Source organism: Frieseomelitta varia, unplaced genomic scaffold (genome assembly GCF_011392965.1).
Source record: "Frieseomelitta varia isolate USP_RPSP 00005682 unplaced genomic scaffold, Fvar_1.2 scaffold_152, whole genome shotgun sequence".
In the NCBI taxonomy this organism is placed as follows: Eukaryota; Metazoa; Arthropoda; class Insecta; order Hymenoptera; family Apidae; genus Frieseomelitta; species Frieseomelitta varia.
In genome coordinates, this window is record NW_025109217.1 from 753,905 (window position 1) to 814,852 (window position 60,948).

The window sequence follows — 60,948 nt, forward strand, 5'->3', positions numbered from 1 at the left end:
GAGACATAAAAGGCGATTTCCGACCGGTGGGAAATTCTTTGCTAATTCGAATGCTTGCACCCTGCTTCGACACGTGCCTTCAACGCATGCGAATCTATTCGCAACACGTGCTTTGTGCTGGTAACGTTAAATTCGTTTTCACGCGTCGACTTGGCTATCCACCGTGTGACCTGAATATTCGAACATCTTATTAGTATACCATCCTAACTACACCAAACAGTGTAGAATCTTTTGAAAGTCATACGAAGATTTTCTGAAAAGTCGTAATGTGATAAAATTTCCTAAGAAATTTACACGAATATTTTTTTAAAACATGAATACGATTCTTTATATATAAGAATTACATATCGAATATAAATCCTAAGCAAATGTTTAATTTATAATTTATATGCAAATAAATTTATATATATAAATCTTAAGAAAATCTGTGAGCAGAGAAAGAAAATATTTTAGCACAGTTGAAAAGATACAGTTTTAATATTATGAGATTGAGATTGAAAAATTTTGTGCAACATATTGCATGTGATCTACGTTCTTTTTCTGTGATCTTCGTATTTGATATGTTTCTGCTGCTTGTAACACGAAGTACGACGACAACATCGAAAACAGATAAAGGGAGCGTAGACAAGAATCGAAGAAACGCCTGAGGATGTTTAACCTGGCTTGCATGTCGGTAAATGTTTGGCCCACGTGAAGCGCTCGCGGCAGTTTGCAGAGCGTTTCAATTAAGACGCGCGCAACGGTGAAATAAAATAATTCGATCGTCAATGAAATAGACAAACACGATGACAATGAACCCGCCGGACAGCCAGAATTACAAGGGGTTCTGTTCTTTGTATCTTTGAACTTTTGTGAGGTGCTAAGCACACACACTCTGCATAATAATAAAAGCACAGGATTGAACCTTCTATCGTAATTGATTTACAAATTAGCCAAATTAATTTATTATAATTTGATCCGTCAAAAACTCTTAAATAGTAAAAATATCGCCGTAGTAGACACTTGTTCATTGTAATCGAACGATATTTAAAAAATCGAATAAACTGACTTTATCGATTTGAAGATCACACATTGGAATATTCTCAAGAAACAAGGTTCAATCAGCTTGCTTTCGAGTGGCTCGATTGTCCGTTATCTTCTTCAAGAAGTTATTAAGTTCAAGTGTAATTATTTCGGTGATAACGATAATAAAATCGCGATAGAGGACGAGAAAATTATGCAATTTATGGAGATTTCACCCATTTGCGGTGATGACGTACACTCTGCTCGAGATAACGAATCTCTCGTATGTAGCTACAAACGAATTCATGCCCTACGACCGACAATAAACTGCATTATCTTGGATCCAGGCTACTCGCTGCACCCTAGCAACATCAAAGGGAAGAATTCGATCGAGGGAGACGATCGATAACGCAATAACCCTAAATACTCTACTTCGTGTGTAATTCTACGCTCGTCTAGAAACACTTTGTACTTCGTTCCTTTGATGCGGCATCGCACTTGCTATGCAGGCTCAATTCCTTTTATTTTTCCACGAACGACGATTCCGTTCTATACGTGACAGGTTTTATTTATGGAGTCTTCGCGGTGGAAGAAATTCGTCATCGTTTCGTTAACACTTTGAATATATAAATACGTATAATATATTCAGAAAGAAAACTAATTACAAATCATTTATTGACAATTAATTAATAATGAATTTTCCAATATCTTCTATTACAAAAAAATTCTTAAAACTTTCTGAATTGTTTGTAATTCTTAGAAAAATCCCTTCCCGTTATCGAAACATTATTAAACTACCTATAAAAATTTTACATTATTGAAATGTTATACAGCTACAAATTACAAATTAAAATCAACCGCTCGATTTCCTATGAAATTATCTCGACAGTGACAAATTCTCTGAAGAGTGCAACGTCTATTAAAAATTAGAGAGATACAAGGGATTATTTGAAAGTGCTTTAATCTTCCATGATAAAATTCTACGGTACGAAAAATTAGAAATTGAAATTAACCAATTGTTTTCCCATAAAATCGCGTAGACAATGGCGAACATTTGTAACCGCTGTGATCTCATGGTACCAAAAGGGTGCATTGAGGTAGATCGAAGGAGAAACAAAAAGGCCACATTAGAAACTGTTCTGAATCTCGTCCGGGTCGAATAATCAGATACCTTTTCCGGCGGTACCAGGTGAGCCTGTTGAAGCGAGTAACGCCTTTTGACGTTAACGCCAGACCTCTTGTGTGCCCGGCCACCATAAACGCAGACGACGCACGGCACAACGGCAGATCTTAATCTCCCGCCCGAGTTCCTGGTTACCGGGGGGCCATTACCATTATGTTTGCACTCTAACTATCACTCTATTGTCTTTCTTATCTAATGGAACATCGACAGGATTGCTTTCGTGACAACGGATTTGTTAACCCAGCGTGACCACCGCTTCGTTTCCTCGACTAACGCCTGTTTTTGCTTTGGTCAACGCTATCGACAGGATACGTTTTTATGGGAAAAAAATCTTTTTGCAATTGAAAACTGTGGGAGAAAATAATGTGGGAGGGGGGGAAGGGGGATTAGATTGCAGATTTATTATGTATTTATGGAAAATTTACAAAGGATGCAAAATTCCACGAAATGCATATAATGCGAAGTTTATGAAATATCCAAATAGCGTTTTTTACAATGTTCGATACATAAAGGAATTTTCTAGGTTCAATTTTTTGCACTTCTATCTTTTTTTTTTGGAACGTAATTTTAAAATTGTCAATGAATCCCAAAATTCTTCTTAATTAGATTTAGAATTAAATTTAATTATAATTTGTCTTTTGAATGTTTCGAAAAAGAAATGGAATTCAGATAGAAAATTATTTCGATTATTAAATTTCATAATGCAAATATTTCGGATATTTCATACGCTCTTCCATATTTGATTCTATACGTTTTGTATATCTTTAAGTACTCTATAAATATAATAATATCTATAAATATAAATATAATAATATCTATAAATATAATAGTCTGAAATGTTACAAAGTTGTATATAGAATATTGTACAATATCGTAGACATTGATTTCTCGCAAAAGTTTATAGATCTAACTTTAATTATCCCCGTTTCAACTATTTTATATTTAACATATATATATATATATATTAAGAAATATAAAGATTGGGAAACCAACGAAATAGAAAGATACAAAACCTAAAAATTAGGAAACAAACTCAACACATGTTTCTCTTACGATCTTAAATTAATTTGCGTGATAATCTGCGAGACAAAAGGAGCAGAATGGAAAATAATTCGGCCACGTTCGAAACTGTTCGTACACAGAGATTATCGCAGATGTCCGTCGAGCAGGACTAGGCACTTAAAAACGAAGTGGACCGGCTTGGCCCGGTGGCTGGGCAAAAGTAGTACAGTTGCCATTCGCGGTAAAATAATATCGAGGATGAAAAAAAGGCTGCACGCGCCATTGACCTTCTATGAACGTTACATCGGAACGAGGAACGGTTAAAATAGAGGGTGGCAAGCCTGTCGAGCCAGTGTACACAAATAAACATACAGAGGGAAATAATTTTTAGGAGGAGGGGGCTTGTCATATCTTTCAATTTCTCCTACACAGGCCACTTTGGAGAAGGCAAACTGATCAACTCCATCTTTTATTAATTTTTCAATTTCATTGCACGAATAGTATTGAGAAGGAGCAAATAAATTCATTCAATGCATGAAAAATGATACATGTAGAAAATTCTAAAATAAATGAAAAAGGTATCGTAATTTTTCTGTATTTTCTAATTTATGAAGTTGATCAATATTTCAATTATTTGAATGAGAAGAGAAAGCTAAAGTGACACTAACTTTTAGTGATTTGTAACATGTAGAAAAAGAATTAATCTGTGAATTAATCTTTATTTTACAGAGGGTGGTAATATTTCTTTCAATCTTAGCAAAGATACTCTTCATTCCTTTTCTATTAATAAAGGAGATAACGTTCAGATTACTGGTCTTGTATCATAGCTATCGTATCGCTCACTTTCTAAAGAGATAATGATCGTTCCTAGGAGGGAAAACGTAGACTATAATGCTTGAAGATTCTCTAGGGACAAAAGAGAACGAATCCTCGCCAACTATTCGAACAAAAGACTCTCTTAGCGGGGTATTCCCTAGAAACTGGTATGTGATTCACAGATCGATCAGCTACGCGTTTCCAATATAACAGATCACTGAAAATTTCATATAATTTACATTTTAGAGCTGCAAATCCTACATCTATCTACAATTAATGTACAAAACTTGACAAAAGTAATTGATCATTTGATTCATTGTCAGATATCCCAGCAACTGTAGGTCCAGCAACGTAAAACTTCTTGGAATAAAAAATTTAATTCAAAGTCATTTGTTTCCACGTTAACAACGATTTTCTAAAATTCCAAATCAAACCTTTCGACTTCGGTGATGTTTCACGATTTAAAAAATGAATCACGCGAGTGACGACATGGAGGACAAGCAGTCGTACACGCATCGGTACCTGTATCCCCTGCGTTTTGTCACCCCAGAAGCGTCTTTCCGGACGAACGCTTCGCCAAAATGAAAATCGTTCGCATGTGATAATGCGAGTGTCAGCCTGCCCCTTTCGAGATCATGAACTGTCGAAACGAGAAATGCTAATGAGCTTCTAATAGTTTTAATTCCATCCAACGCCCCACGTGGATATTGCAGCAAACTTCGAGAAAAAAAAAACCTAGTTGAACCTCGAGCAGGTTTTCTACTGCGAGTAGAAAACTAACAAAAAGGAGATTTTCGTGGGGAAGGTACTTTAACCCGCACGACAAAAAAATTACGCGCGAAAATCCCTAAGCCGAAGTTGCGCCAGGATCGGTGCATCTGTTTTTTTTTTTTCAGAAAACTGAAAAAAAACCTTCCGTTGTAACAGTTTTCAGACCAGCTGCAGGGAGAGATAGATCTACCTTTTTGGAAGACTGGTCTGACTTGTATTAATTGCACAGGTGTTTATTTCGTGTATTATTGTGTATATTTCAAACTTATGCAATATATATAATTAATATATTAGATTTCAAATCCTATTTCACTTTTCAAATATTTTATTTTCTCGTCGACAAAATGCTGAAATTTAGTTTACAATCGAGTACGATATATACTTTATCCAACAATGGAGAAATAATCCCTCGACTTTTAATTTATAATAAACGAAATTTTAAATTTCAAACTGTCACACGTCAAATAACAAAATCTTGCGATAATCATAATTTATTCTCCAATACAGAGAATAATAGTACTGTTTATAGTGTTATGAAAAGATCATCTCGTAGAATAGAAATATATTCAAATAACAGATTCGAGTTTACCTCGTAAGTAGATCGACACGCAAACGTGCATGGAATTCTCGACAGGTATCGCGAATGTCGAGAACGCTTAAGTAACGACCGCCATGGAAAACAAACTGGCCACCCATCGACGATCGGTGTTCCATTATCTTCGGGCTGTCACGGCTTTAGAGGATTACACGTCGATTACGAGGCTCAATTTTAAACTGTCCGTCTCCCTCTCGCCTCGATCCAGCAACCCTTTGCGGGTTACTCCATGGTTTTACAATCGGTCACCCGTGCTGTGACACGACCGACGGCTCGTCGAAGGGGTTGCATCCTTTCGAAAAGCGGATTACGTTTCTCATTCTGTCTTCTTTCACGTTCCTTTCACGCTCCGCTGACCATAGATGTCCTACGATCGTTATTGATCGATGAGTTTCGACCTAAAACTGATCCTCGTTTAGCAACATTGGCCGATACGTGTTTTAAATTTTGTCTAGGATACATGTTATTACAGATTCTCGTATGGTGTTGAAAAATTAGAAAAATTGACGCTATTTAAAATTTCTGATATCACCAAAATAATTGAGTAACTGCTGATTTATAGAATGTTAATTATTAAATATATCATTTTTAAATTGAAACAGTGATATATATATATATATATATATATATATATATATATATATATATATTTTATGAAACATTTTTTTTAGTACCTTTTATTCCCAGAGGATGGCGAGACTTTTTCTCGTTAGGGGAGAGGAGAGAAAAATGGTTTTTACACTTTTCTCTCCGGCTCTTCATTTTTCTCTTCACTTCTGCAACAGTTTCGCACGTCACTGTTTACTACTGGCACAACCCCTTTTGGTATTCCTAGGCGTGGTAGTATTTTTCGAAGGGTGCCAGCCAGTTTTTTGAAATGAAATGATGCCAAGAACTTCATGGTTTTGTTCGAAGACCACTGCCGGTCTCCCTTCTCTTTGCTCTGTAAATTATGACCCGTTATAGAGAAATTTTATTTCCATTACTTTTCTCTCCATTTTTACATAAAGTATATATCGATACCGTATATATCGATCGTACACCGACTTTCAGCATCTTAACGAAATAATAAAATATTTACAAAGTGATAGTGATTTAAAACGTAATATATATATTGCATCAAGCTAGATTTCTTCGTATAATATCCTTAACGCTTCGAAACGAAAATCGTCGTGAACATACGATACACATTAAAGAATTAAAGCATTCGCAAGCGACAAGTACGAAACTTGTTACTATCAAAGGTGCAACTCGAGCTTCGTTCAACAAGGCGAGCGAAAAAATCCAGCGTAGCATTAGAAAGTACTTGATGCGTACTGGGCACTTTGAAATTTCGAAGGCCCCTATACACTGTCGGCTGCCATAGGTGCCCCCAGGTTTTTTTTCAGTATGAATGATGATGTATGGATGTTGGCTGGGCGGTAGGGGCTGGGTAAAGGGTTCCATTGTTAAACACCCCCCTCGAGAACGAACCCTCTCTCTCTCTGTTCTCTTCGCGGGAGAGACCGTCGTGAAATATTGCCAGTGAGCAACAAACTGCATTCTGCAAGCTGTATACTGTTAATTTTATGCCGGATTTTTTTGCCCACTTCATCCGTCCCCCCTATCCCTTTTGCCATTCGGACTTGCCGCGTAAAAATCGTTGCCACCGGAATTCTTCACGGGCGAAACGTTCGCTTTTAAATCACCAATATGTATAAAAAAAGAAAAAAGAAAGAAAGAAAAGTGTATAAGATATAGATTACGTTCATTGAGCTTAAATAAAAGGAATTTCGAGTGTACGAAGTATGTTTTTCATGCTCGCGATTAAAACTTTTGTCAGTAAGTTTAGTTTGTTGGCATATTTCCTGTACGCGCAATATGTTTCCATTGCATAAAGAAACTTTTGAATATGATGAATATGATATTACATAATATCAGACACGCGCTAGATCCATCTCATTGTTCTTCAGCGCATAAAGAGCCGTCCGCAACATCCTTTGATTCTTCTGCTTTTCACATGAATATGCATCCGTCTAATGCAGCTGGGATTACACTTTTGATCGAGACTTTGTGAATAGTATAACCTCCTCTCGCAACCATAGCACTGTCATAGTAGAAGCGTATGAAGTTTTCACTCCCTTCTGCTTGTTGTACTTTCAACGAGTATCGTTAACAGCAATGTTGCTCGATAAAAGTTGACCCTAATCACTGCAAATTACATCTAGTTAATTTCTTGTTCGTGAAAGAACGTCGTCGAATGAAAATCGAAAGCCTCACCCTCGGAACCTTTGACGACGAAAAGCAAGAGAACTTGAGAAGGAAACTTCATTCATACGCTTCTCAAATCTGTGACGATCGAAATTATAACGTGTCAAACTTTTCATTTGGGAACGTCGTTGAGTAAAAAAACAGAACAACCAGAGGTAAACTGGAATCTTTAAGAAGAAACTTTGTTTCATGTTCCTCTGTATGCATTTCGATAGTCTCAAAATTTCCAAGTCCTCTCGAGTCGAAATGAAAATTTAAAACCTCGAAAAGAAACTTCAGCCCTTCGGTTCACGTACTTTTATAATTACTCACGATTAGTAATTTCAAAGTGTCACGATTCACGGATTATTCGTCAATTCGAAACGAAAGACTTTCGCTCTTGACAACGGTTAACGGTTGAAAACAACTTCGGAAAAGACCTTAGAACTTGGTATCACGGCACGTTATCAGGAAGAACAATGCGGAACCGCGATTAATAGGGCCTGTAATCGGACGCCGCACACGCAGCCCCCGGGCGATATATGCAAATTCGATCGGACACGGTTTTAGAAATTCGCCGCGGCCCTACTCGTCCGCCAACAATGCGTGACTCCATCGACAATAGGAAATAATAAACCGTGATAAATAGCCGGGCAAATACGTACGACAATCGCGGATCTCCTTTCGTCTCCTCGCCTCTTCGTCGCTCGTCCGTGTGTTTTTTTTCTTTTTCTCTTTTTCATTCGTTCGTCTCTCGTGTTTCGCTCGATTCCAGGTGGACTGATTCATATTCCCGAACAAATACGTTCGGCAAATATCGCGCGGGGGTTGATGGGGTTCTTATGTGCGCCCGTGAGCAAACAACGGCGTTAATTTCCTTGCTCACGTGTCCCGTCGCGTTTCGTTTCCCAATGGCGCGGCCGGAAGAGATTGTACTCGTTTCGACGGTGTCCTCTTTTTCTGCCTTTTTCTACATTCGATGAATATGAGATGCCCCGGCGTGGTTTTCAACATTCAACCGTTGAGATGCTTCTATATGACGAAGATAAATTAAAAAACGAGGGAAGACGTGTTTCTTTCGACTGAAAGCTTGTCTATTGAAGAAAATGCAGCATGGAAGTCTGTAGATAAACGAGAGACTTGCGTTCCCTATGGCTGATGAAAAAAAGAATTATTTGCGAAAAATACCTGTTTTCGATTTTGATTTTATCTAAAAATTAAAGTGAAAGTGTTTATATTTATTTCTCCATTAAAATATTTTATTCAAACTGTAAATTATTGACGATAGTGGCGATAGTAAAGTGATTTTCACGAAGAAACAAAAATAAAAGAAGGCCAAAGAACCAACTTCGTTTTTATTCGTTTGTTAAAATGTGTTATAGAAGTATGAGTACATTTAATGTTCTTGTCTAGAAGACGTATCGAGGAGTAGGCTACCGTCGTCTGTTATGAGACGATAGTTTCAGAAGTTTGAAGAGGCAGCACTAATCAAAAGTGGTCCGCGGAGACAGATTGAGGGGCGTGCTGAAATAAATCAGCCCTTTGTTTTACGGCTTTAAAACGGCCGTTGGGGATTTCGAATCCGAAGTTACGTCCATTCATTAGAAACACCCCAGCTGCGAGACGAAAAAGACTTCGCTGCCTCGTTCAGAAACAGCGTAATCGTTGTACCATTTCTCCACGAGCCTAACATGAATACACATCTATATCCGAGCACCTATGTCAATCTATTTTGCAGAAGTATTTCCATTAATTGACAAACATTGAGAATTTTTGCACAAATTCATAGTTTCGACAATCGATACCAAATGTTACAGAAAGCAATGATACTTTGAACATTTTATACATTCTTTTACATTGTGTGCAATTTTGCAGTTCTTCTCACTTCGTCGAAATAAAACTGGCCGGTCTATTAATTAATAATGACGTGAGCTAAATCCGAAGGTTGATGGAGCGAAAGAAACAAATGCAAATCGACGATATATCAATCTGATGATGGAAAAGGGTTAAACGATGCATCGTCGTGGAAATGATTCGAATTAATGTTTCGAGAAACTCGTCCTTAAATCCCATAGGACCATGTTGATGAAAAGTAAGGACTCTAGACGTAACGATCTATCTTTTCAGAATCTAATTTCCTCTACCCCGTGCTCGTATCGTTCTTGAATATCGCTAAAATACATCTGCAAGTCGAAAAAAATTATAGAAAATTATACGGTTTATCGTTCGCTGAGACGAAATATTAATTACTTTTTAAAATACATTCGTTACATTTATCTTTTTAGAATAATGCAAGTAGATAATGAAGAATCGAGAACGAGCAATTGTTTTGTAATGTCACTCGTGCGTTAAAAACATTGATTTATTTCTTCAGACCTTGTTATATAATTATACAGTGTGCTGACAATGACGGTGATAAGTGACTGACGATAATTTATTTTTAAACATAATGGCTCTACATATAGCAGCATACAACAGGTCAACCAGCGCTTCAAATTGTTTTTGCAAAATATTCTCTCGACTTTTAAAAACCTTCCTTCACGTTTCATATAATTTTTAAAGAAACTTCCCAATTTCACTCGCAATCCTAATTTCATAATCTAATATTATCAATTGTCCAATACTGGACATCTGGAAACCTAAATGAAAATTATAAAATCTCAAACTGTTTCTTATCTCACAGCGAAAAATCGAACTTTACACAGACATTGATCTGCATGATCTTGTTGTGCGTGTGTGTGTATTAGTATAAATTTCGTTTATTTCGATTTCGTGCGTTACTAAAAAAAAAAGTGGACGACGATATATATTTTTTTGAATATCGACCAATAGCGCGCATCGATGAAATCGCCAAAAATTGAACTTTACACAGACATTGGTCTGCACGATCTTGTTGCGCGCGTGTGTGTATTAGTATAAATTTCGTTTATTTCGATTTCGTGCGTTACTAAAAAAAAAAAAGTGGACGACGATATATATTTTTTGAATATCGACCGATAGCGTGCATCGATGAACCTGAGAACGGCACATAAGAATGCCTGATAATATATTATTATTGCGCGGGCGCGGGTCAATAATCGGGCACGTTGCCTGGCGACGGTGCTCCTGCTCTCTCTCAGCCTCCGGAATTTCTTCTTCAACGGACTAGTCCTGCAGCTGCGAGCTGCAACGCGCAGAAGTCCAGCAACCTTCAATACATCGCCATCGGATCGGTTTCATCTTACTCTGGCTTGAACACTCGCCGCTCCTTGGTAAGTAAGCCGAGCCACTTTCAACACTTTCCGTCGAACTTCGTTCGTTCACGCTCGGTTCTTCGCGTCGGTTCGCCGGACATTTGATTTCGTTCTCGGCGCCCCTTATCGGAGTTTTATTGTCTCCTCTCCACGAATTCAAAGTTCAGCATTTCAAAACCAAATTCATAACCTTCGTCGCCTTTCCGCTGATCTCTCTCTTGTCGAGTTTCTCACTTTTTATCGACAAATATTGCACTTTAAACGATAACGAGCGTTTAAACGTACGACGAAGAGGTAATTTCGACATTCGAAGAAGATACTACTGCTATCGTCACTTTCGTAGTTTCATTTTCAGTTCGATGGTTGTTCGGCAGCTATGTGGAGGAAAAGCAGGCAACAACTAGCGAACTCGCAGCTCTGTGAAGATGGCAAAAGTGAATGTGACGAACACGATAAACTGACATTTCCAAGATGTACGATGGAAAATACGTTTGAAAGAGTATGTGGGTTCAAACTGGACGATCTTGCCTCTTTCGATAGATTCACGGCGCTTTTGTACCGACCAACCGATCCCACTAGTTTGGGGGTTGTTAGAGCACTTTTCGGTAAGTTGTTTCAATGAAAAAATAGTAGCCGAAAGATAGAATTGACAGTGGCACGATTTTACATCTGTGTTACTTAAATGACTATTGTTTAGGATTGTGTATGGTATTGGATGTCGTTGAGGAACGAGGACTGGCAGACATCGACATAAAATGGGGAGATCCTATGGAGTGTCATTTCCCATTAATTCACGGAATGAAGGCCCCCACGTTGCCATGGATGATACTAATTTACACGATAATGTGGATAGGCGCATTTGGAATCATGCTTGGTTCACGGTTCAAACTAGCTTGCGCCTGTTTCGCGATTCCGTATTGGTACATCTTTCTCCTGGATAAAAGTTACTGGAACAACCACACGTATCTGTATGGGATCGTTGCTATTCTCTTCTGGGGTACGGAGGCTAACAAGTACTTGTGAGTTTGAAAGAAAATCTGAACGAGAAAGTTCACTGATACAAGACATTCGGGGAACTATTATATCAATTTAATATTAAAATCACACTTGACAGTTTATTACTGGATTCATTAACGATTTAGAAACAATTTTTAAACTTTTTGTCAATTTTCATATATTTAAATTAAACAAATGATAATTAATGATAACTTTTGTAACTTTAAATAATTACATAGTAATTAAACGATCAAATTTTGTTTACGTGTAATTATAATTAAAATTCAAGGATGTTAAAATAAACTTTTCACGAGGAAAGTCAAACATTGTTGAGAAAAGTTGGAATATAAAATTCGACTCAGAGAAATGAAAATGTAGAGAATAAGACAAGTTTGTGATACAATAAGGAACACAAGCTTCTATTTACGAAAAATCTTCCAAATCTCGAAAAATCTATAAAATAACATATGGAAAAATTAGAAATTAGTAATTTTGACCACTCTGATGATTCCAGTGTTATGAAATTACTTTTTAGGTGATGATTTGTTTGATTTTTCTACCAAATATTAAATTTATAAATCCGTGCAACTTGAAGAGTTCTTAATTTTACAAAGTCAGAAATAAATAAAACTATTCCCTTACAGTGCGTTGGATGCTATGAAGATGAAAGGAACCGTGCCACTGTGGAACTATTTCATCCTAAAGTTCCAATTTTTTGCGCTGTACTTTATAGCTGGATTGAAAAAATCCAGCGTAGAATGGCTGTCAGGGTATGCCATGATGAACTTATCACGACACTGGGTCTTCAGTCCATTCAAGTAGGTATAATTAAAGAGAATCAAAAGAATTCAAACAGATAAAGAAATCAAATTAAAAATTTAAAAAAAGAAACCTAATTACGCTGTTATCAGAAGTCGATTGAATTTCGACAGTAGATAAAACAATATTTCACCATTTCAGATTATTTTTAACCATGGAACAGACTGATTTTTTTATAGTTCACTGGTTTGCATTTATCTTTGACCTCACGGTTGGATTTTGGATGCTGTTCGATAAAACTCGTATCCCTGCGATGGTTCTTTGTACAGCTTTCCACCTAATGAACTCCAGATTGTTCAACATCGGTAAGTATTATTAATCCGTCTGTACGACAATCTCGTCTGAAGACAGCAGAACTCCTTCGATATGAATTCGTCGGAAGAGATAAATAATTTATATAATTGTAATATAATAGGAATACTCGCTCACTCTTCTCGCTCACTATCTACAATTTTTCCTTCGCATAATAAGAATTCACGTTCAGATAAGTGATAAAACAATGTAAAATCGACTATGTATTATCGAGTGTCAACGGACTATTAGTGGAATGTATTGCACTAACTTCCACTTTGAGAGCTGAATATTTCTGGATGAAAATAAAAATACCGTACTCTATTGTTCCATTTTTTATTCAGATACAAATTGGCAAGAGGAATATTCCGCGGTATAATATTCAGCTCTGTATCAGAAAACGTCGAATAATCTGTAGACAGCGACTGACTAGGAATTTTATAATTATACTAATGATTGATATATCACCCTTAGTACAAGGAAGAAGAGTATAAAAAATAATAAATATTTCAATCAGACAACTTGATAAATTGCACATGGTCAGTCGTAAAATTTCGTTTGAATAACGAAACGAAAGAGTTCTACTGTGCCAGTCGGAATTCTCCGAACGTCGTTAATCTCCGTCGAAATTATCCCCAGGAATGTTTCCATACGTGTGCCTCGCAACGATGCCGCTGTTTTGCAAGCCGAATTGGCCTCGAAGGCTCGCGACATTCGTCAAACGTACCTGTGCCCGTTCGTTCTCAAAGAGAAATCGTCAGGAAATAAGAAACTGTAAGAAAATCGCGATAGAACGAGCGAAAGAGTCGCGCGACGAGATAAATAGTCGAACTGACAACGGGTCGTCGATCGATGACGGACGCGAAGAAGGTACAGACTCGATAAACTCTACAATTACTTGTAAATCTGTGGAGGCAGGCAAATCGACTAGAGTGACGAAGAAGCAAAAGTTCGTAGTTTCTCTATTACTATTCCATGTATTCTTGCAGTTTTTCTTACCGTACTCTCATTTTATCACGCAGGTACACTAATGTTAATAAGTTCCTCATTACACGAGCCGTTTGCATACAGCCCACTTCGACGATCGGTAATTGTTGCTCATTGTTGACAGGGTTACAATAACTGGGTGCCAGGAATGTACGGATACTCTTGGGACATGATGGTCCACGTTTGGGACACTGTGCTCGTTGTAATTAGAATTCACGACAACGTGAGCAACGAGGATCGTTATCTGGACCCTACAGCGTGGGTGCAAACCAATCGATGGGAGAAACACGGCGACATGGCCGTGCAGTATGCCTCCTGTTTAAGAGTAAGCGTCATCTTTATCGATACAATCCTGTGTCGCAATACGAATCTTAGTTATCTGGGCGAGAAACGAAAAATTCACGCCAGCGGATGAGAAGTTTCATGTACAGCTTGTAAAACGACACGACGTTTGCAGGATAATTTAATTAAACAGGAAAACGAGATTTTCGAGAGCGACTTTCGACGCGGAACAAGCGACAAGCGAAAATGGTCACGGCTGTCGTCGAACTTGAGCATCTACATCGACGTGTGGTGTTCGTTGAACGGAAGATTCCAACAGAGGATGTTTAATCCGAATGTTGACTTGCTGACGGTAGATTGGCACCCGTTTAAGCCCGTTTCCTTTTTGATGCCACTCCTCTCGGAATATAATTCCTACAGGTGCGAACAGACGCGTGTTGTTTACTCGGCGATTTGATTCAATACCGCCGTCGTTTCGATCTTTGAACGATCTCATAAATCGGCTAGAACGCGATCAAAATTGATCTTATTTAAACGACGAATAATATCGATTGAATATAGAATGTAATGGTACTTTGATTTTTATCCGTGTACTCTGTTTTGTTTCATTCCATTGTCTTTCGTTTAGATACAAATTGGACGAGATACAGCAGCACGTATACACCTGGTCGAACGACACGGACGTCCTTTTCGTCGCCGATTTCCCAGGCATGCATCTGGACAATTACATCTCGAACAACTTCACCAACGTCACGCTAACTGTTCTCGAAGGCGAAGTAACGTACAGTGACGAGAGGCGAAGATACGACATCGTGCTTTCGAAAGGCTCGTCGATTCCGATAGAAACGGAACAGTTTCACAAAGTAACGACCACCAGCGCTTATCCAGCTTGCTACATGTACACATGTACCAGTCGAAATAAAGAGCAGCCAGAAACGGAAGGGTATTTAATCGTTTTATAAGTCGTTTGCACGCACATTTTAAATTCATTGTAGACACAGTCGTTTAATAGCCAGATAAATTCACGACGATGATTCATGCCGAATGTCTGCTCGTATCTTTTGTGCCTGGTTAACTGAAAACTCGTTGTGCTGCGAGTGTAAATTGACAGAATAAATCAGAAACTTGTTCCTTTGCAGCGCGACGGAGCCCGAAGAGCCGAGAGAGGCATTTCCAATCGCGAAAGAAATTGGTTACAAGATCGATGGTTGGATAAGAGCGTTTCATCACATAGCGGACGCGTTTTTTTACCTGGTGTACGATGTTCCCATGGTGCGAAGAGTGCAGATCGATAAATGAACGATAAATTCTTGAGACTCGAGTGATTGATCTTGCGATATGGATCTTCGTTTCTGTACGAACGATTGTTTTTTTTTTTTCTTTTTTTCTTTCTTAGAAATTCTTAGATCAAACCTTTCTGACCTGAGATAAAATTGTGATATTGATCCTCAGTGAATAGGGTTATTATTTCGCCTCGGTTAAAATAGATAAAATAGATATAAGTGTCCAAAGAGTATTTGTTACCGATTATCAGTTATTGTAAATTATATATATATATATATATATATATCATAACTAATGGAAGATGTAATGATTTTTCACGTTCGAAAAGATAATGTCATAAGATCACTGCCACGACGAGCTTCGAAGCTGAGACAGTCTATTATTAATTCTTAATAAAAAGATAGTCGACAAAGTGGAAGACTTAGTGATCATAAGTGTGTCAACTGATCTACGCCTGTGTAGGAGCGATTCACAGCGGTTCTAATAATACGCTCGAATCGGTTCTTTCCTGTTCACGGCCTGCGCGCAAAATGCAATTGAAAAACCGCGACGCGAAAACTAACCTCGACGACGTCGAACTTTGCGATCGTGCAGACTACAAATGGTAAAAATAAATAGTCAATAATCTGCTTCGATTGCTCATTTGATTCGCGGCTCATTGTGAAAATCGACGAAATCTAAAAGAGAAGCATGTTTTAATACCTAAACAACCCAGAGAGTGGTCATTATGATGAATTCGAAATTTTTCAAATTCAATACAAATGGTTTCCCAATAGAAAATGAACATAAAAAAATACCATACGTGAAGATGTGTCCGCAGGTTCGCTAAAACATTTGAATACATGTACGAATCTTTTATAAATATATTACGTGTGAAATTTTGAAATTTCATTAGCATCGTAGCGAGACTCGACTATCATGATGAAATTAGACCATTACTCGTACTATTTGCTAACTATATAGTTAACATTTTGTCTGACAATTTTCATACACTTCCTTAACTTCTATATTTTCAGATTATTCAATTTATTCAAATTTTATTAACGTAATCGTGACAGATATGTTTCATTGCTCATACTGATAAAATTTCAAAATGTTTTTTATAACATATATCAGTGTTCAAACATTACTTTCGTAAGTCAACAGTATAACGATAAGCGAATAATGAATTTCTACAAGGGAAACAATTTTTTTAAATTGAAACAATCAATTGGTGTTTTGCCTTTTTCTTTTTAACGAGGCCAAGAATTTTTGGCACAATCGAAGTGTATTGCAGCGAGTGCCAGTGTCAGACAAACAGATTCTCGACAAGATAACAGATGTCAACGTCAATTAAAACATTTCTGCGTTCACGTTGCTGTAAAATGAACGCAATTCAATCCTTCCTTTTCTTCCCCTGACGTAAGCGCTTATCAATCGTACGTATGCCAACGTTTAATCGGACGAATTTGATAGCTCCTACCACTCTAATAAGCTATTTCGTTTGATAAGGTGTAAGTAAATGCATCCGGTGAATCTAATGCTCGTCCCAGTGATGTATCTACTGTATCATATTGCCCCGTCAATTTTGTCTACAATGACATTATATTGTTGCTGTACGATAAAGAACACGTTGCACAACTTATTTCTTTCTTCTTATTGAACTATGGTTTTTCATGCATTCATAGGGGATTTTAAAGTACGAAATTGTACACAGTGCACACAATATAGACAAGTTTTACGATATTTAGTACAATAAAACAATTTTGCTATCGAGGTTTTTTTCTTCATTATATTCCGAAAAATACAGATTTGCATAAAAACCCAAAGTCTAATCATAGTCGTACACATATGGCGATGGCCATCGACACCGGCATGCGTAACACCGCTACGTACATACCTGTTTAGAAACTTGCTTATCGAGATACGTGGCCGAGGAAACGGTTGCCGATCGTCAGTCGCTCGCACACGATCGTATAAACACCTTCGATCACAGAAACGTTGGAAAAAGTGCGTTGGAGTCGCGCTAGTGACGAATTAATCGCGAGGCTGGCGAGATCGATAAGTGAAAAGTGTAATCGATTCGAATCAACGTGATCGAAATGTCGTTCCTAGAGTCATAGGTAAATTTCCGAGAAATTTAGATTCTCTGATAAATACGATGAAAGTGAGTACTGCAATTTAGATTCTCTGATAAATACGATGAAAGTGAGTACTGCAAGTGTGATAGTGTCATCGAGAAAGTTTCAGCGATAAAGACTTTTGGACGATTTCATGATCAATTGCACGAGGGAATAATGAGAGAGAACGTGGAACTGTGAGTGACTGTTGGTTGATTCTGAAATTAGAAGATGCGCGATTGTTAATTGGATTTACAACGCGATCGACTTTACAGCGAATACAATAATCGGTTGGTAATTTCTTTCTTGTTTTCTACATGTAAGTTTCACGACTGTTTCTGAATTCGTTTGAGGATAATGCTTTCTGAATACTGTATGTACAAGCTTATCACGTCGATTAAAATCAAACTTTTGAATGGTCGTTTCTGAATGTTAAGAAATTATTTACCTCGCTCGTCTGATTTCCAGAGGAAACATGTCCACCGACGGAGATAACGATAGGAGGCAAACGAAAGTCATGGATCCTCTTTTGGAAGCGCTCGATAAGCTCGGACGTGGATCCAACTTTCTATGGACAATATTCATTTTTACACTGACGCCGATGGTATTCAATGGAATGCACTCCATGTCTTATATCTTTATCGCCGATGTAAGCGTCTCTTTATCAGATTTCGTTTTCATATCACATTTTTCGATCGCGCGATTAATACGAAAATCTAACAACGCAGACATTCATACAGATATAAGTAGAAAATATCGCGATAAGTATTACATTTGCAGATTATATACATATATCGTATACATTTTTGCATTTCTTATAAATGCTTAAAAATCCAGTCCAGTTAAATACAGTTAAATACTGCGTGTTATTATTCTTTGACACGCTATTGTATTATAATCTAATTATTGCATTATGGTATAACCATAATCCACTTATAATGAACACCAGCGTGTCGAAAAGTAATAACACGCTATTGTATTTATTGTAACTGGACTATGGATTTCTATATATTTGCACTGCATATGAATAATAATAGATTTGTAAAATATTCTATAAAAATACATGTACGTAAATAATTAGACAATTGTATTTCACAGGTTCCCAAACATTGGTGCGCGATACCAAGTCTGACTGGAGCGATTTGGACGGACGAGGAAATAAGAAACATCTCGTCGTCCAGTCCGTGCACCATGTACAATTACAATTACGAAAATTTTGCGCAGATTGGATTCGAGAAGGCGTTAGAGTACAAAATTTCCAATCCTCTACCCGAATCGATTTTCTGTGACGTAAGGGATTTCGCAAATAATAACGATGGAACTTCTCTCGTGCAAGACGTGAGTACTGTATTTCACTAATCACTACTTTGTAGCTGAGTTTCCTCGAACTACCCTTATTCTCGCCGAGGAAAGCCGTTTACATCTTGTTTCGTACTCACGGCGACATCTGTAGTATACCATCCCTAAGCCAATTTCCGACTCTCGTCCCACGTTAGTTAGTACTATTCACTCTAGAAACTCGAACTTTCGCGCTCGAAGTTTGGAACGTGTAAGTAATTTGTACAAACGAACATTTTATTCAGAATATTCTCTGGGGAATAAAGACACAATTAATATTAATAATGATTTTTTTTGAGTAAATAAATATCTTTTTCGCTTAGTACACTTTGGTGTAATATTCTTTCTCAAAGTAACTCAAAAATTAATAAATTACAGTGTAATATCTTTTCTCAAAGTAACTCAAAAATTAATAAATTTTTGTGTAATATTCTTTCTCAAAGTAACTCAAAAATTAATAAGTTACGTTGTCAAAATGACATAAAATTAGTTTAGTTATAATCATCTAGAAATCTAAAATTTCTTCTTGGTATTTCGTGGAAAGAAGTAAAAGAAAATGTTTCAAATTTTTAATCTTCTCTGAACAGTATTGCCAAGAACTTCATCTTATAAAATAATACGTGCCTAAGGAGTTCTCGTCTGAGTAGAATAATCAATGATTTAATTTTAACGAAACGTTATAAATAATTGAATTTGTTATTAATTCCAGTGGGATTTGGTATGCGACAAGAGCGCGGCACGTTCGAGCACCCACATGGCACTGTCACTCGGAAAGTTATTAGGCAGCGCTTTCTTCGGAATTTTCGCGGACAAATACGGCCGCAAAATCTGTTGCGTTATTGGTACAATAATGTTAATCACTTCTGGTCCAGCTGGTGCCATCGTGCCCTGGTACTGGGGCTTCATGATCTCGAGATTAATTAATGGTGCTAGTCACGCAGCCATACTGTATTCAGCTTTCACGACACGTGGGTACTTTAAATTAATATAATTCCTTTAAATTAATATAATAATAATATAATTCCTTCTTAAAGACATTCTCAGAAAGATTTCTAAAAAAAAAGTCTATCGACTTTTAAAATCTTTGTACGTTAATTTTCAAATAATCTTACATAATTATATATCAATTTTAATTGCAACGATTGTATTGATATTACATACGAATATTAATGTTAATATAACTAGTTGATCGGGCCGTTCAATTTATTCAGTTACAGAGGTAGCGAATGAGAAGCACAGACAATGGATGGGAATCGCTTACAATATCGGCTACGCTTTAGGAATGGTTATTGTCTCAGGTGTAGCTTATTTGCTGCACGAATGGAGGCACATTCAATTAGCGATATCTCTACCGGCTCTGCTTTTGCTAATACAGTTATGGTTAGTCTGCTGCTGCGTAACGTAAAGATTCTCGAAGAGACTGATTTGCTAAATTTTTCTGAAACTGTTTCACAAAGTGATCCGATCAATTGAGAGATTTAATCAAGAAACACATCGCGATAGTTCGATTGTGAAATATTATGTAATTACACTGTTACAGGCTCATGCCAGAATCTCCACGATGGCTGATAGCTCACAACCGTCGGGATGAGGCGAAGAGTTTAATTAACAAGGCGTCTAAGGCAAGTCCCGATATAACGATGACCACGTCAATCGCGTCAAATATAGAGGAAAAAGAGGAAGAAGAGACAAAACAAGAATCGAAAAACATTAAAGAAAGATTACACGAAGATATCAAAGGGTTTTGGGTGGTTATCAGCAACAGCGAACTACGAAAGAGACTTCTTATCACGAATTTTACCTGGATGACAGCTTCTCTGACTTACTATGCGCTAGGTAATCGAACGATCTAAATTTATTTCCTGAAAGAGTTACAATCATACTTTTGCAATAGAACCCTAAGTTTATATGAACTTATAGGAAAACGAATAATTTCGCGTAACAAGAGTTTTGTATCAAGTCAATGGTGTTTTATAAGCTCACTTTAGGTATCTGTTATTGGTCGTTACAGCACTAAATGTGAACAACTTCTCCACAAACCGGTACATCTACGTGTCAGTAATGGGTCTGACCGAAATACCAGCTTATTTAATACCAACGCCGATTCTGATGGTCATGGGACGACGTACAGGAAGCGGAAGTTTGTACATCATAGCTGCGTTGTGTTTGCTCTCCATTCTTGCAATTCCAACGACAGATAGCGATACGATTATGATCGTATCCTTAATCGGAAGGTTCAGCGCGTCAGCTGCTTATGGCATCGCCATTTTGTACAGCTCAGAGCTTTTTCCTACGGTAAATACTATATATAGTAGCCATATTATCACAAGACTGCAGATTTCTTCAATCCAAGAATCAAGAAGAAACGACATGACACGTTCAAAGTGGAATGTTCAGAAAGATGAAACAAATTTTCATTTTCTTCCATTTCCTTAGTTCATAACGTAAAATTTGCTGCAGTCAATGTACAAATAATTCTTCTTCGTGATTCAATATCTTTGTTTTCAAATTTCTTCTTTTTTTTTAGAAATGTTTGAAATTTGCTTCTTTCGAAACAGGTCTGCAGAAACTCCGCGGTCGGTACGAATTCCGCGATGTCTCACGTCGGAAGTGTGGCCGCCCCTTACGTCGCCGATTTATTGGGAGCTGCGGTGTGGTGGGGGCCAACTACTCTTTGCGGCGGTTTAGCTCTAATTGCGGGTTTATTGTGCCTAGTATTGCCGGAAACTCGCGGCAGGCCACTGGCGAACACCGTCGATGAAGAAATTACCGAGGAACGAGACAACGTGTCGTTCTACAATGGCTACAAGTGTGTAAAAGACGTTGTGCTGTGCGTAAGGTCGGGTCGCAAATCGCAGCTGACAAGCGCGATCATCTCTTAGACGTTCTTCAGACATCTTGAATCTATTCATCTAGCAATTCTCACGAAGGGAATGTAAGATCTCGTTTTCGTATTTCAAGACTCGTTCTTCAAGTGAGACTAGATTTTTAATAAAAGTGTATTTGTATTTTAACTATTTAAGTTATTATATTATATATCATTGTGGCCAATTCCCTGTTGCAAGTATCGATGAAGCGATAGTTTCTTGACAATGTGTTCTTACATAGTACGTGTATAGTAGTTCACGAAAAACGTAATGTCGTTTCATGAAGATATCATTATACGTAATTTTAGCATTCTAGCGAGATTTGAATATCACGATTATATTTGACAAACAAATCTGAAAATGTACTATACGTACTAGAACGTATTAGATGTTTAATGCAAGCACATATTTCGTACGAAGATCATAGAAATATTACAAGTAATAAACCTTAATATTCAGATTTAGATGCAACGTTTATTATAAAAATTATTACAAATATCAATTGTATAACTAACATTAATTCTTATTACTAATATACAGTAAATATTTGTAATAATTAAATATTAAATATTAAATATAATTTAATATTTAAAATTAAATATTAAATTGTTATGAATATCAACTATATTCAATATTTGTAACTGTTTTATACATTTTTAGATCGGTTTTAACCACGTAGCCATGACAATCATGGTCTTGTTGCAACTCTAAAATGCCAGTATACTTCTCCAACTACGTTTTACATTGTTTTTATACAAGTACTTGATATTATCAACAGATGTTTTTTTATTATAATATCCACGATTCGAAACGTGGTGATCTCGACGATGACTCAAGCGTACAGCTGTTTTACCAAAGTCTATTTGTTTAATAAGTATTAATGTCGAAATAGAAATACATGCGTTCTCACTTACAATACTTGTGTAAAATTTCTTTGATTTCCCTTTTCCACTGGTCATTGTAACTGTTCGTTGCGTGTAATAGAAACATAAAGGATACGCAATTTCTCAATCTCGGCGTAATTATCTTTTCCGATACGAATCTAGTGGGACTGCGATTAGTTTAGTCGGTTCCCCACTTCTATTAGAGAATATTAATAGAAATTTTCAAACATGATGAGTTGAGCGTTTCTTGTTTTGTTTCTCGTTCGTTGCATAAGAACAGATATATCTCATTTATAAATGGAATAAGCAATGCGCAAAGTATTGCAAATCATCTGCGTCAGATATCTTTTTCGCCAAAATGCAATCGTATTACATGCTAAACATTCTGTCGAGATCATGCAAGACTGTCGAGTCTCACAAACATGACGATTGGTGAACAAATTGCAATAGCAATTTTATTAGAGAATTTAAATTCTGACGGAATAATCTTCAAAATTACAGGAATACTTAGGAAACTTCGAGATTCGTTGAGAAAAAGAAACGAAACTGGCACACGAGGATGGACTTTACAGCGATCACGGATGCTTTTTAGCGTACGTATACCAGTAAAGTGATGTGAAAATGACTTTATGCAGAGATATTAACAAAAAATCATGTTTTTGCAATTTATTTTCATTTTTGTTTTCAGATATCTGCTTTTAACGACCAAATGATAAGAGAGAAGATATCCAGAGAGCGTTACAACGATGGGAAGACCGACTCGTTATTTCTATAAAATGATACAAATGCTGTCCGAAATTCCGCAAGTACAATACAGATATTTCGTTTCAGTGAAAATTTTATTTTCTAAATAATTTATATTTTCCAATGGAAACGTAAACTGGCGTAAATGCCTAGTGACTCTTGTCTTCGATCGTCCACTTTGAAAGTTGTACGCAATCGCTTTCAAATTAATTTATTATTATTATTTCGCGTAATTCGATTTGTCACGATAATTACAACTTGTTGAAAATTGTTCAAATCAGTAAGCTCTTTGCGATGGAGAAAGGAGAGTTGATAATTTATGCAACCTTCTCCCTCAAACATCTAATAATACAAATGCGATAAAATTAATCAATTGCAAACGTAGATATGATTGCCATGCGTTCTGGCATTAATTGGATTCGTCAGCTAATCGCGACTATCGTTCCTCCGTGCAGTATCGACATGTTCGTCAAAAAGTTTGTTACTCGCTCCATCTTCGTTGCCAAACCTCAGGATGTGGCAAGGTACAAAAAAAAAAAGAAAGAAAAATAAAATCTTTAATATTTAAAATAATAATATTTAACGCACTAACGAATACAATTTCGATTGGCGAAGGTTTGCTGTGCCTGTTCTGTTGCTTGCAGTCATGGCACTTTTACTATGGTCGTCCTACGTGTGTTTGAGCATAAAAAATTATAAAAAGATCAAGAGCAACTTCTCCACTGAAAATCAACAGAACAGCACGAACAAAAGTTCATCGAAGTTCCAACAATCTTTGGGTGGCATCATTGGACGGAGAATGACTAATTATTGTCAAATTCAAACGTGCGATGCAGTAAGCTGCTCGAATATCCCGTACGATTCTGGAACAGTAGTGTCAAACTTCATCGAGAACAAATTCAAGGTGAACGATATTTCTTCTACGTATATTTAAATCACGTACACTTCTGCTCGAGAATCTTGGAACATCTTGGACATTTTTGATCTTTAATATTTATTTATCGTAGGTAATGAAATCTTTCAATTGTGCGCGTGTATTTTATGACACAATTGTCAATATATTTATTTTGCAGATGTTCCTAATATATTTAATAATGCTAAAATTAATAGTAATAACATTGATATATCTATCTCAGAGATTCTTTCTAATTACATATGCAAAGTATCATTTAATTTTCCAATTTCGAAACAAACACAATCCTAAGATTGCTGAGCCAAGGTGTACCTATCTGGTTCATCGTGAATTTCACGTACAGGTCGACTGCAAGCTCGCAAAATCCGTAAAACTGTCACTCGTCGGCTGCGAATTCCCCGAGAACACGCTCCGATGGAATTGGCTGGGCACCAATTTGTCGATCGAGGAGTTAACGTTCACGAGCTGCTCCCTCGGCAAAATAGACGACGACGCGTTCTCGTTGCCCATTTACACACGAACGAGAACAATCACCATGGTCAAAAACAGGCTGACCACTTTGCGCAAGGCGACGTTCCGTCACCTTAAGGCGTTGCAGGCGCTGAATATTCGCGAGAATGTCATCGAGTCGGCTGAATTTAATTTGCTCGAAGAGGCGGCGGGTTCCTTGACCACGCTGGACTTGACCCAAGCGATCAACGATCGAGAGGTGCTGCGAAACATAACTGGCGGGACAGCGTTGTTGTCAAGCGTGGAAATATTACGTTTGTCGGGAAACGATCTATTCGCGATCGATGCCGGATTGTTCGCCGGTGTGCCAAATGTGAGATCGCTTTATCTGGACCACTCGAACATTAAGACAGTGTCGCCAGATACTTTGAAACCGATGGCCTCGTCCATAGAACAGTTGATGCTGTACGACAACGATATCGCCTGGCTACCAGAGGGATTGCTCGACTCCGTGAATAAACCAAACGTCTTTCGTATGTTCGTACGCAACAACTCCTGGCACTGCGACTGCAATTTGAAATGGTTGAAGGATTTCGTGGAAAGTCAATCGAACGCTGAATATCTAATTTGCAAGACTCCGAAGGAGAACGCTAACAAGTCATTCTTTCAAGCGGATTTCTGTCCTCGACCAACCACCGCTCTTGAATCTACTGACCATTGGACCACCAGTACTCAGCAAGTCCAATCCTCCGAACAGACCACTGAAACCGACGGAACGGTCCACGTGATTTGCAATCACGCCGAGCCATACGCGCACACTTTCAATACGCGTAAATTGTTGTCCACGGAGCTTCAGTTTGCCTCTCGATTTCCTGATTTCTACGTATCGGAGATCCTCGATCACAGTATACAAGTGAGCCTGCCCGACTTCAGCGAAGGGCTCACGCTGCTCTGGTTCGACAACAGGAACGTCATCGGCTCGCTCGGCTGTGCGAAAAACGCGAGGCGCTCTTATCGGTTGCGGGATATCGATCAGCAAGCGACGTACACGATCTGTTTGCTCGATGATAACAGAGACACAGTGTCCCCGTTGAATTGTCTGGCGGTGACTACCAAGTCGACTTACGAGTCCGGCACCTGGTTAACGAACGCGGACAAGAGCCTGGTCTTCCTCGCGCTGACGCTGTCGTTGATCCTGCTGTTCCTCGTCGGTGGTATCCTCTCGTTCCTGATGATAAGACGACACCCGACGTTGCTCCGCGGCAGCAAACGGGTGATGTTCGTGAAACGAAGGAACGTGGACGCGATCGTGCTCCCGAAGGGCGTCGACATCGACGAGGGGAAGCAGAGGGAGGGGAAGTCTCACGAGGATGACTACGTGACGCCGCTGCCTCCGAAGAGAATGCTGGCTACTGGGACGTCGAGACTGTCCAGAAGGAGTTCCCAGAGCGATCGGAATAGCTACATATCGCAGATGGAGACAACAGAGTCGCAGCTGGCTCTCTGGGCGAGGCTCAAGTGCGAGCAGGAGAAACGGAAATCGATCGCTCCTCCGTTACCGCCGCATCCTTCCGACTCGATTCCCTCGGTCTCTCAAACGATAGACACGAAGAACGATCGCGTTTACGAAGCTGATGCCTATTAGATCGGTCGGTTGTTTTGCGCCAACGTACAACTGAAAAATTCGCACCATCGACGAACGTTGCAACGCGAAACTAGATAGAGCCGATTCTCGCCTCGAATCGCGTGAAATTTGGCCGCCGGCCGAAAACGTACGGCGTGTCAGTTGTCAATTGTCGATGACGCTCCATCAGGGAAATGTCGATAGTTGGAAATGAAATTTCGAAATAAAATCGTCGGTCAATTTTCACGATTCACTTGCGTCTTTTGTTCTGCCTCGCTCATCCTCGTTCTATTTCCCTCCCTCTCGTTCTACGTATCGACGCAAAAATATTCGTTCCGACGCTGATTATTATCATTGGCTGGCGTCTGTCGTTTATTTTTGACGATTAGGTCAGTAGTTCGTCGCAACTCGTCGATGCCTCTATCCGATTGGCTAAGGAGGTCAGTGGAAGCTTCGTGTTCTGCTTCTCAGAAGCGGCTGCCAGCGACGGAGCTTTTTTACGAGCAGCAGCGGCTGGCAATCCACTGCAATCCTCTAAAAGGACGCAATGCCAATATCAAACCGCTGTACTGTCGGTGCACGCTGCAATCCAATATAACCGTTTGCGTGTTCGCCCACCGAGTGCCCGTGGAAATGACCGGCTATACGCAACGGCACGTCACCGCAGCTTTCTACGGCTACACTGCCAATAGCAGTTCCGGATTTGCGTGAGCTTGACATTGCCAAATGATGTAACACGGCTCGTAACGCCGGCCCATTTCCCCCTTTGTGACAAACCAGCTTCTCTACATGCCGATGATTCACCATCCGATATACGTCTTCCATTGTTCTTACTCTCGTTTATCTCTCGTTACGAAATCATCTCGCCTCTCCGACGTCTTTTCCTTTTCCTTTTAATTCCGACAATGGAATTATGAATGTGACGAACACGTTAGTCAAAGGAATATCGAAGAAATATTTTAATATTTGTATTTTCATTAGTTCTGTTTTTTCAAATTTTTATATTTGTCGCGCAAAAATTTGCAACCATTACACCACGAATGTTTTCGAATATTTATATATACACGGTATATATTCAATTAAGTGAGTTTTTATTTAAATTTCATTTCTTCGGGCATCTTCGTGTGAATATAAATTATTGTACATGTACGTAGAATCACGGTTCAGTCATCGCAACAACATCAAGATCCACTTAATTCCGAAAGTTTGATCGGAGTGGAAGGGTGAACTCTCGCAAAATTGACGAGATTGATTATCATCAACGACGCGTTGATAAGAATGGAACAACAAGGAAAGAGCGATCGATTTAAACGATCGATTGTAGTTTGTCATTCATTGATTGCGACAACAAACTACACGTTTCGCAAAGTGCGTACCGTGAAAGGGTCCCGATTAAGAATCTTTTTATAGTGCCTTTCGATCGACAGATGATTGGCGATTGTCTATCGACGCTAATGAGAATGCGGGATTGCGTCTGTGCGGCTCTGCTAATTAGTTTACTAAGGCTCAGTCAGACATTCCCATCGGTACAGTAAGTTGTTCAGAAGCGATTGCACAGACGGGAACTGTTAATCATTTACTTCTGTGATAACTGTGATTAGCTCGGACGAACATTGTCGTTAATATATCGAGTCACCGGCACAATGGTAATTATCAAGGAAACCGTTGAATCCGTAGCTGTACACCGCCATTACATTTAATAACACGAAATTACGCGAAACAGTAACACAATAATTATCGAGAGTATACCGTTTTCTTGATATCGATGTTTGGGTAAAATGTCTTTCATTTTCATTCGAAACACTAATTGCCAGTAGGTGTGTTCTATAATTAACAAATGAAGTTCTAATAAATGTGAACCGATTTTTCATCGTTGCAGGATGATATTCAACTTAGCAAGGATCAAATTGAACGTGAGTATCGATTTTATAGCGAAGTGTACCAAATTTTTGTCAACTTTCGAGTACTTTGTTCCATTTGCAGTTTCTATTCATATCCAGTCCGTCGTATTATTTTATACTTTTCTTTTATTTTATACTTGGAATTTTTTGTTACTAACACATAGAATACGAACAATTAAATTTGCCTTTTATTCACAATAAATATTAATCTGTGATACCTTTTTCCATAATAAATATAGGTTTCAATGTCTATGGTACTTGAGAATTAAATATACTATACCTACTCTTTATTTTCTTAATTTTCCACTTCTCGAAATCAATTTTTCAAATCTTTCCCTGCAATTTTCCAGAATTAAAAATGGGATTCGACGCGTTCGATCCCGAAAAGAAAGGTAACATCACCAACGACACGGTCGGCACCATTTTCGGAATGATGGGTATGAAAATTCCAACGGAGCAACTGCAAGCGGTTATCACTGAATTCGACCCATTCGGTAAATCGCTAAACAACCGTCTATCAATAATTCATCGCGTCTATACGACTCCTGAATAACATTCATTTTCCAGACTCCGGGGAACTTAGCTTTCAAGATTTTTGTGCCTTGGCTTCCCGATTCATGGAGGAGGACACTGACACGGAGGCGATGCAGCAAGAGTTACGCGAAGCATTCCGCTTGTACGATAAAGAGGGAAACGGTTATATCACCACCGACGTATTCAGAGACATTCTTCACGAACTAGATGATGCACTGTCCCCCGACGAGTTGGACATGATCATCGATGAAGTGGATGCTGATGGTTCAGGAACGGTCGATTTCGAAGGTGCGTACCAGAAATCTGATGAATTGTGTATTTGTTGAAATGGAATCTCAGTCAGTTTTCGATGAACGCTAGAGCTAGCAGAGCAGATCAGATCTTTGTATAATTTATATGATTTGAACGATTTTTGTAATATTTTTAAATGAGAAGCTTGTGCACCTCGCAATTTTTATTCTTCATTTTCATTCGTCTGATCGCAAGTTTTATTTTTTAGTTAATTCTAGTGTTAAATGAACTTTCGACAAGTTAATACAGGGCAGTCTATCTTTCAATGAATTCAGATAAATGGAATTCTAACGAGAATTATTAATTACTTTATATGTCATTCACATCTGGGTTGTACCGAAATTAATAGACGTCCCCTTTTAAGCCTTTAATTTAATCATACGATTTGCTTAATTTTCTAATTCTTTTTCTACGAATTTTACTACGAATCCTCGTCACAGAATGAAAAATATGAAACAAACGTCAAATTAAAACGTATAGATTAAAAATATATCATAGCGTTTAAAGTACGAAACAAGATTGAGCATCCAATTTTTAATAATCAAACATGGTGAAACCATAATTTTAGATCGATCCAGTAGTAGCAGAGAATATATTTTTCTGTAAATCCGAGTAATGAATAAACGTTCGTCTCGCGTTGCAGAATTCATGGAGGTCATGACAGGCTAAATTATCACGTTGGCACGAAGCGATCGTCCCTCGTGTTGGTCACCACGAGAACGCATGCAAACGACGATACCGCCTGGTTCTACACACGTGGAGGATGCGATTTATCGAGACACTGTTGGCAAAGTATGAAGTTAAAAGGTTCGTAGGTGATGTCTGTTAGGGAGGAGCAGCGAATAGATATAGCTGAGAAAGTATTTCTGCCGGGTGGGTCGCTTTTGGACTCACAATCGGCTAAAATGTATTTCTATCCATGCCGGGATTAAGCGGACCCGAGACTAGCGGGTGCTCTAGCGAGGCACGCTTTCTAGAAACACATTTATGTCGATCGATAGAAATCGACGTTTCCAAGTAATTATCATCGTGCGAAGTAGTTTCTGGTCTGTTCATTATGCGCTGATTAGATTGAGATCGTGCGAAGTTTAACGAAATCGAATTGGGTATTATCTGTATGGTGAGAAATGAAGGTTCGCAAGCTTCGTACTTTGCCCGCAAAATTTACCATCATTTGTAACCGCCATGATACTCACACACCGTTGTAATTGTAAAATTGTACATTTAAGTCGACATAACATAACTTGCACATAAGAGATTACACGCGTTGTAATAAAAGTACAAAAAAATAGCAATTGCGACTCGTTTAATTTATGCGCCCTCCCTTCCCTTTGTGTTTGTAGTAATATACACAAATGAATTGTATGTTAAGGCCACTGACGCACAATTAAAGCCAAATGAAGAGGAATACAATCTGTAATACGGTGTACAGTATTCTAGTTACCATTACTATTTATTTCAATTAAATCTCTTTCAAATAAATATTGAAAACCAGTGTTAAAGTTGCATCAGCACAATAATTTCATCTTTAATTTTGTACGATAAATTTATATTGTCAAAGTCTGCTTTTCAATATGAAGAAAAGGTTCCAATGATTCACTTACCACTTTCCTCTCGCGTTCTTTAGGCTCCAAAATTTTATAAATATTTCAAGAAATTTTATACAATAAATACTATACTGTCAAGGTCTACTTTTTAATATGAAAAAAAAAAAACGATTCTAAGAATTCACTTGACATCTTTCTTAGGTACCAAAATTTTATAAAAATTTCAAGTAATTGAAACAAACATCCGTGAATTATATATTTACGATAACGCTCAAAATTATTGCTCGATCCTTAATGGATCGTTTCCTCCCGCTGTGTCTCAATACCTAACGAAATTACTATCATCGAATCGAGTTGCATCGAAGTCGCATTAAATGGAACGCTTAAATCCGTTCATGTAGTAAACACGTGTGCCCTCGTGTAGTAAATATAGCTTTAAAATTAGCCGGCGGTAAAGCGCATGTTAGCCATGATCGTTGCGAGAGCGGCGGCATTTTCGCTATAAAGTGAACAATGCCTGTTCTCGAAACACGGAAACGAGCAGAATGCCAGAATCAGCGTTAATATTGAAAATGCGATGATCAGGGTGTTAGCTGTTACATATTTCGAAGGTATAATTAGCTCCCTAAGAATACGACCGATTTATTACGTCGGAATTGTCTCGGAAGATTGTGCACGATATCCGGCGATGAGCCAACTTCGCCTATTGTCGCGACGATATCGATCGTGGATCGTGAACTATATAGCCTGTGGCGGAAGCTCGAGCTTCCCTCGGCAAGCCAAGCTCGAGAGATCCTTGCGAAACGAAGATTTTGCAAAATATGAAGGATTTCTCCCCGGGGCGAGTTGGCCTGGCAATCGCACGATCGCGATACCGAATACCGACCACGGTGTGATGTAACCGCGCGTCGATTGAATTACAAATGATCGAGACTATCGTTCGCTGGACGAAGTGTAGCTGGAAAATTAAAGTAAACAGGAACGTTGTGGTAATCCGGTGAAAATGACCTTGCACGTTCTTGTAATTATACGGGAGGGAAAATGGAAGAATGTAAAATATATCGAAAGTTGCGTAGACAACGAGAATAAACCAAGATAAATTTTTCAAATTTTTTTAAGCGAATTTAAGCGCGCTAATTCTGGCTAGACCTTGTTCTTGATCTCTCTTTGAAATTTTGAAAATATATGAAACGCGATCTCACGTCTCAAGCGTCTGAGAAATTATACACCGATATAGTCCAGTATGAAAAAGTATCGCCGGTTCGACGATGGCAACGCAACGGTTCGCGATAGAATAGGAAATTGAGTACGTTGCCTCGAATTTTGCACAATTGAAGCCCGGCTTCCGCGGGAACGTAGAGTGGGGGGAGTGTCCTCGATGAATTTGAAAACCGCTAGAGTTCCTACGTAGATATCAGCCCGGTCAATCACGTGCCAGATCATCCTAATGTCCACATAAAACAGAAGTCCACAGCCAGAATCTAGTGCATACTCGGATAAGCCGTCGATGCTGTTGCGCGTTAACACTTGACTCCAAAAAGCTGTACACCTGACTAACACTTCGACATGGTGCGTTGTTACGAGTGAACATTACCCTCTAACAATATTTCTCGAGTGCATTCTGAATTATTTTCTCACTATTTTCGTTTCAAATGTTGACAAGTCGTATACGTTTTCGTTTCAAATGTCGACACGATGTAATAATGCGTACAATGTGTGATTTCAGGATGACCTGACCAAGGATCAAATTGCTCGTGAGTTATTCACTTTTCGCTGGTTTATTCTACAGTTAAAATGATTGATTGACCAGCAATATATAATTATTATTTCTTGTCAGTCCTGAAGAAGGCTTTCGATGCCTTCGACCACGACAAAAAGGGTAGCATCGGTACCGACATGGTGGGCACGATATTGACCATGTTGGGCTACGAGCTGAGCGAGAAAACGTTGAAAGAAATCATCACGGAAGTGGACGAAGATGGTAAGAAAAATCTAGCATCTAACAAGTTTCTGATTACTAAACTTAAACAGAACCAATTAACAGATACCATATACATCAATTAGACAAAGAATACCTTCAGCTTTGATACGATAATGCAACAATATCAGGCCACGTGAAACCTTCTTTGTACATTATCACGGAAATAGACGAAAATGGTAAAGAAAATTCATGGCTATATCCGCATTCGTTTCGATAATTTTTCAACTTCCGAATACATATACCGATGGTTAAAAAAAAAAGGAGCTCGAAAGATAGAAAACACGAATAAACGTAAAATCTACACTTCAGAGTAGATTACTGTCACTAAAATTGTAAAAAATATAATATTCAGATTAGCAAACATTCCTCGCCAAACATTTCTGTCCAAGATCCATGGTTAATGCGAAAGCCTAACAGAATCCATGCTTGTTCCTTGTCGCGTTTCTGCATATATATGATGATCCAACAACATGTCACGTCAAATTTTTCATCATCGTCCTGTCACAGGATCCGGCCAACTGGAATTCGAAGAGTTCTGCACTCTGGCTGCCAGATTCTTAGTGGAGGAGGACACGGAAGCGATGCAGCAGGAGTTACGCGAGGCATTCCGGTTATATGACAAAGAAGGGAACGGATACATAACAACCGAGGTGTTCCGCGACATTCTTCACGAGCTGGACGACAAACTGACGCCACAGGAATTGGACATGATGATCGAGGAGATCGACGCTGACGGCTCAGGAACGCTCGACTTCGACGGTACGGCGATCACACCGTAAAAATTACAATTCTCACAAGCATCAAGCTTTGATAGCTCTTCAAACCAATCAAATTACGAACTTGGTGAACTTGGTTGCATCGTGCCAAGAAAAGTTAAAGCGTGAAGTAGTGTTGCACGCTGAGGAAATTACAGGGAACTGCTTGCAACGTCGTTTGCCAAGAATCCATCAGTCCGTTTGATTAATTAAACGCTTGTCGTCTATCGGGTTCGAGCGTTTTCACCCGGGGCCGGAACAAACGAAACATTTCTATTTACCGAGAATTTCACGCCTCCGATATGATACATACATACATTACGCTATTGCGCGCGGAGTTTGCAACTCCGTCATGAGTTATGTCATAGACCTTCGCCACGCTGCCGCGTTTCGACGCGATTGCACATTGCCGGCACGTGATCACTCATGAATTCTAATTTCCCATTTCAGAGTTTATGGAAGTTATGACCGGTGGTGACGACTAGATTACACGGTGGGACTAATTAGGACGGACAGCGGCTACGATTAAGCGCGACAACGATTGGCACGAACGACTGGCCTCGCACCTGGATACCAGAGGCATGGGATTTCGATTGGTCGACTGGTCGACGGCTACGCCTGGTTTAGAACTGGAAACCGTTTCCGATTCCCATTTCCAATCGATCGTACCATCAACGTCGAATTACACCGGAGTCGTAAGGTCATATTGCGAACGCAACAAAAGAGAACGAAACGTTCAATAAAAATTCCCAGAATGAAAAAGAAAAGACTCTCCTTGATTACAACTGATCGAGTGGAAATGCCACAGTTGTTAAACTGCGATACTCTTGTAACCCTAAAACTACGTGGCCAGAAGTTTACGAGGCTTTTGATACGAGCCCGATTTATCGCACTCGCGGTTTCGTTTGCTCGTATCGATTTTGACGCCTAAACAGCTGCAACTGGGTCCTCACTCGAGGCGCACGTTCGAAAGTATTCGCGGGGCAGCGACGTCAGAGAGAACGACAGAGAAACCTCGAGAGGAAACCTCATAAGCTCGTCAATATTTTTATTTGACACGTGGCTAGTATGTTAACATATACTTCTATCGAGATGGAATGTAAATTGTCGTCGAGGAATCCTGTATCCAAGGAATAAACGTTTACTTTTTTGTATACAAAGAATCGTGTTCTTGTCACACACTCAGTTCTGCGTGCCTTTTCGTTCAAGTATTTTCACTTTCCACCGGACATCGAAATCGGTTTATTCAGGTGTGGTAACACCGCTGGTAATTATGAATTCAACGGTAAGCGACAATTAAGGAAACAGATTTTGAACGTTAGCGGAGATTAACGAACGCCAACGTTCCTGGCAGCTATCCATTTAGATCGCGTCTACAAGCGCAAATTTAATTTTCCGTTCACTCTCACGAAAAGTGCACGCCTATCCTAACCTAACCTGATATATATCGACAAATTCTCGCTCGTTCCCGAGTCATTTCTACATTTTCTTGTCCAAGTACGTCTATTTACTCTTACACTCCATTTTTTGCTCAACGCCTAGGCCGACTTTCTATCCAAGCTGTCACTAGTTATCTTAACTTTTTGCATTGTTACACGTGAATAATTTATATTTAGCAGTCTTAAATTTAAAAAATTGAAATTCAAAATTCGACGTCAAATTCTGTAAGATTACAGAAATTTGCTTTACACCGCGAGCTGTGTTTGCAAGACAAATGGATAGATGACGACAGTCTCGAGTACAAAGCAGAGACTGTTTGTCTATCTATATCGACCGTCTCGTTACAAGAATAATTTTAATAGCTTTTCTGCAACGGAGTGACAGCTTCAAAATATATCGTCAACGTGAAAATTATGTCAGCGACAGAAGCGTGAAATTAGACGCTTCCTAAATTAATCGGGATCATCACGTCGCGTAATTTAAGATCGGGAAACTTTATCACGAAGTTAATGTACTGTACATCCGAATGCAACGGCCAAATTTCTAAATGTCACGAGCCTGCCACATGTATTCGCGCATGATTGAATTCGCGTGATCCGTTTCGAGCACCGGGCCGAGATTCGGCGACTGGTTTATCGGTGCAATAAATCTGCTACGATACAGAATTTAGGAGAGAATAATATAGCTTTCAACAGAGTCATCGTTTTGAATTTGGATTCGGTCGGATTATTTATTTTCTTGCAATTTAGTGGAGTGCTATGGCTGTCTGCTTGCTTTCTCTAAGTTTTTTGTAGAGCCGGAAATTTTAAATGCTGACCAGTTACTGCTTACGGTGAAATTTTAAATGTTAAACATTTATGAAAATTTTAATTTGTTTTTTTTTCTAAATTTCAACAATTAATAGTGTCATTTAATCGAGGGGTCCAATGCGAGAGGGGTCCAAGCTATCCTATGTGATGTGAAATATCAAAATTCTTATGAAACAACAGTGTTGCAATAGAAATTTCGTAATTCGTAAGACTTCATCTTAATTTATTTATAAATCATGGAATACCAAGAGGTGCTTTGGAATTAATAAAACTCTTATATTAACCTTTAATTGTTATAATTAGAAATTAAAGTAATAATAATGATATTAGAATCAATTTTCTTACGACTAAATACTCTCGAGCTCTGCAAAACGTTTCGAAAGAGAAACCAACAATAATCGTAAACAATGGGATCACTGTTCTATCGTTAGTTCTCGATTAATGTCAAATCACCGGGAATCCTGTTCGACGTTCGAGGCTTTAGTATAGAATTTCCTGTCGGAGATTGAAAGAGGCAATCGCGAGCAGCTGTCGGTGAACGGGAATCGGACCGACAGAAGTCATACCAAATCAGGCATCTGAAATGTCCAGAGATGTCATTATCCCGGCAACTCCCACGTTGCCGTGGTAATCGGTTTCCAGTGAAAATGGTTAGTCCACTCACTCAATAATGTTTCCCTCGGTGTGCATACACGGTGCTACTATTGTACCACGGGATGAGATTATCATAAACACAAACGAGCCGACAAATTTCGAAACACCGAGTGATGGATCTCATCGTAAACTGTGACACTTTATACACAAACCGTGTTCTTTGATTTCGAAATAGCCAAAGTTGATTCTTTCATGTACGGAATGAGGGCCGTGAATCGGTTAAATTGAATTTGAATTAAAATCAACTGATTTCCTAATTTTGGCGTCGCCGTGTAATTAAACGGGAGAGTTTCAATGTAATGTAACTGAAAGCGAGACATAAAAATGTGTAGCGAGAAAATGGTTGATGAAGTTTTGTGAAAATCAATTATTAGTGTCGAGTAATAATTTTAAAATTCTGAGGAAGACGAAGAGAAAGATATTTAACTCAAAAACTAATTAAGCCAGTTTTAATTAACCGCACGCTGAATTTTAATGTTGCCTTGCAAAATATAAGAAACGCGATTTACTGCCTTCTCTTGTAATTTTCGATCGAGTTAAAATTTATTTCGCATATAAACTGAACTATGTTTTTAAACGAAATTACAATCAAGTAAAGAAGTAAAGCAAACGACTTTAAAGGAAAAGGGAAATATTCATAATTAATAACCGATAGCGCCAATTGTAATAAAGAAAACCCAACGATACAGTAAATAATCGGCAGCAAACTAGTAGTTGGACTTCGTTTAATCTCGAGATTAAATGAAATGTATAACCAGCCTCGATTTTCCGTTGGAAAATTACCACTTGCTATGCCACGCGTCTGCGTAATATTAACTCCTTACTTCAGACCCGTTTTATTCGATAATTTCGATAACGTATACGCGATTCGTGGCATTTTCAATGGAAGAAACTGTGCCTTTCACTGGTCAAGCTCAGTCGTGTGGTACCGGCGCGTTTGTACCAACTAAAATCTACATTGTACATAGAAACATATCTAGTAATACGGAAAGAAACATATCTAGTAATCGGGGAAAGAGTAATACTAATTATGTAGAATGCGAAGATCATTACATAGAACCGTTCATACACTTAAGATAGCGTAAAATTAAAAATCCAGATCGCGTGGAATTGAAACTACATTCCGGAAACAAAAAACCGTGACTTTATGTAGTTCGACGATTTTGCGTCATTGAATAATTGCAATTGAGTATCATATCTTGTCAGAAGTAGATAAGCATAAAGTTAAAATTCAATCGTGCTTCAATTATATATCATGTAGACCAGTTAGGTAATGCAAATTAAATAACACTTTTAGTGTTCTATTCGGCTCGACATGGTTGATTAGAAACAAACGAGCGTTTTTTGAATTAATAAATCCAAATAAAATTAATTAGAATAATAAATAAATTATAAATTGATATGAAACCGTGGACGTGAATGATGAATGATAGACTAATGGATTTCTAACGTTCTTACTTGAATTCTTGATTACAGTATAATTAATACTGTAAGATTAAGTGAGACGAATTGGTCGAAACATCATTCCGTAATGAAAATTTATTTAACTGTAAGAATTTTTCATTGGTTGATATTGTTGACTAATATTGACAAAAGAGAAGTCACATTCTTGAACAAAGACACAAATTAATTTAAGAATCAATCAAATTCAACTCTTCTAGTTGTATTCGTGTGTGAAATTTTTAAAATTTTACATTCTTTCATTTTGACACGTTCGTATATATAATAATTAAATTTTACTCAAAGTTCTGATAAGTATAATTGTAACAATATCATTCTAGTCTGGATAATAATGAAACATATTTAGTGTCGATAAAAACCGACATGTTCGTGAAAGCGTGCAAATGTAATACGCTTATCAAAATTTGATTACCTTCTGATCTCAAAGATATTCTCATTTTGTGAAAGTTGGCATGATCATTGTGCATGAAATACCTAGCCGTGGTTTTTCACTACTGTAAGACAAACCGATTAATTCGCTGAACAACTGGATGAATTCCTTCCACTTGTCACTGTAATACAATAAACCGGAATCGTAACGAACGTCCTGGAAAACCCTTGTGAGAAAATCGCGTTGCGTTTATGAGAAGAACGCAACATCGTGGTAAAAATTTTAATTAGCATCGCAAGAAATCCAGGTGTATCGCGGCTTCTTATCGAGATTTTGATTGATCCACTTGATAAACAAGATTCACAACCGGTTCCACTTCGTCTGATACAAAACAAATGTTCTTTCACTCGAGATCCTCCTTTCGATAGGTTCGTCTACCGATCAGGCGCGATAATTACACGTTTCGAACGAAAATATCCAGAAGCCTAGCCTAATGAGATTCGTGATTTTGTTGGGAAACTAATCGATATCGGTATCGAGAGAGTTTCATCCGAAACGAATTGATTCGTCAATTTTCTTCGCTTCTAATATTCATTCAGAAATTGTACGTGTAATGTGAGGTAAATAATTAGACTATCAAACAGTAAAACAAAGTTGCAAGAGCAACTTACGTCACATTATTCTTATTAACATTTAATCAACAGACCACTACGAGTAAGACATTTGCAACACCATCGGATATTTTAATATTAGATTAAACGAAATGGAAAGAAACTTTCCCCGGTGATCGTGTATTAAATCAATCGATTAACTCCTGTAAAAGTTCAAATTGCTACATCCACAATTTCGTCTTAGAAAAGTCGACGATTGCTTCCGGGAAATCATCTCTGTGGAAATTACGAGTCAATTAGAAGATTAATCCGATCTCTAGTCGTGGGATCTTGATGTCATGAGATCTAGAGTGACCCGCGAGACCTCGGACGTCATGATTCACGACTCGTAGTGGTTCAGACGCCATGATTCGTGATCCATAGGATCCCAAACGCCACGAACCTTGAATGGTATTTAGAACTTTGCAAGTGCAACGATCACTTCGGGGTCATGGAACACGATAATATTCAAAGATCTGCGATTTAGAGACGACGTTTAAGATTCTACAACCATGTAATTATGGTACTCCAGGTCGTATGACCTTGTAATTATGGCGTTTGAAAATCTCCGAGCTGAGTGGTGTATCGTTCGAAGAACCAGGAATATCTTACAACCTCGAGACGCTTCAAAATAAATCACAATCTCAATTTCTCTCAGATTTTAAACTGAAACTTTCAGTCTAGCGTAATTTCGTTTTTTTTTCTTCTTTCTATTTTCAAATTTATCGATTCCAACAGAATTGAATCGCTATTCTCTTTGGCTTTCTAGTAGATTTCTAATTGGACTGCAGTAAAATCGATATTCGTTCATTGGTTATTTTTTTAAAATTATATTATTTTGATTCCACGAACTGTCAACATTTTATTTGAACTCACGAGATTGTTATACACGCGGGCAACTGCGTCTGACAGTTGTTCCTTCTGCAATTATCCGAGCGTTTCTAAAACGCTTATTAATTTTGGTATATTTACGCTTGATTGTCGGCCGAAGCTCACTCCGCGAAAGAGAAAGTAGGTGAAGGCTAGAGCAAACAATTTGCTACAATTACTCGTAATCTTCGAGGTGTTACACTTTGTTAACGAAGCAAATTCTCCGACGAGAAAGTGCTACCGGCTGGTAGGCGTTCGATCAACATCTGCCTGGCAATACCAATATCAACGGTGCCAATTGAGTACAGCAATTTGACAGTCCCATATTCGAACAGCATTTACCGCGATAGAAAGAACCGCAAGATCTGGACGCTCGAGAAAACTAGAAACATTTCTAGAAAATTTTCTTTGGTTCCCCCGACCAAGTGTATAAAGTAACGCGTCGCGTCGAATAATTTTAAAATTCAATATGTCGTCGATCAATTCTGTATTTTACCAATTTTTCATTGATTCTGACGTGAAATATCATTCTCTTGAACATTCTCGAAACTGGTTGGTGTCGTTAATTTTTTACGAATTTTTTTCGTAGATTTATTAGCCATTTCCAAATGGCTTATTACTGTTATTAATGTTATAAACGTTTCCCCTGTGTTTCAACGCTTGAATTGCATTTTAGGATTTCACGGTTCGGAATTCGGAATGCCGTGCGCTCCGCGTTCCCACGTTGATCGCGGATCAAAACGGTTAATCAGAGTGGCTACCAAGGTTGAGATTGGCATTACGAACTTTCATATGAGTCACAGAAAGGTGTTTAATCACCAACGATCCTTGCTACTCAGTCTCCAGTATCTAAGTATCGCATTTTTATCCTTCTCCCACGATAAAATTGCTCTGATTGCGAGAAGATGATGCCCGAGCCAACATCCACTCGTGAAATAACGATTCGCGCGTGTACGGTTTCACGAGTATACAAAATTCATATCGAAATCGTATCGTACCGAAAATTCATATCGAATGAAAGTCAGATTAACCGTAGGAATGCGACCGACTTGAAAACAGACGATTAACGCAATGCAACGGTTTCGTCGTATGCGTGGATTTGCATAGAGCGGTAAGTAGTTAGCGAATTACACAATATATGTATATACGTATACATTTACCGGTGATAGAGGTATCTGCTATAAACTTGGCTGCATTCCAGCGTCACGATGGCCTTGATCGCATTTCATTGCGGAGTTCAATTCGTTTAAAGGATACAGGAGGATATCTCGTTGCGAGGATCGAAACGCCACGCTGGTAGACGTGGCGCGTTGCAAACTTCGATCCAAACAGGGATAATTACGTCTTATCGAACTGACGTTATTTTTTTCCCCCCCTATAAGTATGTTAGATAGTGCCTACCGGTCGTACGACGACATTATCCGACGATCTGAACGTTGGATTAATAGTTACTAAACGGCCATCATTAGGAGCTTGGCATACGAAACATTATCGTATTAAAAAAAAGAAAAAAAAAAAATGGAAGAGAAGGTAGGTCAGCCGATTCAAAGGAACAAGCATAAGGTCGATCTATTTAATGGCTGTAATTTTAGGGTTATTAGACGGGGCGTTGATACAATGATCGCGCAAGAAAACGATTAAATAGTCGCCCGTTCTATTTTAATAAAATTACTTAATGCACGTTCGTTGACGTTGTGAAAATTGCCCAACAGGATACCGATTTAACAAAATCGTCATACCGAAAAACCGTTAAGTCGTAACTTATCGTAATTCCTTCGAACGCGATATTAATTTTCCAACTCGCTGGTGGTAAGCACAACACTAACGGTGTCCTTCGTGACTCTCGGTTCGTTGAGAATAATTCAACTCTCCTTTTTGAGGATTTAAAGGCAAGCTCAAGGAGTGAAATCAATTAGAACCGCCTTTATTGGGTTTCCACGCCTGCTTAATGGCACAGTTAAAACGTTCAGCGATAACAACGATCGGTACGTTCAATTGGAATGACATTCTACGAAACAAAACGTATGAAATAGAACGTTGGAGTTGGAACACTTTCAGACAGAATGATTTTGGACACATACAGTATTGTTTCTAATTGGTCACACCTTTTACACATTGCTTCATTTCTCTGTGAAATACGTTTTGTTCTTGTTTGAATAATTACTGGTTTCGCTGTATGCTATTGATTAATTTCAATTATACAAGCAGCGTCGTATCAACTTTTGAAATCTCGCGCAGTGCATAAATTTTTACATTCATTGAACTTTATTTGAGAATGAAATGGGTAGAAAAGGATAGAGGATTTAATGTGTTCGACGTCAGAAACGTTTTCATCGGAATGTAGAACATTTACAAAATGCTAAATATATTAATTTACAGTGTCAAAGGAAATATTCCTTATTATCACTTGACGTATGATTCAGAAAATCAACAAAAATGAGCTTCTCACGTTTTTCTTGTACAGTCTTCGTATATTACGCCTGTGAAGACGATGTGATTTAATGCCCACTTGAATGGAAATAAAAGAAGCAGCAAGAAACAAGCATGAAACAAGTTTACACAAGGCGTAACATATTGAAAGACGTCAGACGAAATACGTCGTTCGAAAAAAATCAATACGTTCAATGAACTTCGCCTTGACCATCGACCATCTTTTTGCTCGAAACGTGAAACGGAACGTTTAAATTAATTAGGTTCGCCATCGATGATTTTTTTACGCTACTGTGAAATGCAAAACTTGAAACTTTTCCCTCTCCCTCCCCTCTACCCTAACGTTTGAACACCTTCGACAGGATTCGATAAGATCTAAATGGCGTCTTTTATTTTCTTTATTTGTATTTTTATTTTTTTATTTCTTTTTTTCCTTTTTCTTCCTTTGCAAAGTCGTTGTATGACGCGAGAATTAGCGTGCAACGACAAACGTTCGCCGTTCACGAAAGTAAAAGTTATCGTCGGACAGGATCGCATTATACATAAACAACCGGGCCATAAATAATTCCGTGCTCGCCTCTAATCGATCTAGAATCGTGGCTCGCGGTTCAGCGAGACGGTTGAATCGATAACGCGACGACAACGTCCACGTAGAGAGCAAGATTTATCCGACGTTTTTGCACGCCGATATTCTCAAGCTTGCCAACCGCGAGACATCAAGGTATAATAAAACGAGCAACTGCAATTCCAGTTCAATTGCAGATTCGACGATTTGCTTGATTTTCTACCGCATCGGCAAGCGGGAAAACGAAATTTACGAACAGCGAGAGCAACTTGTATCCAGGGCTCGTAGTTAGCTCTCTACGTGGTCCATTTGCTTTTCCAAGTAATGACAGATACAGTTTTCTCTCTCTCGGGTAAGAAGTCTCGTGATCGGTGAGAATCGTTAACGGACGTGGCTGTAATTGATTAACCGCCGAACTCGACGAAATTCCGTGATTTCTCTCTCGGTAGCCAAGGTCGTGGTAATTACACCGTGGTAGCAATTCAGCTTTCATTGTAATTATAAGTGTAGAGAAATTCCAAGAATGAGCTCGTATGTATTATCCTTCCGAAAATTTTGTGTAACTTTGATCATTTTAGATGATCAGTGGCTCCAAAAAATGTTTGCGTGCACTTATTTTTTAATGAATTTATAAATTTATGAAATTATAAAATAATATGAGATTTAATATAGTTAATGAATAAAACAATTATAAGTATATGTTATATATATATATACATAATTATACAATTATAAATATATGTTCTATATATTATATATATAAAACAATCACTAATATAAGGTATAATATATATTATCCTATACAAATGCTTCTTGGAGGCACTATAATAAGTAATACATCATTACATATAGTATATTAGTAAATAAAGAAATATCTGTCAAAGATAAAGTATCTGTACTACATTACAAATCAATTAAACCCAATAAAAATACCAAAATGGAACCTTTTATTAATCTTGTTATTAATTTGGGATAAATGTTAGAAAACGAGATACACCTTATCTCAATAAAATTCCATTATTTTCCTCATCTCGATCTATTTCGACAGACTTTCTGAAAAAAAAGCTTCTTAAATTTAGAACTTTTCATTAGCTTTTCTCACAATAAATGACAATAGAGAGATTTTTTTCCTTCAATGAGAACCTACAAAAGAGAAAAACGTCAAAATTAATTAAATTCTTTCTTGCCAAATGTTTTCATTCTACATATTAGAAAACGTAACAATTTTAAACATTTGGCAATTCATCTATACACGTACATATGTATGTAGATCGCGTAATTCACGGAAATGTTTTCGTGGCAAGTCAATTTTGAGAAACGCGGCAGCTCGTGCACCATCGGATTCAATTTCGTCCGGTGGTTAACGGCGGACCCGGAGGCGGTCGAACCCGGGGCGAGTCGATCGTGAATCACATTCGAGAGCGGTCAGTCGACCGGTTAGACGCATCGATTCGATTCACCGGGACACGTAGCACGGCCCGTTTACTCGACATATGGTGAAAGGAGTTTCACGGGTTTCCTTCGGCCTTTTGACGCCCTCGCCGCGTGTGCTCCGCTCGCGGTATGCGCGAATAACGCTTTAAATCGGCTGTTTGTCACTCGTTCTCCGATGGACTCGTCGACACACGGTTTCTCGCATTCGTGAAATTTAGTTAATTCAAATTGTGAACGTGCTGCAACGTGATCTCGAGTATTCTTCCTCGCGATTGAAAGTGTACACAAATCTCCGCGCGAAGAAAGATGAAAATTTTTGACGATTTTGAAAGTTAAAAAATAATTCAACAGTGACAAATTTTTACAGAAAGATTTACTTTATGACTAAAGAAGGAAGTTGGGCTTCGTCAGTCTCGTTTCACATTAAAAATATTAATTCGAAATATTTGCATGCCCTTTAAAAACTGACATTTATGTCTGCCGATAAATAAGTCTTCGGAAAGTCCTCCGTCATTTCTCTTCACGTACCGTATATTTACCGTTATTGCAAACTCTATGTTCGAATATAGTCATGAGTATTATTACTGCCGATTTCTATCCTTCAAATAGCAACGTTGCAAAGCCAAACATCCGAAACCTTTCATCGAGAGGAAGTTTCAAAACTCCGACCGACTAGATCGACTAGATGGAAGGCAGCAGATATGAAAGAGTTGAGTGGCGCATTGGTAACCAGGGACCGTTGGCGATAGTGAGTGCCGTTACTAGCGAAGGACACACGCTGGGTCCGCGAGACACACGATCGCGGGAGCCTATCGTTATTACGCGCTAAACGTCACGTCTGACGAGTCATCGGGCTCTCGAAAGCGCCTCGAGTCGCTGATCACCTCCTGCGATTCCTTGACAGAATCGTACGTACCGAAAGGCTACTCCACCCTGTCTGCACTTTCACGAGTGGAAACTGGACGATTGAATTAGCTGTGAATAGAGCGAATATTCCTTTTCAATTCGACACCTCGAGAAAGCGCGTGGAACGCGCTTCCGACGAATAGGTGAAAAATGCTCGCGAGTTATTTTATTTTACAAAAGGAAGAATAGCTAGCTACTGAATTAGATCGGACGTAGATACCGTGGTCACGTGCCGTAGAGTAATTTCCAGTTCCGTTATAGAGAGCTGCTACGTTCTTTCATTATTAAACGCTAGAAAACACGCAGCGCTGCGCTGCGTTATCCGTCGAGATGATTTTATTAGGTACGCCCATTCGGATTGCAATCCGAATGGGCGTTTTCCAAACGGACAGACTGACCGCGAGGTTTCCCCCGGTCATTCATTACCGACAACAACTCTAATCCGTATCCAGCGTGCCACGATCGGAGCTCGATTAATTAATAATTGGCCCGACTTTTTTCAGCCCGGCGTCCAAGCTTAAGTTCCTTGATTGTTTGCAAACTTTCACCCTTCGCGAGGCGCTTTGAATTGTCTTAACGGAACCAGACGAGCGAGCGTAATCAAGACGGATATTATGAAACTGACGGTTGTCACTGGCGGTGACGGGAAATCGAGAATCAACGGCAGGAATGCCGTTTCTCATCCAAATAAGCCACCTTCGGAAGATATCGAGCCGAAGAAACGGTTTTCCGATTTCCTCATTAACTTTTCCCATTTGTTGGACGTAGCGAGCGCCTTGCAAAAGAGAATTATGGCAACGCGACTAGAATGTAGCCGCAGCTGGCTAGTTACACAATTACGAGATTACGCCCGAGTAAACGTTCTTTAAAACGTGTCCTCACGCTTGTCTTTAGGCGGTCCCGCCGCGCCTCGATCACCTCCGTAGATCGGAGACGCCGATATCATTGAGCGCAGGCCACGATTTGCCTAACGAATCGATTTATCACGCCGTGCTTTTTCAACCTCACCCGAGTTTTTAAAGCGTTTCGCAAACCGAGGTTTTCCTTGTTTTCTTCATCGACGCGTTTCCTATATCCTAGGAAAAACACGTCCGTTGCATCGCGACGATAATTGCATCCACGATCTCCGGTTTCTGAAACTTCCCCAAAGGCGTTCCGTTCTCGATTTCTCGCCTCGTTTCGACGAACACCGACTCTCGGATTGGCCGTCTCGCCGTAAAAATTCGAATCACGACCGCGGTTTCTAATATCAATGTCTTTAACTCCGCGAATCGATAGCGGATCGTTCTTCCTGTTGGCTCGGTTTCCGCGATCCTTCGTCACCGTGGAAACGTTTCATTTACATCGAGATCCACTTTACAAGCGCGTTTCTAAAATTCTCGTATCGCTTCCACTGCTTTCCTAATGCCATTCGACAGAATATTAACGACAGATAATTCGTCCGCGAGATATCGAGTTTTTAATTTAAGACTCAACGACACCGTAATATCTCGAACGTTTAACTTCATCTCGGAGAAATTCGAGCGCTTTCTTCTCACAATTAATGTTTACGACTATATTTCTATTATTTGGTGGTTTTGCGAGAGGCGTCTTAATCCTTATAAATTCTTCCAATCCTTCTTAATTTGAGAGAAATTAATTGATCTATAACAGGTAGATTAAATTTCCTTTTATTGCGTGTATACTTTCATGTATAAACATCCGATTTCGCATCATTATTCTATATTCTCTAATTTTGTCTAATGTTTCAAGCATTCGTCATTTGTTTCAAATATTCAAATATTCAATGCCTATACGCATTTCACTGAACAATTATGGTACAGCATTATTTGTCAACTACTTTGAAAACGAATTTCAATTGCATCTCTGACACTGTATTTTGTCACTGTATTAAAAATGTTACATGTAAGAAAAATGTGTACGTTAGGAAAACAAATGTCAAAGAACATCACCTTTGTACCTCAAACATAACGTGACATTTTATTTTAGAAAAATGTGCCAGATCGACACAAGAGATGGATGAAGATTAATTTACGTATTGAATTCGTTGATAAAATACACGCGACCGCAGGAATATTAATAAAAGCACGGTCAATACTGACGTTCACCAACATGCTACCTTCAATTATTATTTTTACCTTAATAATTAATTGTAACGTCGAATAATGCCCGTTGACTTGGAAATGAATGGAACAGCAATTTCCTTTTCTCCCTTGTTTCGTTGTTTTGCAAAAAAGTTCATTTCTCGCTAGTTCTATTCCAGGACTTCCTTTTTTCGTCGACGTATCGATCCGAACTTTCATTAGCCAACTCTCGTTATGCTTCATCGATTCTTCACCTTCAAGGTGACGTCCTTGTCCGTTTTCCTCGATGTCTGACGAATTTTTAGACGTTCCAACGATATCACAGCTACTTATAGTAATTCGAATTTGAATCTCTCCTCAGACTATCGATTAGGTTTCGCTTCCAACAACTTTCCGTTAACGGTAACCAGCGATTCTTACTTCTGATCAATTTTCTTTTTTCCTTCGTACTCGGTAATTCGATAATCAAGTAATCAGGTAATGCTTCGTCTAACAACCAGTCCGATAATCAAGCAGCGCGGGAATTACGTTGGAATTGTTTCGCTTTGAAATTACACCGAGTAATCAAACGAATGTTTATTAAATTTAATGAAATGTCAAGCGTGTCAAAATGTGTACACAGTTGCCGTGCGTGTGCAACCATCATTCATATTTTAATGTTAAATTCATTAGGCATCTAAATGTTAAATGCAAAACGTTGCTTTCAATGCTTATCGTATCGCAATATTACTAACAAATCTGATTATTTAGATCGTTCGAGCGTGGATCATTAAAACGTAAGGGTAACATTTTCTAGCGTCACGACGCCGTTGATTATATCTCTAATTAAAGGCACAATTAAAAGCGTTCTCCACGATTTGCCACTATCTAAATTGCAGATTTTATGGAAAATTTGCAGGTGCAAAGTAATATTCAAAAGTATACGAAACAACGCGTGGAAAAATATGACAACTGTTACAGTATTCAAGTAAAACAATTTATCATTTAGTTTTGCAATTCCATTCATGAAAGTGTAAATTTGTATAAACATCCACGAACTATTCCTATTTTCATTCTGAAAATTTCGCGATTTCGTTCTTTAATACGACGATTCATCAGTCACTGTTGATAGCGAAGACATTCACATCTTCACTACGAAATTTCGTATTCAATTCACCTATAATTGACGATTTACCGGACAGGCTGTCACTCGACGATATCTCTGTTATGAAATTTCGCGTCCGTGACGAAGATTTATCGCCCGATTTTTATCACCGGGCGCGCGAGCGAGTACGCCGCTCCCCTTTGCATCGTCGAAAATGTTTACCACTTTCCAAATATCCCGTTTTACATGACTCACGTGGTTCTGTGGTCACTTTCTTCGTTGAGCAACCTCGCGAAAGCTTCCGCAGTCCGCCACGAGACAGCTAACAGGCAAAGAAACGAAGGAAAAGAAAAAAGCATCCGAACGTCGCGCCGAGTCGTTTTTAGATATCGAGAGATTCGACTCGCAGAGGCGCTCGCCAATATTTCGTTACTTTTTCCGATCAACGACCAGTCACACTGGCTACAAAAAATATTGGCACATACCTTTATTTTCCAAAGTGTCTGCTTATTTCTTGCTACATTCTTCTGTCAAATTTTCGTAGTCGTATGAGAGTACAATTAAATATTTGTTACAGTTAGTTCACTTGATATTAGTGATCACATAATGACAACAATATCATGTTAAACGTATGATATAATATAACAAATTTATTACAGCCAGTTTACTTGATTCATCAATATATAATAAATTTATGACAGTTAATTTTATTATCTAAGCACACAAATGTTACGATAAATAAAATGGCAAGCGGCAACACTTTCTCTAACCACTGTATCGATCGACACCTTCGGAAAATGTTATTCCTGGCGAGACCTCTTGTCAGGAATATCGAATATCGCCTGATATAGAGATAATCGGTTATTAAACTTTGATTGGGTTATTAAACTTAACTAGGTTGAGATTGATTTTCACTTTTAGACACACGACGCGAACATCGATCGACCATGACGAAGAGAAAGAATTTGAATCAAACCGACAATAATGATCCAAAAAACCTTTCGTAGAGGAAAGATCAGGTGAATGGACTCATAGATTGGATCTTTAGATTGAAATGAATGTTTGCATGCTTGTGACGCTTACACTCTTGCTCGTCTGTACCTTTCGAAACGTATCACGATTCTAATTAACCACCAACTGGTTCATTGTACAGTAATTCAACGATAGATACGTCACGTGCTATCAATTAAACGGGCGCGGGCGCGGGAATTTCTGTAAAATATACTCGGTTCGTTCCGGTATACGAACATCGATTCCCACAGTGAAACCTGCAGCTTCCACTCCTGGGAGTCCCGCAATTTTTTCGGTATTTGGAATTTTCATGGGAATTTTACGAGAATGTTTCTTTTCCGTGCTAGTATTCAGCGTTAATTGGACTAGTATAATTATAATGAAAATGGAGGTTATATCATAATGATAATTATAATGAAAACAGAGGTTATATTATAATTCTTTGTACATGATTTCTTTATTTATAATTAATTCCCAAGGGAATCAATTTGAATATGCAAATTTTCATTCTCGCTACGATATATTTAGGAATTATTGAGATAAAATTTCAAAGGAAATATCTCACTTTAGCAACGAAACATACACCCGCTGGACTTTTAATCCACCTTCTTGCAGTTCTGGCTACACTTTCGATCGCTACGCTACGAAAACAGATGAACGAAGAGATCGGTAGTCGACAATTAAACAACGACGATAATTAAACAACAGGAATCATCCATGGACCAAGGAACAAAGCGAAAGTGAAAGCGTGGGCAGTTTCCTTTTTTTTTTTCTTTTTTTTTTAACTAATTGCACGCTCGAAATGTAATGAGAGCGAAATTCGAAATGTAAAGGGAAACTCGAAGCAATGGCAGTCGAGATTCCGCGTTGCGATCGGTACGTCCAGGAAAGGAACGTTATACGTGTGCGTGTACATAGATATAACAGGTAGTGAATAACAGCGAGTTAATTGATGTGCGGGCTAAAGCGTCTGTAACCGATATGCACGCGACTGGCCGCTTAATGCGCGCATAGGAGCTGCTGCCCGCCTCGCGGATACACCCGGTTTCGTTTCCAGTCAGCAAAATTCCGCGACTTCTCCCGGCAAGAAACCAGCTCTAATTAATTGTGCAATTACGATCGATGTTAATTAAAAAAATTAACATTTGCGCGAAGATCGACGAATGGACTGATGAGTTGCTTCCTTTCCTTTTTTTTTTTTTTTACAGTTTGCTAAAGAAATACGATAATTTCATGTTCTTTCGCGCGATCGTTTCGTTGGAGGAACACCAATCCTCCCCTCGGTCGCGGTTGCTCGCTCGCTTTTGGTCACCTTTCAATCATAGTGACGTTTATACGCACGTTCGCTCTAAAATTACAGTGTCGTAGGTATGTTTTGCAAAATGGTAAAATGACATATAAATCGCGGTGCCAAAATTAAACGATTCCGATTCTATGTTGGATCTGGTCCCGCGTCGAGTGTCGCGCTTCCGCTATTTTCGTAGGCACGCCGACTAAATCGACGCGACGCCACACGTAAACATCGATTTCTATCTGGAAATAAATTAGGGAACATCGAACGGCGAATTTCGCCTATATTTAAGCCCGCAACGATGCTATCGTCGAGATTGCGGTTAATAAATTGGTCCAGTACCGAGAAGAAACGTGACATGTCTCTCTGCGCGTGGCCTCTCCTTTTCTTCTTTCCTGCGTTTCTGGTGACTCACGCGCGTGAAAATGATGGTTGACGATGATTTTGAAAATCATTTCTTCTTCTTTCTCTTTTTGTCGCAATGATTAGTAATATGTGTTTGAGAAAAAGGAGCAATTGTATGTATTGCAGCAAGCATTGAATCAATACCTACTTTACTCTTCATGATTAAGACATTGATACGCTGACGAATATCTTGGAATTTTTAATGATTCAATTATTTAATTTTTAATTTCACTTTAGAATGATTAAAGGTGATGAATGTCATCGATCAAAATATTTTTATCTTGTACTTTAATGTCTCGTAATGGTGAAATATTCTGCCCAATGAGCAAACCGTGTAAATTTTAAACGCCTTGACAGGAAAAACACAGTAAAAGCAAATTCAGCAGATCCATTATATTGTATAACGATAAATCTTCTCGAATCGAATGTCGAGTAAATACGGCTTAAATACAACGTTTCTGCAATCTTACAGCAGAGAACTCATGCACGAATTGTGCGAATGCACGTATGTATCTTTAGCGCGTATGTATTTTAATTGCATCATCGGGGAGGGTGAGTACGCCAGCAAAGAGGCCGAGAAAATCCGCTCGGTTTCGAAAGATGGAATTACAAGAATTCCGCTGGACACGCGAGAATGGACAAACAAGCGAATGTGTCAACGATTGTACTATGGTCGACAATACCGCGCGTTTCTCAACCCTGACGGCGGGAGAAATATGAAAACCTGTGAATTTAACTTTTTTCCAGAAATTAATGGCACCTGCTGACAACTCTTTATTACCATTTCAACGGCGATAGATGAATTTGAACGTGAATGGCACTGGCGCGTGATCTGAGATTTCTTTCATCGGAACGAAATGAACGGAACAAACATAATGTGCCGTAACTTTCAAATGGGTTTACAAGCCAGTGAGAGATAGAAATATTCGTACAATTGGTTCAGTGTAAAAAAATAAAAATTTTTTTTTTATGTTGTCAATGATGTTTAAATATAGCTGTATATTATATAGACAAATATTAAATTTGCAATAATAAATGTACACAGGTGCGAATGTCCATGAATATTCATGAAATCATATCCCATTAATGAAACGTTACCACACTTCTTCAACACGTATAAGTTAACAGTTAAAACTAAAATTAATCAATGTACATTAATGTAAATTAAAATTGATTTATGTACATTCACCACTATATAATATATAATATATAATATACAATATATTTAAAAAAATAAAGGTGATCTTGAAAATTTTGAAACTCCTCAACACACCCAAATATTTTATATTTTCGTTCCGTTAAAACCATAGAACTTTTGTATTAAACAATTTTTCATTAGACACATAATTACCTGAATTACCCTGTATACATCCCTTCAATGTAAATAATTTTTTATTTTCCCAATAAATTGATTGACTACGAATACTTTTATCCCTTGTTATGTACTGTCGTCAGGAGTAATACGCGATTGCACCACTTTACGATGTTTCCATAATCGTATGATTCAACTAGATTATCATTTTAATAGATGCGCTTATTACGCAAAACGCGTGACACACTGACGTAACAACACATGATTCCTACACCCTTCGTTGCATGGTAACTTGGACCAAACGAGTAAGCTCGGTACGTGTTGCGTGTGTACAGCATGCACGGTATTACGTTGGCTCGTGTGTCTGTATATATATTTCCATGGGACGCGATACTAAATACAAATCGAGGAAATAAGCGTTCGAAACGACCCTGTTTCAAACGCTTGCATAACCGAATGGGTAAATCAGATAGCACGTAACGGGAAAGCAAACCTATTTATTACCATGTTACGCCGGGCAATAATTGCTAGGATTTTGTTCTTCTTGTGGGAATCGATGCCTCGCCAGGATAAATCTCATCTCGATTCTCAATAATGAAATTCCAGGCTACTTACCGTTTCGTGGCGATTTGTTCTGTAAGCGGTAGGCAAGATCGTCGATCCAGATGTGTAACAGACGCGTTCCTCTTATATTTCAGCACGAACGCGTACCAGCTAAATCTATCGATCGTTGCTGCCATGTTAACTGCTGTCTGCAACAGAGATTCGTGAAAAGCGATGTACAGTTGAGAAGCTAATACCTGTTTAATAGGATATTTAATTTCTTTCGTTAACACAATCTTCGGCAAGAGTAACTTTCACTCGAAGTTCCCTTGTTAAGATGTTAAGAATTTACAACCGTTGAAAACTACGTGACGCTATAGACATCAGTGTTTATGGCTTTAGCTGTAAAGTTCGTAAAGTCTCGGTATACTTTCAATCAAACACATTTTACTGAAAGTTTATATCTTGTATTATTTCAAGTATTTTTTCGTAAAATTTGCGTCAAAAAGATTTCAAGCAAAGGTATTGGTATATGCTATCTTGCAATATGAATTTTCTATGTATCCTTCAAGGAGATTGAATTTTCTGTTAGTTTAGTAAGAAGTTTATTTTATTTTATTTCTTCGTATTCTGATTGAACATCAATTTACATAAAACTTGTTGCAAAGTGATGAATCAATTACGATATTATAAAGTTTTAATTCGCTTATTTACTTTCACAAGATCAATCAAGTCGGATGGCTCTTTTGTGTTCCAAACATGGTACCGTGCATCCTCGAAACTTTTATCTCGGCCAAATAATCACCTAGGACAATCACGTCATTGTTCATTGTACGATCGCGCTAGTAACAAGAGTTATGACACGGGTAATGAGAAACTTGCTGGAGGAACCCGCCCTTCTATTCGGCCATATACGCGTCACATTCGAATCCTCTATTCCGTCCAATTATCGCGGAACGCAGCCATTGTTACGTCATTCCGCTCTAAACGAGATAATGATGCTCATAAATCGTCGGTGTTACGTCTTATGGTTAATGGCGGAACGCAACGGAGAGACACGGAGGAAATTTTCGATCGAACGGCCGTGACAAATCAACCAGTTATACTTCTTCGAGTTCCGCTCTTGTCTAGGCAATTAAAACGACTTCTACGTAAAAATCGAGGAAGACCGAGGCAATTCTGACGGATGAAAGTCTGATATTTTGAGACGTGACGTTCGCTTCGAGTTCCCGTTTCGTTAAAATTCTTGGGATTGCAAAAGGACTCAATTTAGAAAGAAAATGAGCGATTTTTTTTTTTTACTTTAATTTAAATATATCATTCCATTGAGCAACTACTTATTTTTAATTGCGAGTAAATTTTTAAATAATCTAGCATGCGTTATATGTATAAAATCGTTTTATGAGGGTATAATGATGATAAAATAACATTATACTAAGACACGACTGTCAAGATTGTGTTGGTAATGTTTGAAACAAATCTGAAAATGTGTGATATTCAGAATAAGCATATATTTCGTTAAAAAAAATTGGAAATGTATAATTAGCACTAATATCAATATTTTATATTTATATAGTACTAAACATTTTTTACGCATATTAAAAATGATAGTTTATAAATTCTTAATAGATCATTCTTGCTTCTATTGAACTACTATAAAATACTGTACCAAATATTCTAACAAATATTTTAATTCCAGATTGTTCGCAATCATGATATTCGTATCACATTAAGATATCAATAAAATACTAACAAAATGTTTTATACAAAAACATGTCATATATATACGTGAAACTTTCTACAACAACTATAACTGTCACTTCCGTTACTTGTAAAAAAAAAAACTTTGTTCCACATACGAATGACTCGTATTGCTGAATGACTCGTGATCCTTCCACGAAATGACCAAGAAAGTAATAATACGTGACTTCGAGAAGAGAACGTCACGTATCCAAAAAAAAAAAACTTGTCTCCAATGTTTTTCCGTTCATGAAATTCTCCGGATGAAATGCACCACGATGTGGAATTGATGGTAAAGTGAAATTATTATCGAAACACTCTTCTCTCTAGTCGTCAATCTGCTCTGTCATTGTTACTCTCATCGTTTAGTGAACTTTAATGATCACAGTCACGCCCCGAGGCGAGTGCAATTTACGTTCCACGAATTCACGAACTTTCTTCCATGGATTCCACGGAGATGGAATAATTGTAATTCCACCTCGAAAGAATGAATTGAAAAAGAACAGAAATGTTTCAGGGAATGAAAGTATTCGCGCGTGTTTTACTTGTGTGTTGCGGTTGTTATACGTTAAACGTTCTTTTTTTATTTTTATTTTATTACTACTACCATGATTTCATTCGGTCAACTCTTGAAATTGTTCTAGAAATGTTGCAACGAGTTACAAGATATTTATTCTAAAAATATATCTAGTAAACAATTAATACACTGCAGGAACATCTGTTTTGAACACACGTATGTGACAAGTGTTGAATATTGAGTCTCATCAATATAATATCAATAGACCTAATCAAAGAAGTTTGATTAAATCAATTAAATTAAATTAAATAATAAATAGCCTATAAATATAACATCTTTGTAATTTCTGAAATTATATATTTCTATTAAATATATTATAAATTCTTGTTATACCATATTTTCAAATTTGTCCGAAACTTTGACAATTGAGCGTCAACATGCTTCTGATTAAATTTCGGGAAACGCACGCACGTACGAATTCAAAAAACGTATCTGCAAGCGTTTCGAACGCTTTCATGAGCCCACTGCGAATAAATTCCTGCGTGTTGTTGCGTGCATTGTAATTTCTATTTGGTCAAAGCACGCAACGTTTGCCACGCGTTTAATTATTTCCACTAGAGCGTCTTTCGTGTTCCAGCAGAACACCGTGTTCATCGAAAACCTCAACTATATCGGTGTGATTCAACGTTTCGTTATTTCGTTATAAAAAAAAGAAAAAATCTCCTTTCGCCGAATAATTAGTTCGAAGTCGCTGGTGTGACGAAACGGGGTGATAAACAATGCGAGCCGGCAACAGGTGAAGCCGTACAACGCGGCAGAGTAAACGATTCCGTGCGCCAACCAATTACACGAGGTCGTCTGAACGCGTAATTTACAATGACTCCAGACAAACGTGGCCGACACGCGAGTTTCCGTGGGCCGCGCGTTCCTTTTACATCCGATTTCGCTTTCGCGAAAGCGAAAAACCATCCCGGCGTTATCAGATTGGTCCACTAAACGCTCGCGGCCCCGTGAAAAATCCCGTCTGCTAATTTGCGAAAAATCTGTGTGCTCGCGCACCGAGCAGATTCTCCCGTAGAAGACGGTGTTGCCTCGCTTCTGTCGTTCCGTGGCGTTTCTTCGTGGCATTCCGAACGACCATCGTACAGAATACGTTTTCCTTCTCTTCTTTCTTATTATACCGTTGGATTCCAAGCTGAGAGATCATTATCCATAGGAGGCTTCGTTAAACGTTACACGCTCACTGAATATTCAAGAAGTTTCTTCGCTCGTGGCTGTCACGATAGAGAGAGAGAGAGAGAGAGAGAGAAAGAGAGAGAGAGAGAGCGTGTGCTTCCGGTGGATGAGTAATCGACTTTGTCGACAGGAATTGGAGATTACAGAGGAAGTGATACGTGCAATTATGTTGCTTTCTTGATTTTAACATCACGCGATAGTAATTAAAAGGAATACATTAAAGCGAAAAAATTTTGGTGCAAAGATGTTATTGGTCTTTAAACGATATACAAATTTCATGGCAGACTTTCTTAAGAATAAATATCCTCCGTGAAAGCTTCATTACAAATTTTCATAAAAAGAAACAATTTTGTTAATTTATAATTAGTATAAAAAAAAAAAAATAGGAATTAAAACCAATTCAATCATTGAATTCACGGAGATTCAGACACGCTACTAAAATATGGGACAGAAAGGGTACATGTAAGCTTCATTTCATTGCGTACGTAGAATCGCGTAAAAATCGAACTTCGATTATATTCGCGAGTTTCACCTCGTTCACTATGCAGGACTTGCTCAATCGATCGGCAGACACTATTTAAAGTAGGTTGAAAGCACGACACTTTTTGCTGCAACGGAATTCAACTTTAGATTTACGAGATGCCTGGTGAAGTACAAATGCATTATGGTGTAGTATTTCCTGTGACATAACCATGTCTTGAAGCGCAGTACGAAGTTGTGGCTGATATTCACGGCCACGAGCAGTATTTTATCTGCTTGAGTAAAAAAGTAAACCAAGGATGAAATCCAGTGCGCGAGTGAATTGCTAGACCGACTTAGTGATTGCTTGTTTGAAAATTATTCCTAACGATTATTTGATTATTCTGAATGTTTCTTAATACGTTGCTTCTAGTTCACGTTATTTCTTTTAAATAATCCATCATGCAGTCGCGTAATATCCTTCCGAGGAATGGCGATGAAATTGAAACTTCAAAACGTGTACGTTTCCATCTCAAGGGTAAGTAATCTTAACGTGTGCTGTATTCTAAGGAGAATTCCGATAAGAAAAAGAGAAATTTCCAGCAAACGGAAAGAGAAGCAAAAGAAAAGAGATTCGAAGAATGGAAAAGTAAAAAGACCATTTTAGTGATTACAGAAAATATAGTTCAACAGATTGCGGACTCTTATGGAAATATATATTTTTGAGAACATACCAAATATTATAGAAAGTTTAGTCAAATTTTGAAATTTCTTGTAAATACATAAAAGTCCGCAGTCTAAAAGTCAATAATGCTGATGAAAGGCAATAGAACAAATTCGACGATATTCTTGGATGACAAATGGCCTTCAAATTTCTAAAATACCTCAATATTTTGCATACAATACATCCATATTTTGAAAATGACAGATTTAGGAGAGAGGACTAGACAAACTGAACGTGAAAATGTAAATACACATGAATTATGTATAATACCAGTATGCACATATGGATCAATACTAGATTCAAACGTGTCCAAACAGTCGAATCGGATTTCTCGCATGAATCATAGAAATACGTTGCAACCTGACAGCAGATTTGTGTCAATTCAGATCGTTCGTTACAAATTATACGATAAACCAATCGCAAATCTTGAACCGACGACTCCACATGGGACATTCGGCCAAAAATTGCACCATTGAGAAAATAGCTTGCAATTAGACGAAATTTTTTTTACTCATCAGAGTCTCCCGAAATTATCGAGAATCCCAAAATTTCTAAATTGCGAGATTCGATCCATCGGAATTGCAAGCATCAGATTCCCGATATTTTCGAGTTTCCGCACATCTCTAGCGCAGAACAATTCTTTTTGCTATAAATCACTTATCTGCAGAATATTGTTATATCGTTTTGAAGTTGAAGTTCTTTTTTACAATAGTTGTAGAATCGTGGTCGGGAGTTACCTAGATTTAAAGATTTTCGCCGATCGTGTAATTATTAGTCTAGAACCAGTAACGTTATAAATAGCTCGTCCGCAAATATTCGCATTATATTTATACTGTTTCGAAGTTTCAATCTTCCACTTTATAGCGATCGCGAAATTATCGTCGAGAATCGTCCGCAAGTGTTTATAAAAAAATTTTTCCTAGCGCTCCGGTCACTGTAAGTATTTCGAAAATATTTGAGGATAATTTTCATATTATTTTGAAATTAAAATTTTTCTCCGTGCAGTGATTACAAAGCGATGATAAGGAATCATCGAGAAGCGTAAAAAAGAAAGGAAAATTTCGTTCAATGGCACGACTTTTGGCTAGATCGATCGAATATTCCACTGTGCAGCGTTTAATGCATTCGATTTACTTTCATGGCGTATTAAAGTAGCCAACATCACGGTCCGACGGTCACCGACTACTTTCTCCATTATATCGTTGTATACGTGTGTTTCTTGCCAATGGAGAATTTTATGCCACTCTATGATCATTAAGATATCGAAGAGATTTTACGCAGTGGTAACGATTGCGTGTTACCAGGCACAGCGTAACGCGTTGTTGCCTAAGAAAATGAAATTACGATTACGCCCAGGTGTAAATTGAGTATTAAGAGAAACCAAATATTTTTATCGCGATCAACATGTTTCTGTTCTGGAAATATTGTTAACGGCCAGCGCATGTGTGATCATTTTCCTTAGATATTTAAGATGTTTCACAATTAGAGAACTGAGAGTTTAACTGATTCTGCTGTATTCGATAAACGTACAATATCAAATACTTGATAACGTTTGGTGACTCCGTTATGCATCTCTTTTCCGAAAGATAGTACAACGGGTAACAAACACAGTTTATCAGGGATGCTAATTGAAGTAGTATCGCTTAATGGTGCGAGATAACGATTGCTATAAAGGACATTGTAAACCAATGAAACAATCAACAAATAACAATACGCTAGGATTATGTTATAACATAATATAATATATTATTTTATTACATTAATATATTATAATATAATATTATATATTATTTATTATATTTTAGATATTATTATATAATAATATATTTAATATATTATTATATTATGACATAATCCTAGGGTACTGTTATTATGATTGTTTCATTGGTAATATAATATAATATAATTAAAATTGACAAATAGATTTGATGCACACGCGTATAGAAACTCTTTTGTAATTTCGCGTTCTGAATTTAGATTGTAACGCGATAGAAGGAAAGTCGAAATGGTTTGATAATAACGAATTCGAACGAGTCTAAATATAATTTTGCAAACCAGGTCAGCCACGTTCTAATCGTTGGGAAGTTTTTTATTTTTTTATTGGGAAAAGTCCGGGAACAATGTGAACACGATCCGCTGATTGCGGAATAATCGAAGGTAAAAGCGACCGAGCATTTCGCGTTTGCTTTGCAGTCGACGTTTACAGTCTGTGAAACGGTAATAAAACGAAGAAATTTACATTTGTTCTTGTCTGTTGGACAATAATGATTAATGGACAATGACATTAATGATAGCTTCGTGGAACCTTTCATGCAGTCATTCAGCGTAGTGTCTTTTATTCTAACTTCATTAGCAATTTATATTTTAATGTTCAAACAGTTAATTGTGCGCAATGTCGCACAATTAACGTTGTACAATTGAAATTATTTCATCGTAATTTGGTTCATCGAGAATGATTATGTTGCTCCTCGATGATTCGTGCGACACTGCGCCGTATTCGAAAACTTCGCTCTTATTCTGAGTTTCCCTCGATTCGCATCGATAAAAGTGAAAGATATATAATTTCGAATTCAACAATGTTTTTTTCACAAAATAAATATGATAATACTTGATCGTCACTTTCGTCGGAAATGTGCGAACACGTCTCAGATACGTCTCAGGCACGACGATCTTTCAGCTTTACACGGTAACTAATTATAAGAACGTATCAGTCTCAATTAAGGTTCTCACGACTCGCGTTGATTTACGATCGAACACCGTCGCGGTTGCATGTCGCGTTATTTAATCGGAATCACGGAGAAACGATAATCCCCGTTATAAATCGTGTGTGGTCACACTAAATTCAGCGAGGGTTACGCAGCTGGCCAATCCTGTTGCATTCATTGCCGATCATTAGCGATCGAGAGGTACGTTCGTCGCGATCCGCGAGTACTCGCTATCGCGACGCGACGTCATTAACTTTCACGAATTTCCACGGGAAACGTTCCGTCATTACGCTCGATGATTCGTTCGTTGAACGTTTCGCAATCTCGAGCGTGTCCCGGATGCTGGCGATTTCATAGAAAATAAGAAGATCCGGATGCTCTCTCTCGCCCGACCTGGAAAAGTTCTCCCGTTCGCTTGCGTCACAAGCGATCCGTCCCACGCGTCGATACATACATAATTAAAAAAAACAAAAAAAAAAAAAACGCAACCACGGGGATTCCCTCGATCGCAGGTTACGCGAACCAGTTCCACGTAATTGAAATCGCATCGGTCGGTGAGAGAATTTTACGTCGAGACTCACACTCTTTATCTTGATGCGACACTCGCTCCGATAACTCGCTCGATCTCCTTGGGAGAGTCCATGGGACGCGACGCAAACGGAATGCAAAGATCGCTCGATAAGTTCTCCTCTCACTTGATTCTTTCGATTTTAATCTCACCTTGCGAAGAAAGGGAGGAATATTTTACAACGCGATAAATTGCATTTTCAAAATTCAACGCGTTTTGTGTTTCTTCCCTGTGATCTCGTGCGATACGAAGCTGAACGTGG

The 60,948-nt window shown here is 38.2% G+C and overlaps 5 protein-coding genes and 2 long non-coding RNA genes across 14 annotated transcripts; 5 read left to right on the forward strand and 2 right to left on the reverse strand.

Moving 5' to 3' along the window:
* Positions 1-5,121: 5,121 nt before the first annotated feature.
* On the reverse strand, positions 5,122-52,941 carry LOC122535740. 2 transcript variants are annotated; one of them, XR_006308243.1, is made up of 3 exons: positions 52,810-52,941; positions 6,044-6,312; positions 5,122-5,767 (listed from the first exon to the last, which is right to left on the reverse strand). It is a non-coding gene; the product is annotated as an uncharacterized LOC122535740 (long non-coding RNA). The 2 variants fall into 2 exon arrangements; XR_006308245.1 differs by having other exon boundaries at positions 5,122-5,773.
* Positions 10,604-16,094, forward strand: LOC122535665 (vitamin K-dependent gamma-carboxylase). The gene is made up of 10 exons (XM_043667403.1): positions 10,604-10,849; positions 11,187-11,436; positions 11,529-11,850; positions 12,472-12,645; positions 12,788-12,951; positions 13,577-13,959; positions 14,049-14,249; positions 14,382-14,626; positions 14,835-15,149; positions 15,346-16,094. The coding sequence occupies exons 2-10, from the start codon at positions 11,208-11,210 to the stop codon at positions 15,503-15,505; spliced, it is 2,193 nt and encodes a 730-aa protein (XP_043523338.1). The 5' UTR covers positions 10,604-10,849; positions 11,187-11,207; the 3' UTR covers positions 15,506-16,094.
* LOC122535682 (organic cation transporter protein) lies at positions 17,240-23,687 on the forward strand. Of its 5 annotated transcripts, XR_006308233.1 has the most exons (10): positions 17,241-17,883; positions 18,058-18,238; positions 18,688-18,927; positions 19,637-19,895; positions 20,139-20,307; positions 20,468-20,763; positions 20,939-21,222; positions 21,486-21,862; positions 23,180-23,271; positions 23,367-23,687. XR_006308233.1 is itself a non-coding variant. In XM_043667448.1 (8 exons), the coding sequence occupies exons 2-8, from the start codon at positions 18,065-18,067 to the stop codon at positions 21,807-21,809; spliced, it is 1,746 nt and encodes a 581-aa protein (XP_043523383.1). In that variant the 5' UTR covers positions 17,240-17,908; positions 18,058-18,064; the 3' UTR covers positions 21,810-22,220. The 5 variants fall into 5 exon arrangements, 3 of the variants coding, with proteins under 3 accessions (XP_043523383.1, XP_043523359.1, XP_043523374.1); XR_006308234.1 differs by lacking the exons at positions 23,180-23,271; positions 23,367-23,687 and adding an exon at positions 22,455-22,710; XM_043667448.1 differs by lacking the exons at positions 23,180-23,271; positions 23,367-23,687 and having other exon boundaries at positions 17,240-17,908; positions 21,486-22,220.
* LOC122535674 (leucine-rich repeat transmembrane protein FLRT1-like) lies at positions 23,708-26,658 on the forward strand. The gene is made up of 3 exons (XM_043667412.1): positions 23,708-23,946; positions 24,038-24,326; positions 24,679-26,658. Exons 1-3 carry the CDS (start codon positions 23,810-23,812, stop codon positions 26,428-26,430), a joined length of 2,178 nt encoding a protein of 725 aa, XP_043523347.1. The 5' UTR covers positions 23,708-23,809; the 3' UTR covers positions 26,431-26,658.
* Positions 27,855-30,430, forward strand: LOC122535707 (troponin C, isoallergen Bla g 6.0101-like). Of its 3 annotated transcripts, XR_006308238.1 has the most exons (6): positions 27,855-27,935; positions 28,289-28,322; positions 28,661-28,804; positions 28,878-29,132; positions 29,779-30,171; positions 30,223-30,430. XR_006308238.1 is itself a non-coding variant. In XM_043667459.1 (5 exons), exons 1-5 carry the CDS (start codon positions 27,864-27,866, stop codon positions 29,802-29,804), a joined length of 531 nt encoding a protein of 176 aa, XP_043523394.1. In that variant the 5' UTR covers positions 27,855-27,863; the 3' UTR covers positions 29,805-30,430. The 3 variants fall into 3 exon arrangements, 2 of the variants coding, with proteins under 2 accessions (XP_043523394.1, XP_043523407.1); XM_043667459.1 differs by having other exon boundaries at positions 29,779-30,430; XM_043667472.1 differs by having other exon boundaries at positions 27,864-28,055; positions 29,779-30,430.
* LOC122535734 lies at positions 31,067-33,937 on the reverse strand. Its single transcript, XR_006308241.1, has 3 exons — positions 33,824-33,937; positions 32,758-32,763; positions 31,067-31,097 (listed from the first exon to the last, which is right to left on the reverse strand). It is a non-coding gene; the product is annotated as an uncharacterized LOC122535734 (long non-coding RNA).
* Positions 32,100-34,180, forward strand: LOC122535717 (troponin C, isoallergen Bla g 6.0201-like). The gene is made up of 5 exons (XM_043667485.1): positions 32,100-32,251; positions 32,409-32,436; positions 32,520-32,663; positions 33,171-33,422; positions 33,869-34,180. The coding sequence occupies exons 1-5, from the start codon at positions 32,249-32,251 to the stop codon at positions 33,901-33,903; spliced, it is 462 nt and encodes a 153-aa protein (XP_043523420.1). The 5' UTR covers positions 32,100-32,248; the 3' UTR covers positions 33,904-34,180.
* Positions 52,942-60,948: the final 8,007 nt, after the last annotated feature.

Excerpts from the sequence above, each read along its gene's own strand:
- LOC122535682 (XM_043667448.1), top strand. The coding sequence starts at position 18,065 with ATGTCCACCGACGGAGATAACGATAGGAGGCAAACGAAAGTCATGGAT. Across the intron at positions 18,239-18,687 it reads CTTATATCTTTATCGCCGAT|GTTCCCAAACATTGGTGCGC; the intron begins GTAAGCGTCTCT and ends TGTATTTCACAG. Across the intron at positions 20,764-20,938 it reads TCTGACTTACTATGCGCTAG|CACTAAATGTGAACAACTTC; the intron begins GTAATCGAACGA and ends TGGTCGTTACAG.
- LOC122535674 (XM_043667412.1), top strand. The coding sequence starts at position 23,810 with ATGATTGCCATGCGTTCTGGCATTAATTGGATTCGTCAGCTAATCGCG. Across the intron at positions 23,947-24,037 it reads AAACCTCAGGATGTGGCAAG|GTTTGCTGTGCCTGTTCTGT; the intron begins GTACAAAAAAAA and ends CGATTGGCGAAG. Across the intron at positions 24,327-24,678 it reads TCATCGAGAACAAATTCAAG|GTCGACTGCAAGCTCGCAAA; the intron begins GTGAACGATATT and ends TTTCACGTACAG.
- LOC122535665 (XM_043667403.1), top strand. The coding sequence starts at position 11,208 with ATGTGGAGGAAAAGCAGGCAACAACTAGCGAACTCGCAGCTCTGTGAA. Across the intron at positions 14,250-14,381 it reads AGTATGCCTCCTGTTTAAGA|GATAATTTAATTAAACAGGA; the intron begins GTAAGCGTCATC and ends CGACGTTTGCAG. Across the intron at positions 14,627-14,834 it reads TCGGAATATAATTCCTACAG|ATACAAATTGGACGAGATAC; the intron begins GTGCGAACAGAC and ends TCTTTCGTTTAG.
- LOC122535717 (XM_043667485.1), top strand. Across the intron at positions 32,437-32,519 it reads GACCAAGGATCAAATTGCTC|TCCTGAAGAAGGCTTTCGAT; the intron begins GTGAGTTATTCA and ends ATTTCTTGTCAG. Across the intron at positions 32,664-33,170 it reads CACGGAAGTGGACGAAGATG|GATCCGGCCAACTGGAATTC; the intron begins GTAAGAAAAATC and ends GTCCTGTCACAG.
- LOC122535707 (XM_043667459.1), top strand. The coding sequence starts at position 27,864 with ATGAGAATGCGGGATTGCGTCTGTGCGGCTCTGCTAATTAGTTTACTA. Across the intron at positions 27,936-28,288 it reads TCAGTCAGACATTCCCATCG|GATGATATTCAACTTAGCAA; the intron begins GTACAGTAAGTT and ends TCATCGTTGCAG. Across the intron at positions 28,805-28,877 it reads CACTGAATTCGACCCATTCG|ACTCCGGGGAACTTAGCTTT; the intron begins GTAAATCGCTAA and ends TTCATTTTCCAG.